Here is a 66,437-nt window from a genome sequence, read left to right on the forward strand (position 1 = left end):
ACATAGTTGTAGGTAATTTTATACACAATATCTCAATAATTTTATGCATGAAACGAAGGGTCCATCTACATTGCTGAATTAATGCAGTTTGATGCCACTTTAAATGGCATGGCTCAATGCTATGGAATCATGGGAGCTGTAGCTTTACAAGATCTTTAGCCTTCTCTGCTAAATACTACCAAAGCCGAACCAGCTCTCTTTGGCAGAGAAAGCTAAAGAGCCTGTAAAACTCCAACACATATCATTCCAAAGCACTGAGCCAATGCAGTAAAGTAGGCTACTGCATTAAATCTACAGAGCATATCCCTTCAAGGTTTGTGTACACTGAAGCATCACAAAGCAAAGGTGTCACTATCTCAGCCACCCCTGAAGACAATTTCAGAATTTGGAATATTTCAGATAAGAGATGCTGCACCTGTGTAATTAAAAATTCTCAACATACATCAGTTTTTAAAAAGGTAATAAAACTATAACAAGAATCAATACCTATTAAAATCTTAAACCAGTCTCAGCAAGACCTAGTGGCATCAATGGAAATAAAAATAGTGCTGGAGGTCTGCACACTGATCCCACATTCCTCACACGATTCTAAAAACTGAGAAAAGAGATGCCTACGCAACACAAGCAACTTGGATGTACAAAGTGAGGCTCTAAGGCAGCATCTGGCAACTAGGGTCAATTTTTTGCCCCAAAACCCTTTTAGATCTCTTTGGGTTGCCTTTTTAATTGGGTATTGATATAGGACAGTGGTTCTCAACCTTCCCAATGCCACAATCCCTTAAAACAGTTCCTCATGTTGTGGTGACCCCCAACCATAGCTACTTCATAACTATAATTTTGCTTCTGTTATGAATCGTAATGTAAATATTTGATATGGAGGATGTATTTTCGTTCACTGGACCACAATTGGCACAAATATCCAATACACCCAAATTTGAATACTGGTGGGATGGGGGGATTGATTTTGTCATTTGGGAGTTGTAGTTGCTGGGATTTATAGTTCACCTACAATCAAAGAGCATTCTGAACTCCACCAACAATGGAATTGAACCAAACTTGGCACACAGAACTCCCCTGTCCAACAGAAAATACTGGAAGGGTTTGGTGGGCATTGACCTTGAGCTTTGGAGTTGTAGTTTACCTACACCCAGAGAGCACTGTGGACTCAGACAGTGATGTATCTGGACCAAACTTTGTTCGTAAGACCATCAGAAATATGTGTTTTCTGGTAGTCTTTGGTGACTGCTCTGACACATCCCTCACAACCCCCTCAGGGTTCCCGACTCCCAGGTTGAGAAAGGCCGATATAGGAGATAGGGTGCAAAATGAGGGTATTGCCCCCTTATAAAATTTCCCCCACCCCGTGCAATTACCTTCAGTCCACAAATTATTAACATTGTGGTAACAGTTGAGTATTTAGAAATACAGTTTCAACATACAAAGAAAAGGGTAACCAAAGTGACCAAGAGAATACAAATGCAGCAAATAGGAGTTCTAAGTGTGAATAATTTTCCCCTTCCCACTTTTTACTATGCTAGAAATTTGAAGACTGGGGAAAGTTTCCTTTGGAGGACAAAATTCTTATTTGGAGGAAAAAAAATGTCCTCATTTTGCCTTTTCCCGATTCCCCAGTCACCTATTGCTGTTCTTATTAAGCACCATGTCCCCCTATATTATTTAGTATTTTTAAAATAACATTTTTTTTCAAAATCTGTGGTGGACTTCCAGCCACGTAGGCCATTTGGCATGTCTGTGAAGAACTCAGGGACAGATAACTGGCTCCCTCTGAAAATTTTCACCTCTGAAACTTTCTTAGTTGTAACCTATACTTATTCATATGAGACTTTAAAAAAAAACCTTTTTGACTTAAATCCCAGTTTATCAAATAATATATATAATCATACAACAAATGGTCTGATAAGGCAATTGCAAATTCTCTCAATTTTGCTGTTTGATATAATGCAATAACAACATTTCTCTGAGTCAATTCTATGGTCATTGTTACGAACTTCCAAGACCGAAAATCTGAGCTGATTGAATTCTGCCCTCTCTTGGAAGTCTAGAAAATTGCACGTTCAAAAAGAATGCTAAATCTGACACTTGAAATGGCAATACCCAAAAATGAGGTGCAGAACATTTAAATCATTTGGGGCAGGCCCGTAGCCAGGATTTTCTTTCGGGGGGGGGGTGGTCTTAGTTTGGTTCGGGGGGGCTGAGTCTGAGTGAAAAAGGGTCTACCCTAGTAAACCTTTTGTATCGTTACCCCAATACCTCCATGCATATAAGATATATTGAGCATGGTGATCAGATCATGATATGAATAAACATAACAGTTTAAATAATGTACCAGTAAGGCCTTCTCGCAAACCCCCCCGGCTACATGCCTGCTTTGGGGCATACAGTAAGAGATTTATAGGTCACAGTTCTTGAACAAAGAAATTACAAATGAGGACTAGAAAGAGAAACAACTTCATTAAATTCTATTCACTATTATTTATCTTGTCAGTATCAATCAGACAATTGTATTACATTTTTAACAAATTTTCAACAAACAGACAAAACAGAGTTTGCAAGCTTGGTAGTTGATTAAATGTCCTTTGACCAGTAGCTGGCCACTTGGAGTGCTTCTCGTGTTGCCGCAAGAAGGTCCTCCATGGTGCATGTGGCAGGGCTCAGGTTGCATTGCAGCAGGTGGTCTGTGGTTTGCTCTTCTCCACACTCGCATGCCGTGGATTCCACTTTGTAGCCCCATTTCTTGAGGTTGGCTCTGCATCTCGTGGTGCCAGAGCACAGTCTGTTCAGCGCCGTCTGTTCAGCGCCTTTCTGTGTACCCAGGGGGGAGTCTCTCATTTGGTATCAGCCATTGATTGAGGTTCTGGGTTTGAGCTTGCCACTTTTGGACTCTTGCTTGCTGAGGTGTTCCAGTGAGTGTCTCTGTAGATCTCAGAAAACTATTTCTTGATTTAAGTCAAGGACATGGGACATAAGGGGGACATGAGAGAAGCCTCCTCGCAGGATTGCAAGACATCCAGGCATCCCTTAGCAATGTCTTCATAGACGGCTGATTCTCTCACTCCAGAATCAACCAGAAGTGACTTAAATTATATTCACTGATCCCAAACCATTAGCAGGTGGCTTCATGGCATGCTGCTTATATTACTGCAAGAGTCCTCACTACTGCACATTTAACAAAAGAAATCTTCTCAGAGAGATTTTTGAATTCAGAGAAATTTATAAAGCAGATTTATTGATTTTATACATGAATACTAATTGACCACTATAAGGGTTTGAAAGACTTATATCACTTCACCCAGCCCTTTGAAAAATTAGGGCAAGAGACATGATTCTGTCCCACTTCCATAACTGTAAGGATATGCTTTGTAAGTACAGTTTTAATATCACTCAATACCACATCTGAAAAAGTAGGTTTCATATCCACAAAAGCTCATGCTAAAATTAAAAGATGTTGCCACATTTCTTTGTTTCTTCCCCTCCCTTCCACTTCTGAATGCATCAAATTGGAGAGTCTGCTTTGTAAAACTGAATACATGGTCTTCTCAACCTCAGTTTGATTATAGTGGCACACAATGGGTGGTCTTATCCAGCTGTACTGTCTTATGATTTTGTATATCAGGGGTGCAAAATCTTTTGGGTTCTAAAAGACATGATTGGTGAAGAGGAAGGCCATACACTGGATCACTGGTATCCACTGTAGTTTGCTTCCAGGACTCCCCTGTTCCACCATGGATAACAACATTCCTCTCTCCCCTCGCACTTTCCCCCCATCCTAAACTGAAAGCCTTGCCCCACTGTTTTTATCATTCTTGGGCTCCCCTCACTTACATATTTTTATTCCTACCTCACCCGGGGTTTTATTATTTTATCATTTTAACTTGTCCATTTGGCCTGCCCTTCCTGTTCAATTTTATATTGTGTGAATTTGCTTTATTATTTTATTCTGCTATTGCAATTATTTTCTGATGTAATTTTTGTTTTTTATTGTGTTGTATTTTATTTTTGGGTTTGGCCTCATGTTAGCCACCCCGAATCCACATTGGGGAGACGGTGGCAGGATATAAATAAAGATGATGATGGTGATTATGATGATGATGATGATTATTATTATTATTTGAGCATTACAACCATTTCACTGCCTGACTTCATCTTTAAAATGTTGATTCAGTTATTGTAATTTTAGAGTTTTTTAATACTGGTAGCCAGATTTTGTTCATTTTCATGATTTCCTCCTTTCTGTTGAAATTGTCCACATGCTTATGGATTTCAATGGCTTTTCTGTGTAGTCTGACATGGTGGTTGTTGGAGTCGTCCAGCATTTCTGTGTTTTCAAATAATATGCTGTGCCCAGGTTGGCTCATCAGGTGCACTGCTATAGCTGACTTCTCTGGTTGAAGTAGTCTGCAGTGCCTTTCATGTTCCTTGATTCGTGTTTGGGCAATGCTGCGTTTGGTGGTCCCTATGTAGACATGTCCACAGCTGCAAGAAGAACTAAACAGGTTCCTGGACCATCTTAACAGCATCCACCCAAACATCCAATTCACCATGAAGAAAGACTGCCTTTTCTAGATGTCCTAGTCATCCGTAAACCAGATCAACAATTGGGTCACACCGTTTACAGACAAATAGATATCTACATAAAATTTATTTATTTATTTATTTATTTAGAACTTTTGTATGGAGGGACTCAGGCCAGTTTCCAACAATAATATCACAAGCAATCATTTAAAAACATCACATTCCATAATACACTAACACATTAAAATACCAAAAATACAATCATATAATTACAATGGCCAAGTCGTCACAATAAAATCGTTGTTCATCACCATCCATCCATATAGCCACGAGTTATTCCAGAGCCGAGGGGCCACCACCGAGAAGGCCCTGTCCCTCGTCCCCACCAGACGATCTTAACAATCTTGATGGTTCATAGGGGAGAATCCATTCGGACAGGTAAACTGGGCCGAAGTCGTTTAGGGACTTATAGGTTATAAAAACTCCAACCATCACCCAAGTTAAAAAAGAAGCACAATTAAAGCCTTGGCAGACTGTGCAAAAAGAATCTGCGAACCCCACCTCCTTCAAGATGAACTGAACCACCTAAACTGGGCTCTACAGGCCAATGGATACTCCACCTCAGACATCAGAAGAGCTGCAAGACCAAGAACAAGCCACGAGAGTAAAGACAAAGATCCACCCAGAGGAAAAGTGTTCTTGCCATACATCAAGGGAACCACTGACCGCATAGGGAAACTGATGAGGAAACACAACATACAAGCAATCTACAGACCCACCAAGAAAATCCAACAAATGCTACGTTCAGCAAAGGACAAGAGGGATCCTCTCACTTCTGCAGGAGTCTACCATGTACCATGCAGCTGTGGACAAGTCTACATAGGGACCACCAAACGCAGAGCCCAAACACGAATCAAGGAACATGAAAGGCACTGCAGACTACTTCAACCAGAGAAGTCAGCCATAGCAGAGCACCTGATGAACCATCCATACACTTGAATATGTTGCCCTCATACACAAGGGTGCAAATCTTACTGAACATAGGGAGGCCTAGGCTTCCAAGGAAGCATGTATAGGATTGGATTATCGGTGCCATTCAAAGCATATAAGTAGTGACCTAGGTTACTAGCTGATCAGAGCAAATGTTGCATAGGTGGGGTAAATCTTGGTAATATTTAGAGAGAAAGCCTTACTTCCTTAAACCACATCAGATGCTGTTTCATCAGTCTAATGAATGCATCAGTATTCCAAATGGCACAAGAACCTTTGCACATGCTCTGTCTAGCATTGTAGCTCCTCATTCATCCACACAGATTTCAGCTTAAGCACAGCGTTCTTGTCACTGACGCTGCAATATCAGCAGTGTTCTTCTCAGATACAGGACCAAAACAGCTGATTTTCCATCACGGAACAATGATACATTAGCCAATTTCAAAAGGATCATTTCCAGCGAAAGAAAGATGCGGTCCCTGTTATGTGACAAGCAGCATATTTGCCTTTACGATAACCTGCCAAGGCAAAGCAAATTTAATCCAGGCAAGAAGACTGGTAACAGCAATCATTCCATGTGTTGTTTTCTAGCGTAATATACAAGCTATTGCTCCAGTCATTGCAGCAGCTACAAAACAATGCACTAAACAGTCGGCAATGGATTTCAGCACTTCATCAGTGTTTGATCAACAGAAAGGTAAGCTGTTTAGTGTTCATACTAAAATTAATTCAAGCTTATCTGACTGGAGCTGGTTGCATTGTTATGAATGTTATACAGAGCATTTTGCATTCTGTGTGGGAAATTTGGGGCCACATGGATTTTATGTTGAGTGCCAGATATGGGTGTCTGTACATGTTGATTTTGGAAGGAGAATCTGTCTGTTGGAGTTCGCCCATTTACATCTGATACATAAAAGGTGAACATAATGATTATTGGATAATGTCCTTCCATTTCTTTGGAATTCTCTCTCTACAATAGGTGGCACACAGGCATCATTCCAAACCAGTCTCCTGGGGAGGGAGGGTTAGGTAACGAATTACATTTTCTTATTAAAGTAACTGATTATGAAATTACAGGATAAGAGTCAGTGCTTTAAACCGACTGCAGGGATAGGATTGTTGTGAAATATCCCCATCATACACAGCAATTCCTAAAGAAAAGATGTATTTGTGCCAGGAAAGGTTACTATGGAAATAAAATCTTTTAAATGAACGTGCTATATTTCATGTTCATTTACTTTATGCTATTTATTCTAAAAGTTCAATTCCTAAAGGTCTATAACTTTTCATATGATTTCAATGCCCACTAAAGCAAGATCTGATAGGAGATGCTGGCATTGGATCAAATATATGCCTGCACAAAGATCTTCTCCAATCTCAATCTTTCATCCTCAATCATTTAAGTTACAAATCTTAGCTCAATGGGACTGTGTGAATTGACAGAAAACATAAAGTTGAATGAATGACCTCTGCTTATTCTCTGAATCCCAACTGTTTAATTGTTTTATCTCTATCCATACACTTGTTTTCATGTGTAGTAAGGTAAAGGATAAAGGTTTTCTCCTGACATTAAGTCCAGTCATGTCCGACTCTGGGGTTTGGTGCTCATCTCCATTTATAAGCCGAAGAGCCAACATTGCCCATAGACACCTCCAAGGTCATGTGGCCGGCATGACTGCATGGAACGCTGTTACCTTTCCACCGGAACGGTACCTATTCATCTACTCACATTTGCACATTTTCATACTGCTAGGTTGGCAGAAGCTGGGACTAACAGCAGGAGCTCACACCGCTCCCCGAATGCAAACCTGCGACCTTTTGGTTAACAAGTTCAGCAGCTCAGTGATTTAACCCACGGTGCCACTGGGGGCCCCATAATGTGTAGTTTTTATATTTAAAACTAGCCGTCCCCTGCCACACGTTGCTGTAGCCCAGTCTGTGTATATGTGTTTTGTGTGTGTACATATATATGTGTATATATCGGTGTATATGTGTAATGATATATGTGTGTTTGCATATATATGTGTGTGTGTGTGTGTGGTTTTGCACATGTGTTGTAATGTATTTTTTTTCTTTTTAAGTCTCTTCTGCTCTGTTTTTCAGTGTTTTTATGAGTGATGGTCACCCATTGGCCAGATAGGTGTATGTGTCCAAATTTGGTGACAATTCGTCCAGTGGTTTTTGAGTTATGCTAATCCCACAAACGAACATTACATTTTTATTTATATAGATAATACCAAAGTTAATAAGAAACACCACAATGATGAGCATAATGATGGTTTGTTTTTTCCATCCAATAGTTAATTCCAAATGCATTTTCTGTGTCGAGTTCTTCTCCCTCCCTTTAATTCATCAAAGGGTGCAACACCCTATAAGATTTCCTTAGCCTGTATGGATTTGCCTACACGATGAATGTTTTTGAGGTAATGGTCAGCCTGACCCAACCAAACATATGCCTAGCCCAGCATTTTGCCTCTAGCAGCGGCCAGTCAGACACCAATTTGTCCTCAGCATCTCAAGGGAATAGGTATCAGAATAAGGATTCCCCGTGTTAAATAAATAAGTTTAATAACCACAGACCAGCCAGCCCTCCATAAATCTGTTTTTTCAAAAGATCACTAGAGCACTCCTTGTCATAATGCAAAACAAATCCATGGCAACTGAGAATGTGCAAAGTGCATTCTCCATGTCACTGAATGATGACAAGCACTTTGTAACCCCCTGAGATGTAGGAAAGGAGCAACTGAGCCAAAGAGATGAAATGAGGCTGACCTGCCTCTCTCATTTGACCAATCAAGCTGTCTTGGATAAGTAAATATGCTAGTTGCATATCAGCAACAGTCATTTGACACAAAAAGGACTGTGCATGAGGACTAACATGTAGTTCCCTTCCAGACTGTGGCAAAATTAATATTTGGGGGTACAATTTCCAGAACCACCCAGCCATCAAAATACATTGAAAAGCACTACCCCCCTCTCCGCCCCCCATGGCAAACAAAACTATTCAGGAAGGCAAGAGCTCCCCTACATTAATAAGATTTAAGTTACAACTACTATTCTCTTGCTAGTGAGATGCCCACTAACCAACAGGAATATATTTGAAAATATGGAAGATGACTATCATGCAGTCTATTTTCCAGAGGACTGGTGCCTATTTGTCCTCTGCCCAATCCAGATCTGGCATACAGGGAAAAGATCCATGGGGAGAGAAAACAACAAGGAGCTTCATACTGCCTATCAGCAGTTAGCATCTGAACAACATACAGACCAACCAGTCATATTATTTCCGATCCCCATTATGATGAAGAGCGCACAGTTTCTAATTAAAGTATGCATTTCTAAGTTTACATCTATACATATACATTTCACACGTGCTTTCTTCTGTCCTATTTTTTGTGATGTGTTCTCCCACCTCCTTTGGCAATGTACAAGTGAAAAGCATATCATTATGGCAATGGGTTGTTGTGTGTTTTCCGGGCTTTATGGTCATGTTCCAGAAGCATTCTCTCTTGATGTTTCGCCTGCATCTGTGGTACGCATCCTCAAAGGTTGTGAGGTCTGTTGGAAACTAGAAAAATAGGGTTTATGTATCAGTGGAATGTCCAGGGTAGGAGAAAGAACTCTTGCCTGTTTGAGGTAGGTGTAAATGGCCACCTTTATTTAATGGTTTAACAGTTTTCAAGGGCCAGCTGCTTCCTGCTTGGGGGAATCCTTTGTTGGGAGGCATTAGCTAGCCCTAATTGTTTCTTGTCTGGAATTCTTCTGTTTTTGAAGCCCTTGAAAACTGGTAGGCCATTGTACTGGTAGGCCATTAAATGCTAATCAAGGTGGTCAATTGCTACATTCACATCTACCTCAAACAGACAAGAGTTCTTTCTCCCACTTTGGACATTCCACAGAAATATATCTACTATTCAGCCTGGAAAACGCACAACAACCCAGTGATTCCGGCCACGAAAGCCTTCAACAACACAATTATGGCAATATTTGGGGGTTTTCTCCATTATTTGACCAAAGGACTGGAGAATAGCCAATGTTTGTTTTCCATCAGACGTCCTGTCCAGGGAATACCTATTCTTATGTCTTTCAGTTTATGCCTATGATCATTCCTGAGCATTTATTGCCATGTTCAACCCTTTGTCTGAATCTTTCCAAGTATGGTTGTTAACAATACCTACAGTGCTGGCTTCTTCCTGGCCTCTCAGTGTATTGATCATCACTCATGTTTATCCCTTTATCATGTGAGTGTTTAGTGAGATGGGATGCCATCCAGTTTCTTTTGAGGCGGGCCGAAAGCAATTGTGCTTTTTTACAGCTGATGTAACAAAGGAAACCAATCTGTGTCCTTGTTTCTCCTGCACTGAGTGCCAACAACAGTCCTATGCAGATAGAAGATCATCTCCATCATGCTCAGAATAGCTGCATAAAAAGGCAAAAAAGAAGGCCTGTGCCCTGCCTCTGATATCTCCCCTTGAGAGATACCCCTCTTTGCAGAAGTTTCATCACAACACCTCCAGAGAACTGCAACATTTGTTACTGCGTGGGATATCTTACAGCAGTGGTTCTCAGCCTTCCTAATGCCATGACACCTTGAAACAGTTCCACATGTTGTGGTGACACCCAACCATAAAATTATTTTTGTTACTACTTATCTTACAGCAGTGGTTCTCAACCTTCCTAATGCCACAACCCCTAAATACAGTTCCTCATGTTGAGGTGACCCTTACAACCATAAAATTATTTTCGCTACTTCATAACTGTAATCTTGCTACTGTTAAGAATCGTAATGTAAATATCTGATATGCAGGATGTATTTTCATTCACTGGATCAAATTTGGCACAAATACCAGATATGCTCAAATTTGAATACTGGTGGGGCTAGGGGAGATTGGTTTTGTTTGGGAGTTGTAGTTGCTGGGATTTATAGTTCACCTACAATCAAAGAGCATTCTGAGCTCCACCAACAATAGAATTGAACCAAACTTGGCACACAGAACTCCCGCAACCAACAGAGTACTGGAAGGATTTGGTGGGCATTGACCTTAAGGTTGCGAGTTGTAGTTCACCTACATCCAGAGAGCACTGTGGAGTCAAACAATTATGGAGCTGGACCAAACTTGGCACGAATACTCAATATGCCCAAATGTGAACACTGGTGGAGTTTGGAGAAAATAGACCTTGATATTTGGGAGTTGTAATTGCTGGGATTTATAGTTCGCCTATAATCAATGAGCATTCTGAACCTCACCAACGATAGAATTGGGCCAAACGTCCCACACAGACCCCCCATGACCAACAGAAAATACTGGGGGGTTTTCAGATGGTCTTTGGCGACCCCTCTGACACCCCGTCATGACCCCCTCCCCAGGGGTCCCAACCCCCTAGTTGAGAAACACTGTCTTACAGGCAAGGAGGTGTACATAAATAGGATGCTTGGTTGCTGTTTTTTTTCAGATTCTGTGCTGTATGGGTTTATGTCCAAAAACAGAGGTAGAAAAGTGGTAAAACTCCTTCCTTCTCTATATGTTTATCCAATACAAAAACCCGAATACATCTTTCTAAACAGCAGTGGTTCAGACCATGTGTTTCTGCTGAGTCCTGGCCAAAGGCTACCGCACTAGTTTCATCTGATGCAAAGGACAAAACAGTTGCTAGGTTACCTTTTGATTTACCAGCACATAAAGCACGGCAGCAGTGTGGCAGTGCTAGGGACTGCAATCATGTAAATCAGTGTAAGGGGAGCAGAGGGGACGGTCATGAAGTCCCAAAGGGACCCTGTTGCCAGTTGCTATGGCATTTGGGGATTTCTCACAGCTATGAATCAGAGGTGGACCAAACCACAGTCTACTACTGCCCGCACCATTTGAGTTTCCTCTTTTACATAGACCAGTGAAGCAGTTCAAGAAACACAGAGAACACAAAAACACTCAGATTTTAAACGCAATGGAACAAGATGGATGTAAAAATAATATTCAAAGGAAGTGCAGAAAAATCTTTCTGGCCACTCAACATCCTGCGCAATACAGGATTCTTAAGATAATTGATGTAAGGTATACAGCAAATAGACAGAACAGACAAAATTTATAGAATTAGAAAACTATACATTTGGAAGGAACCACAAGAGCCATCTAGTCTAATCTCCTGCCTGCACAAACACACAACGAAAAACTCCTGAAACATGCCTCTCCAATCTCTGCTTAAAGACCTCCCAAAGATGAAGAAAAAATGTGAATGATAATCAGGATCCAATATGGCTCAGTTTACTAGTCCATATGCATTTTGAGGGGCCTGGAGGCAGCTCCCTCTCATGATCTTTCTCACTATGATCTCCTTCTCGACACTCTTCTTCCATTGTTGCTCACTTCTGCATCTAATTCCACCTGACAACACTTCATCAAAGGAGAAGGAACAAATTTATTTATTTACCATTTATTTATTTATTTATTTATTTATTTATTTATTTACTATATTTCTACCCCGCTCTCACCTCGAAGGGGGCTCAGAGCAGTTTACAGTTTGGCAATTTTCCATGCCATGTTGCAATACAACAGTATATAAATACAGCACATTAAACATAAAAACAGATAAATACAGTCACACTATTAAAACATATCCTAGTCCCATAGCCATCGTTTGCCCAACATATCCTTGGTTCCATCCCACAGGGGGAAGCATCCGCCACCCAACTTCACCCCATTGCTGCAAGTGCAACATGGGAAGCTTCTTGAGTTGCCATGGAGGAGACATATACAGTTCCTCTCTCCTTTTGCGATGGAGCCAACCGGAGGTAGATGTACATCGTGCGAACGGCTCCATGGCAAAGGTGAGAGAAACTGGCATATGACGGGCAAATTAACCCATATGATGAGGTTGTTTATCAGGTCAGGCACAACACTGACAGTTTGGTTGTTCTTCCATAGGTTGATGGGAGAGCATCCTTCACCATATCTGAAGGCAACGGACTAATTAGAGGGAACACAGCAAGCCTCGCAGCATGCAGGTCACTTCACCAACACCTTGCTGCTACTTCTCAGCATCTGTCACCTAAGGCATTTATCTCATTCTACCTAATGAAAAGACAGCCCTGTTTTGGAAAGCAACAGTAAAGTGGCTACCTATACTTAATGCTGGCATTGGCTGCTTTATTGTCAAATGCTTTTCCGCAGCTTTTAATAATTATCGGAGGTCTTATATCTATGATTAAAGCATCAGAGAAATTGTGATGGCATGCCCAAGCCTTTGGGTAAATTATATTTTCTGGCTTTACTCGGGGGTTATCTGATATCTTCTGTTAAGCTTAAGACCCTTAGCAGACAGAGGCACTTTAGGCAAGGTGAAAAGATAACCAAATGAGTTTACTGGAAGAAGATGAATAAAGGGTTAACTCCACCTGGAACTATTATAAGGTAACTTAAAACAATACATTACAAGGGGAACCTTTGCTGGTTGCAATCACCTTTCTGGAATCTTTGAAAGTCTTTTGCGTAAAGTGGTGGATTATAAGTTGTTGTTTACAAACTGTCTTAATCTTCTCTCCTGTGAATCTTAGGCTGCCCAAAAGCTTCTGTTGTCCTTTGGACTGCTGGTATGAAATACTGCTAAATGCAGCAGATGCTAAGAATGCCTGTTTTGGATTGCTAGGCCTAGGATACCAGACAACATCCAAGTGTCTAATTCACTGTAGCTCCGCTGTAAAAAAAAAAAGCAAGAGTCTAGCAAAGAGCTCTATGCAGGGAAAAGGAATAGAACAACTAAGATTGGCCTCTGGGGGGACTTTAAGCTTCATCCAAAAACTAATACAAAGGAAATTATCTAGACTATTGGGAAGGCCTCTAAACAGGGGGAATTAAAGCAGTGGAGAGGAAAAGGCAGAGCCAAGACTTCACAGAAATGCTGTGCTTGTCCAGAGAAAAGGCCAGAGGAACAAATCCGAGGGCAATGCCCCATCCCCAAGCCTGGTTTGCCATATTACATGTTTAGCTGTTTCACAAATTTGGGATCCTTTAATCCAAATAGATCTCATAGTCTTCTGACCTTCCTTGCAATGCTTCACTTTCCTGCTTCTGTGACATTTTCAAAATCTCCCTGCCCTGATTGACAACATAAACATATGCCAGACCAGTAGTTCAGAAGATCGCCATACTCAGACACTTGCAAGAACAGGAAAGTGCTAGCAAAGGGGAATGTCATGCCAGAATAATGAAACAGCAGAAACTAGTATTCAAGATGTGCCAAAACTGTGCAAAAGTGGCATAAAATAAACAATGCACATGTAGGGTGGACACAAGTAAGAATGTGGGGTCAGTAAAGCAGCCCAGAACCAAGAATCACCAAAACAGCATTGTGGAAGGCGAGAAAGTGATTGTTTTCACATGGAGATGTTTCCATTTGTTCAAACGAGGCTATTGATGTGAGACAAAGGGCTGGTGTAATAAAGTTCCCAGCCTCAGATTCAGCCCCTGAAACCTCAGGACATGAGATGCTGCTGCCTGGCAACATGTCATCATGAACCCATGCAAAAACGTTGTTTTTTCTTGTTTATATTATTAATCTCTTTATTGCTTTCCCACCTCATAGAAATGGAATCATTTGCTTTTATGCATCCTTTATTTTCACAGGTGATTCGGCAGAAGAAATTGACCTGACTGTGGTGTATCAAGCTGCAGCTAATGGGGATACCAATACTCTGACTTCTGTCATCCGTGAAGATCCTTCCATATTAGAATGCTGTGACAGTGATGGTAAAGTAGCTTTTTGTATTCTTTTTGGTTGTCATGAGAGGTAACATATAACTCCTATAGCTTTTTCATATCACTTTTAACATGAGAAGTAGACTTGGATATTATTTCCTTTCTTGTGATTAGAAGAAAAACGGTAGTGATTTGTGCTTTACTTTTCATTGTTCATGAAGTCATCAGATGTGTCTGTGCATCATAATGTTTTCCTATATAGCCGACGCTTTCATAGTCCAATGCTTTCATGAAAATGATAGCATGAAAAGCAAGCTTAAGTCATTCGGTGTTCACAAGTAGCAAAACAACATACATATTGTGCTGTCACGCACTGGGCCTATAGCAATTGGCTTTTGAACAGGACGTGCTCTTTGTGCCCAGCGGGAAGCCAGGGTGTCTCAAGTGAGAGGCCCTAAGGATTTTCCTATACAGAGTCTTTAGAAGCTTGAAAGTCTTTTATTATTGCTTAAGTCTTCAACAAACAATCAAATACATCTTAGATCTTCAACAAATTAAACAAATGCTTCAAGGCTTTGAATCAACTGGTGGCTTTCTTAATCTTGTCCACAAGAGACAGGCAACTGGCTTCGTGAACTGTTTCTTTCCTTTAAGAGGAAACCCCTTTTTAACCCCTCCTTGGGCAATCTACTTTCTAAACTTTGCTGGTGTGGGCTCTACTCCCGGCTCCAAACTGCTTCTTGGGTCCCGAGTAGACCTACCAATCAAGGCTTTGTAAATTCTCCATCTGGAGTCCTTTAGAACTGTTTCCCCTTGGAATTTCCCCCAGATGCTGTGAGAAACGAAGCTTCTCTACAGGTGGAGCTAATCCACATCCTGTAGCTAAGCTTTCCAAAGCAAGACTGACCTAAAATGGCTCCCTCTCCTCCCAGAGTCCTGGGGAAAGGGGCAGAACCAAAACTTAACAATGATTGATGGGTCATTGGCCCTATAATTGCAAACCAGGGGAAACCACCTTATTGCAAAATGCATGGAAGTTTGGAAAACATGCAAACACTCAAAGAAAGAAAAAGAAGTTGGAGTTTTTGGTACAGCCGTACCAGCACACATACGCTATATTAGAGGCATAGGACTGTCGTGAAAGTGGTGAAACCATGAATTAAAATAAAACAATTTTGTTTTACTTTAGAGAACAACTCTCTAGGAATCTCTTGGTCTTCAAGTGTGATTCTGTGGTCAATGCCTTCTAGAAATTGATTATAAATTTGTGCTGGAGGACCTATAGATTCCTAGTGAGATGTTTTATCTAGGAATCTCTAGATCCTTTAGCACAACGCTGTGGTCAACTTTGAACAGAAGCTGGCCACAGAGCTACAGTAGTGGTCCTAGAAAGTTTCCTAGAGAGAACCTATTAATCAAAGCCATGAATAATAAAATCTGAAAATGTCAAATCTCCAAATGTGGAGGGTTGACTGTATATCATATCAAAGACAAAACAGTAGCTGGTGGGCTCTGGTGATCCTCCACTTCATCTGTCTTTAAAGAGAATAGTAAAACTCAACATGGAAGGAAGATGATAATGTTAAATACTTGAGGGGAATCTCAACAATCAAAATAGAATAAAATACTTTTCTGTCGGAGCCCCCGAAGGTGCAGCAGGCTAAACCACTGAGCTGCTGAACTTGCTGACTGAAAGGTCAGCAGTTCGAATGTGGGGAGCAGGGTGAGCTCCCACTATTAGCCCTAGTTCTTCCAACCTAGCAGTTTGAAAGCATGCAAATGTGAGTAGATCAATAGGTACTGCTCTGACAGAAAGGTAATGGCGTTCCATGCAGTTATGGCGGCCACATGACCTTGGAGGTGTCTATGGACAACACCAGCTCTTCGGCTAAGAAATGGAGATAAGCACCACCACCCCAGAGTTGGACATGACTAGACTTAATGTCAAGGAGAAACCTTTACCTTTACTTCACATTTCCAGTAAAATATCACAATCAATGCCATTTTATATCATTTCAATTGCATTTTAAGGTAATAGAGATGGCATATGAGATTTTTGCATAATAACTGAAATCGAAACTACTAAGCACTGCAATCTGTTCTTCATCTTTCTTAAATATGACTCAAAGAAGAAAGTAATGTGAAAGTAATGTTCTTGTACTCCAAAGTTCAGCATATGGAATGCTTTTAATTAAAATGTTCAATCAAAAACTATTGGAAAAAAACCAGTAGTGAAGGGGTAAGTATGATAAATCATAATATCATGGCTTCTGACCAACTGTTGTCATGTGGAGGAGGAACATAAGCAGCTCCAGGGGTATGGTGGGATCAGCAGCTGACCTGATACGGTAATAAAAGATGCCTGGTTTTCTTCTGTTGACATAAAGCTACATAGATTACAGAGCTTTGGGAAAGTTAACTCCTTAGAGCATGACTACTAGACTCCCCAAGTCAGCATAACCCACATCCATGCTGATTTGGGAATTGTGTGGATTTCAGTCTGAAAATGTGTGCAAAACAAAAATCAACCATCAATTCCACGCACCCACAGATAGTCATCTTGTGAATCATAAATATCATAAGACAGAGGAGGCAACCAACTACCCTCTAGGATTTTTTTTATAATGAGTTCTATTGGCCTACAGGTAGACTATCAAATGGCCAGGGATGATGGCCATTGTGCCCAAACAATAAAAGAACATTGAGATCCAAAACAATGGGCGACAGTGGGGGTTTTTGGCAAGCAGTATGACAAATCCGGCAGACAGTTGGGGAAACTGTCACCCTGTGCCCCACATTGCCCATATCGCCTCCTTCCACATCACATGAGGAAAAGCATCACCACTGCCTTCCCCTTGTGCTCACCCCATTCTAATCAATGAGAACACAGGAAGCCTTGTATGTTCTCAGGACTCTGTTCAAGGACACTTCTAGTACAGATCCAGGATGGAGTCCACCAGATGTAGCTCTGTGTCATGTGATGGACTCTAGCAATCTCTGTCCTGGTTCTGTCCCGGAAGCATACTAGGACAAAGTCAAAGCCCAATGTGATGAGGTCCTAAGTTTCTATGGCAATACCTTGCTTTCCAACAATCATTCTGTCCCCGTTGTGGAACTAGAGAATTCAGGAGCATCTGTCTATACTCCCATAACCAGATGCAGAAAAAGGATACCTCCTGTCTTCTGGAGTATCAGTAGATGATGTATAGGAATGCAGCTAGATGTTTTTGCAGTTCACTCCACTCCACTTTCTACTAGCAATGGAGTGGCCACTGAGGTAGCTACAAAGACTACTTGTGGCAAGCTTGAGTGACAACATAATCTCTCACTATGATTGTCTCAAGAAGTATAGGCTGAGGAAATCTGTAGCCAGTGAAGCTGAACTATATGTTTTAATTGGAGCTATATCTACCATAAGGCAGAGTCAAGTGTCATTCTCCAACAGCAGTGTTGAGAAGGTGCAACAAATACTTATTTAATTCATTATTATTTTAATATAAAAGGATGGAGAGAGATGCTTGTGGCACGGAAATAACTTGGGTGATTTGGGATGTACACCTTGTTTTAAAAAATTAAGGAGCAGTTGTTGTTCTCCCTTGGGTAATGCCTTGAGGAGGCCTTTTGTTTGCTTTATCATTTAATTAAAATATATAACACCAGCCTTACATTTCTGTGGCCTTCAGGATGCTAGGGTGTTCATGTGGCAAGTGATTTAGTGCTTTCAAGGCACACCAGGGTGACAACAAACAGATATTCTCTCACACACATACAGGGAAAGAGACAATAGTCTAGCAGATGTCTTAGGAGAAGATGTTTCATCCACCTAGGTCATCTACAGGATCCAAGCTATAGACCACAGCTCACTTCATCAAATGGTTATAAACTGTTTTGTTGTGACAGGCTATCATGCCTAACCCCATCTTAAAGTACTTGAGAAGTAATGTTTGCCGAAAGATTGGAAGAATGAAGACTCATTTGATGGAAAGGATGGGAGATTGGGGAAGATGACTCAGAGGAGAGAATAGAGATGTATGGGGAGAGAAAAGGGCAGGAAGGTCACAACAATGAGGTACATGGGCTGATCAGGACTGACAACAATAAGATTGGTTGACATACAATAGTTCTCTGTTTTCTTTACACAATATGCTGAGGTCTGTTGGTGCAGTATGGGTTGACATTCATAATCCAACAAAAAACTGGAACTATACATCATGATTCAGACAGAAGAAATTACATCATATAACACAGTAAATTCCCCTAACGGAATGCATGCAAAGTTGAAATGACGCATGGCTGAATCTCCCTTAAACACATTCTTCCTTTCTCACCAATGTCTTAAGCCCTAGATTACTTAAGAGTTGGACAAACTACAGTACACTCAAAAACTGGTATCACAAAGTTGAACACCCAGATCTTTAAAAGCAATTTAAATAAAAAGGAAGGAGCCTTGTAGACATCACAAGGCATTCCTCAAGGATGGGAATCACTTCAGAAAAGATCTTGTCTACAGTGCCTGCCCACCTAAGAGATCTTACTAGCAAACACATGGGCAGAGCCCCCGTGTCCCATCTGAGGACCAAGGAATGTCCATATAGGTCAGGCATGATATTGGAGGGAGCACATTGTTTGCAACCCTTCAGGATCCACATCGTTTCCTTTCCTTGCACCTTTCTATAGATGTAGGCAGTCTTTCAAATGACCATCTTCTATGCCATTTACTATTTAGTAGGTGATCACCAACATTTTACGTTGCACCTGGAAACACACATATTTGTGGTTTTAGAATTTTCTACTGACATCTGCTTTCCCACTCCTATCTTCACAAGGTGGTCAACACAGAACATTTTCCTGTTGAGCAGTTACAAATAGGTAACCAATAGTGATGCATTCATAATTGGTATGCATTCTATTTAGCTGTTATTTGCCCTGAAGTCGACTTCAATTTATGGCAGACCTTATTAATGAGAGCACTCCAAGACCCATGGGTATCAACTGCCCTGCTCAGATCTTTCAAACCAAGGGCTATTACTTCCTCAAATCTATCCACCTATAATGAGGATCTTCTCTTTTCTTACTGTCTTACACTTTGCCAAGTATTATAATATTAACTAAGTCTGATCATCTCATGATATGGCCAAAGTATGGTGGTGTCAGTTCAAGTCTGCTTTTCTCTTTTTTGGCAGTCCCTGGTATTCATCTAAACACTCTCCAATTCCACTTTTCAGATCAGATTCACATCACAGATATCACGGATGGATTGGTATATGTGATTCCTTATCTGTATGGGAGAGCCAGTATGATATAATAGTTTTGGTGTTGGATAATTTCCTGGTAAACCAGGGTTTGAATTCCCATTCAGTCAAGGAAACTCACTCAGTGACCTTGGGCAAGCTTGGAAAGAAAGCAAGGGTAACCCTTTTTGGTGTACCAGTGGTGCATTCTTTGTACAAATAAAATTATTTTTTCATGTCTTTAACAAACTCTTTATTTTCTTCCCAAGGCTGTACTCCCTTGATGCATGCTGTCTCAGGACGTCAACTTGATACAGTCAAATTGCTGCTGAAGATGGGAGCCAATATCAACACTCAAGATGCCTGTGGGCGTACCAGTTTGACCCTGGCAACCTATCTGGTATACAGCTTTCCTTCTCATATTTACACTTAGAAAGGGTGCCTCTAGATAAGGCATTCACTGTTCTATGATTTTTAGAGATTCCCAAAGCTCCACTGGCAACCTGTTCTTTGAGGGCCTGTCCAGACATTACCTTTATGCCAGGAGCTTCCGCAGCAAACAGGAGGGTGACCAGACGCCGTTTCCTATAAACGCGGAAGCAATCACTATAAACGGGGAAAATGTGAGATTTCCAGGTGTGGAGAAATCACGGATTTGAGCCGAATATGCAGCTCTTTACATGTATGTGAATTGTAAATCATGGGATTTTTGTATTTGAGTTTGTTCCTGGGTTTTAGATTTGTTCCTGATTGGTTGGTTCCTAAAAAGAAGGTGACACTTGAGTAGAAGGCAAAAACTTTGTTGTGTGCCAGAAACTTCATGAAATGTGTGGAGGGCACAGTTTTTCTGGCCAGGACAAAGAACAGAACTTGTGCAGTAATTCGCTGCAGTGATTCTCTATATATCAGCATCTTGAGGTTTTTTAAAAAACAAAACCAAAACAAAACACCGAAGTTTCCGGCAGAAGTCCCACGCTGGCCATCTTGGGAGCTTTTAAATCTTGCAAGCATTAAGCCTGGACAACGGAGGCAGAAATACCAGGGCCAACAGGTCTATATGTGGACCCCTTCTGAAGTTCCAGGATTTTTTGCTCCTATTTAAAACCTGTCATTTAGTGCTGTCTGGAAGCACCCTGAGTCTCTTATCTCTTTTTTCTAAAATTGTGTATTTATAACCTTCGTTATTACAGCTTAAATTTTTCTTTGCTTTGCTTTGTGCACATATCCAATCCCAAGCGTTAGTTTCAAATACAGTAGATATATAAAATCAATTGGAATTTGTTAGTAGTTAAATAAGTTCCACTGATTCAACAGGGCCAATTGGGATTATAAAATGCATTTAATTTTTTTGTATTTCAGTACTATTGAAATATGCCTTGAGTCTTTTTAGAAAAAAAGCCACGTAAAAAAATTAGGTAACAAAAACAGAACTGTAACCCAACAAGTCTCTTACTTCAATCTCTTCCCTCTTATTTAAATGTTGTATTTACATCAAAATCTTTCCAGTGCTACAGTTCAATATTTTGTTTCTTATACTTAGTATGCTTTATGTACTGTGACTATTTATATGCATTTCTTCCTCTGGCAGATTTGGTCTTTTGGGGAATGTTTGTGGCCCCCCTCCATATACTAATTTTAATGATGTGTGTAAAATCCATCAAGTGATGTTAAGACATCTCTGGGGAATTCCAAAATATCCACAAAATAACTGGATGTGGAGGGAAGGGGTGATAGCAGAACAGAAAGGATGTGTTTCATGGTGAGGAATGTTGAATAAATGAGTGCATACTGCAGTTGATACCCAATTAATTCTGTAAGAATGCTTATAAAAACATATAAATGAAATATTTCTCTATGCCGAATATTTTTGTAAGCTAAATGCACACAATCACCTTCTAGAAATGGTAGCATGGGAACAACTACAGCAATTCTACTATAACAACATCACCATGTTTCATTCATTCTGAGTGTTCGCCCTTGTTTGTAGTAACACTACTGCTTTGGGATACTGGAACACTAGGTTCTTGTGGGGTTTTTTGGGCTATAGAGCCATGTTCTAGAGGCATTTCTCCTGATGTTTCGCCTGCATCTATGGCAAGCATCCTCAGAGGTAGTGAGGTCTGCTGGAATTAGGACAATGGGTTTATATCTCTGTGGAAAGACCAGGGTGGGGCAAGGAGCTCTTCCCTGCTGCAGCTAGGTGTGAATGTTTCAACTGACCACCTGCAGAGGTGAGAGGATCCCTCTTGTCCTTTGCTGATGAAAAACATCAAGGGAACCACTGACCGCATAGGGAAGCTGATGAAAAAACACAACATACAAACAATCTACAAACCCACCAAGAAAATCCAACAAATGCTACGTTCAGCAAAGAACAAGAGGGATCCTCTCACCTCTGCAGGAGTCTACCGTATACCATGCAGCTGTGGACAAGTCTACATAGGGACCACCAAACGCAGCGCCCAGACACGCATCAAGGAACATGAAAGGCACTGCAGACTACTTCAACCAGAGAAGTCAGGCATAGCAGAGCACCTGATGAACCAGCCTGGACACAGCATATTATTTGAGAACACAGAAATGCTGGACCGCACCAACAACCATCATGTCAGACTACACAGAGAAGCCACTGAAATCCACAAGCATGTGGACAATTTCAACAGAAAGGAAGAGACCATGAACATGAACAAAATCTGGCTACCAGTATTAAAAAACTCTAAAATTACAACAGCAAAACAACAGAGAGGAAACAACCAGGCACAGATTAACACCTCCCAGCAAGAGATTTTCCCAGGCTCAGGCAGGCCTTCAAATGCTAATGAAGGTGATCAGTTGAAACATTCACACCTAGCTGCAGCAGGGAAGAGCTCCTTGCCCCACCCTGGTCTTTCCATAGATATATAAACCCATTGTCCTAATTCCAGCAGACCTCACTACCTCTGAGGATGCTTGCCATAGATGCAGGCGAAACGTCAGGAGAAATGCCTCTAGAACATGGCTCTATAGCCCGAAAAAACCCACAAGAACCTAGTGATTCCAGCCATGAAAGCCTTCGACAATACATTGATACTGGAACAGTTGATCCACATGCTAGCTCAATATCTTCTCTTGACATCTGTCAATTTTTCTATTCTTTTCCAAATTTTTGTTTGATTCATTCTAAATTTTGAGTGTTTCTGCTGATATATTCATATTAGATTGGAGATCTCCATTGCAAACTTAAAAGAAGTACAAAAGTTGAAGCATGACACCAGTTTTGGTTTCTATTGCTGCTGTTGTGCTTCCAGAAGACCACACAGTGGGATCCCATGTCCAAACAGGCATTCAAAACTTGGCCTCTAAGCGCCCTTCCACATAGCCCTGTATCCCAGAACATCAAGGCAGAAAATCCCCCAGTATCTGCTTTGAACTGGGTTATCTGAGTCCACACACAGATAATGTGGGATTTCCTGCCTTGATATTCTGGGATATAGGGCTGTGTAAAAGGGCCCCTAGAGTCTTAATCCAATACACAACCCACTCTACTGACACATTGGTTCAAAAATATGAGATCCAGTAACTGTGCATTAAAATGCACGTGCACTTTCAACCCCTCTAGCTAATTAAAATATTAAAGACCAACCAATCCACCAAAATGAGGACCTAGAAAAGTATTTATTTATTTATTTACAACATTTATTTACATTTATAACATTTATTTACAACATTTATAACAATTTATAACCATTATTACCCCGAAGGGGACTCAGAGCAGCTTACAAGATATACATATTATATATTATATTATTAGCATAGCACAATATCAGTATCATATATTGCCATATTGTACTATACCATTACATTGTAATATTATTAGTAATATTACATGTAATATAAAATATATAATTATAATATTGTAGCCTTAACTTCTTAAACTGATTGCTGAAACAAATGTCTATCCTAGTTGTCTCAGGTTAACATCTTTATTTAAAGAAATGCTTCTCTAACCTTATTATAAAATCTTGACCTTCTGCTTTCTGATCTCCTTTCAGGGATGGCTTGAGGGTTGTGTCACTTTATTGAGAAATGGTGCCAGACAGAACATCCCAGATAAAAATGGAAGATTACCACTGCATGCGGCCACCGCCGATCCCTATGTCAGGTATGGTTCTTGAAATCTGCCACGGATAAACATTTTACAACTGAAGAAATAAATTGGACAGTTCAGATAAATCTTTGCAATATAATGCAGATAACACTTCCTTAGAGCAAGTAAAGTGGACATGTCCAGTATGGCTCTTTCTGGCCAAGGTGGTAACAGCAGCATATTAATTTAAAAGTCGATAAATCTTTGACATTTGTAGACACTTAAAATGTCTCTAAATTAGATTGCTGTGCTGTGCAACTTAACTGATGGCCAGTGTTATTGAATCTTGTATGCTCTTATTGTAATAGAAACACAAGGTTTTTAAAAAAAAAATTCGCCGTCATTGCCACTATCTCATTTTTTCAACTAGACACCAAGGCAAAGGTTTAATTAGACTTTTTAAAGACATATGATCAGATTATATTAATATATATGGTCCTAGGCCATGACTGCACTACATATACTGCCCCACTTTCTTTCTTTCCTCCATGAATTACTTCTGTTTTGTATTTGGAATTAACATTTTAATTTAAAAACCTATGCTCACAGAAATCTTTCAAAGATGATGTTGCACTGCAGACCTGGAAATACCTATGACCACTGCACTACACAAGAGTCCAGGAATATAAGCAAACGGTTTATTGTAAAAACATATAAAAATCATATAAAATCAGGAATAAGAAAGGAAGATATATAATCCAAAAAGCTTTAGCAACAGGTGATAACCAGACAATAATCCAAATGTCTCATAAAGTTCCAGAGGTGACAAAGTCCAGGAACAGCCAGAAATCACAGATACAGCATAAGTCCACAATCAAGAAGACATAACTAGTAAAACTTGGACATGGACAGGAATATAGAAAACTTCCAGGAGATAGATAGATGATAGATAGATAGATAGATAGATAGATAGATAGATAGATAGATAGATAGATAGATAGATTCTCCAAAATCAAAGCTTGACTCAGGCTTAGCTTCACACTCTAACGCAGTGTTGCCTAAACGGACCTTAAGGTAAGCAACTTGTTGTTTAATAGCCACCCATGAAATCATTCTGTTTCCCATAAATTTCCTTCACAACTTTTCCACATAATATATCTGAACAATGCAATCTATTTTTGGTTCTGATTTGTAACTGAAGACTTGTTGATTTCCATAACTACAGATGGGTTCCCATGGGAAACCTCCTTATCACTCAGCTCTTCACTTGATTCCTTATCTACTTTTGCTACTTCTGACTCCCCTGAATGCCCTTGAGGCCCTGCACCTTCCGAGCTGGTTTTCTCACAAAGAGAACCATCATTTCCCATACTTGAATTTCCCAGACTTGAGAGCCCACCACTTTGTGCCACAGGAAATCTCACAATCTTCTCTAAATCATCAGTTAAACCATCAGTGTCTGGTGGTTGATCTAAAACAGATGAACTATTTAATAACTGTATAATATTTTCCACTGCCCATAGTATTACATTATCCTTCAAAGATAATGAACAGGTTGGAAATTCAGGGTATTTGAATGATTACATAAAGCTTTTGAATAAGTCTATCCCACCTCTGCATTTTCCCTGACTAAAAAACCCTATGAAATTAATGAGGGCACTATAGGCAGCGTGAAGGCACACCTATGAGCCCAATGTGGATATAGAATTGCTCATTTTGACCTCACAGAAGTGGTGTTGCTTACATTAACAAAGGACTGGAACCGTTGTTTAAAATAGCAATAGGCAAAAGGGATTTACTTGGTAGGTCTTTGGAAAATTTGTAGTAGATAAATATGGACATCTGTCTCCCAACTGTTTGACAAAATGGCTCACTTCTCCAGGCATAAAATGACACAGCTGAAAAGAAAAAGCCTTGAAAGGGTAATCTGGATATTTCATTCAGCATTGGTGGTTGATGTTAATTCCTGTGGTCAGAATTCCTTAATTATAAGTGGGTTAGAATTACACCAGAGATGGGTCATAAATCTCTATTTTTTTTAAAAAAAAAACCCCACATTTCCCAAAAAACTAAAATCTGTTCAGTCTAAGTTATAACACCAGTTTGCAATTATCAGTGCAGAGAAGGATCTGGGGATACACTGGTCTTGTGGCTAAGAAATGCTTGTGCCATTCCAACTTTTGAACTTACTGATGCTCCAGTGTGAAGGCGTTGTATACAGTTCTCACAGTGTGTCAAATCCTTGGTACTTACAGCTCCTGTGTAGAAATGCAGCTGCTTCCAAATACAAAAACTTAATACAAATACACTTTTGCTTTTTCTTGCTAGATGAAAAATGTTTAGTTGTGAAACAATACAGTCTGAGAGGGGAAATCCAAAAGGGATGAAACAGTCAAACAGCATTGCTATCATATTGCAAAGAGTATGGGTTCTGTTTTACAGAAACTAGCTGACATCCTATCTGGAGGAGAGCAATGACCAATCTTGATAAAATAGTGAAGAGTAGAGACACTGGCAACAAAGATCCACATAGTTAAAGTAATGGTATTCCCACAGTCACCTACGGATGTAAGAGCTGGACCATAGGGAAGGATGAGCGAAGGAAAATAGATGCTTTTGAACTGTGGTGCTAGTGGAAAATTCTGAGAGTGCCTTGGACCGCCAGAAGATTCAACCAGTCCATACTTCAAGAAATAAAGCCGGAATGCTCATTGGAGGGAAGAATAGTAGAGACCAAGATGAAGTACTTTGGCCACATCATGAGAAGAAAGGAAACCTTAGAGAAGAGTATGATGCTGGGGAAAATGGAAGGAAAAAGAAAGAGGGGCCGACCAAGGGCAAGATGGACGGATGGTATCCTTGAAGCGACTGGATTGACCTTGAAAGAGCTGGGGGTGGTGACAACTGACAGAGAGCTCTGGTGTGGACTGGTCCATGAAGTCACAAAGAGTCGGAAATGACTGAACAAATGAACAACAACAACAAAGCTGACATCCTATCAGTAAACTATCCTGCATTTCAAGGTTTCCTCTACTGGAAAGGCTGTCAAACCAAAACCTCATTTTTTCTATATCACCAGTTGTTGTACAAAACACTTTCAAACTATCATTAAGTAATGACTTGAGAAAGGTTACTGTAGATGCTTATTTTTTATGATTATCATAAAGACTTATCAGGATAGCAGCAAATGGACAATGAGATTGTATGAGTTATTAGGATAGCAGAAAATGGACAATGAGATTGTACAAGTTATTAGGATAGCAGCAAATGGACAATGAGATTGTACAAGTTATTGGGATAGCAGCAAATGGACAATGAGATTGTACGAGTTATTAGGATAGCAGCAAATGGACAATGAGATTTGACCTCATGTATAAGTTGGAGGCAGGTCTTGTGGTGAAAATTGTGGATTTTGATATGCCCGTGGATAAGCTGAGAGTCACAGAGGTCCACAAAGAGGAGAAAGTGCCAGCATTGCCTTGTGACTGCTATATTGTTTACTTTTCCTGTGAGCGCCATGTTTATCAAAAATAAAGAAAAATGTACACATTGGGATGTATGGGACTTCAACAAGTGCCTTCTGGCAACAATATAAGCATGAACTATATTCAGAAGAATTAATGTTGACTTGGGGTAACAAGACAAGAAAAGGCGTTAAGCAGCTGGCATACTTCTGTTCTGACCAAAGGCCAGTCTGTTACCATGGAGACTCTAGACATTTTATTTTTCAAGGATCCCTTTTATAATGGATTACTGATTCATTTTTAAATATCAGCATACTCCCTTTTCTACAGTCATATTCTTTAATGATAAAACCCTTTTGGTTACCCTGAAGCCTTGCAAATATATTGCTCAAGTATTGCTTAAAAGCAGAATGAGGATAGCAGCAAGTGGACAATGAGATTGTATGTGAGAAGTGGATGCAAAAGGCGCATAAAGCCAAATGGTTACATAATGCACACATGGCAATACGATGTACAATATTTTCATCAAAGGTAGCAACTGTACTAGTGGTCCATTAAACTATTATATAATATTTTCTCAAAATAGATTTACTCTATTTGTATATGTCTCTAACTCTGTTATTTACACAAGACAGAACAGCTAATAACATTTCTTGTATGCTTCAAAGAAGTTAATGAATAATTATTGCTATTAAATAGTATTGATATGCCATTGTTGGTTTTGTATGTAGTTACGCATGTATGAACTGTTCTGAAATCAGTAGGATGTTCCTGCACAAAAATGTGCATGGGAAGATTTCCAATAAGAGTATTTATATGCAGGCAGTCCCCAAGTAATTTTTTTTTCATGTCAGGAGCAACTTGAGAAACTGCAAGTCGCTTCTGGTGTGAGAGAATTGGCTGACTGCAAGGATGTTGCCCAGGGGATGCCCGGAGATTTTGATGGGGTTTTTTTTACCATCCTTGTGGGAGGCTTCTCTCATGTTTCCACATGGGGAGCTGGAGCTGACAGAGGGAGCTCATCCACGCTCTCCCAGGATTCAGACCTGTGACCTGTCTGTCTTCAGTCCTGCTGGCACAAGGGTTTATCCCATTACGCCACTGAGAACTCCTTCCCCAAGCAATGAACAAGATAGGCTCAGTAGGTTTGTTCTTAAGTTGAATTTGTATGTAGATAGGAACAGGTACATTTCTGAGGTGTAACTCCAACCATCCCTCCCTCCCTCTCTCTCTCTTTCTCGATAGCAAAAAGAAGGGTCAAAACCCTTGTGATATTTGTTTCGCTGTCTGTACTCCTGCTCAAAAGATTTCCCCTCAATTTCTGCCCCTGTGATAATTGGATTTTGAAAAGTTTGGCTTGTGGAAACAAGGACTGGTGAGAAAGCTTCAGTGGAGACACCTTTTCCCCTTGATAACTCTTTCAGGAGAGACTTTCCCTTCCTAGGATTAGATTTCTCTCACTTCCTGTTGTCTTACCCTCATTTTCAACTATGAGTCATTTGTAAATTAGATGTTTCTAAAACGGGAACTGCCTGTGTTCAGAACAAAATAGCCCAAATAGATGGTTCTGTAAGTTCTAAAACTATAGATGTTAAATGATAGGACATGATGCTTAAATGCATTTAGGACCTCATCACATTGACTTATTTTCCCATCCAAGGACACTTCAGGCTCATTTCAATGATGGAGAGGAACGGAGCCAATCATATAATGTTGAACTACTTCCAGCTGTCATGTGTTCTTCTCCTTCATTGAAATGAGCCTGAAGGAGAACGTTCCCACCACAGATGAGTAATTGTCTTGTGAGCTACTACTGCAATTTGATTTGCTCTTTAAGGCCAAAAGCACATGGGATGGGAAGTATCATTCCCTTTTCCATTTCATTGCTGCAAAACAAGAAAGGCAGAGAGTAATGGAGAGCATTGTTTGGCTGGGGAGGCAGTGGCAGAGGCAGGAGAGAAACAGAAAGAAAAAGAGAAAAAGAAAGGGCTTTTTGGCTGATAGAGAAGGAGAAAACACAGGGAGGATCTGACAAGCCTCCCCCACGTGATGAATATGAAGGAGGGCAACAAGGAGTCAAGACAGCTTTCAGAAAACAGTGGGATGGGAAGGAGTAAACGTTTCACGATTCACAATTCACAATCGAAAAGCATTATTGCCATCACTAGGGGGGCAGACCCCTACACTTCTCTACAAATCTTGAAGTCCATGTGATGAAGTCCTTAGATGCTGTTGACTTCACTGAATTAGGTTCACTCTATTTTCTAGCTGTCTCTGAATGTTGTTTTAATTATTATATGATAAATATGTTGTCTTCTACAGGCTTTTGTCTGTGTTGCTGCAGCAGTCTGATCTGACTGAAATTAACCACCAGGACAATGAGGTAAATAAAGCAAACCTTCACCGAAATGCACTTGCTATGCAGAGCGCAAAGATCTCTAAATGGACAAATTAAATTATCTCTTATTCGTGCTTCATGCTACAAAGTTCAAGGCTGGTTTACATTGTCATTGAGCATGCCATGGAAAATTATTCTATCTGTCCAGATTGAACCATGAATACAACTATGCATTCAACAAAAATGCTCAAGGGCAAATGAAGAGTGAGTGGGCTCACTAACATATACCTTCATAATGTAGGCATTTTATTAGTCTGCAGCCAAGGAAGAGGGTGGAAAACAGATCCATCCTATCAGCCCTGGTAAAAGACTGTATATTTTACCAGCTTCTAAAAGCCTCTCCTTCCATCGTCACTCCTAGTAGAGTGGGCTCTTGGTATCCTCTGGGGTTTAATTCCAGGACACTGATAGATACCAAAATACATGGATGTTCAGTTCCCACTATATATAATGACACGATAAAAGGGTACCCTGCATATAAAATGATACAATTGTGGTTTGCTTTTTGAATATTTAAAAATATTTTCCAGCCATGGATATTTGAATTCAAGGATGCAGAATCTATGGATATGAAGGAAAACTGTTGATAGGAGATAGGGCAAGAAATAGAGTCCTCTCCGATGCACAACTGGTTACTTTGCTCTGCTTTGATCCTCCTTTTCTCCCCTTTTGTAAGTCTGCAAGAGAGGTCTGTTTTGGTTTTATTGATTTCATGTAAGCTGCTCCAGGAAGCTTTCAGTTTAGATGTAAAATAAAAATACTATATATATAAAGCAAACAAGCAAACCTAGCCATAACTTTTTCTTTTTTTGTTTAAAAATATCTGTAAAAGACAACATGGTGGGTTATGTGCATTATATGCTTTGATTATCAGTGGTAGGGCCCCTCTGTGGTTCCCAGCCTTTGGTTCCAGCCTTTGGACTTCAACTCCCAGAAATCCCAGTCTTCTGATCAGCTGCTAGGAATTGTGGGAGCTGGAGTCCAAAAAACCTGAAGGACCAAAGGCTGGGAACCACTGGAAACACCTATTCCATTTGGGGGGGAAATACTGCAAAACCACCAATGTCCTTTGAGCAGAAAAAAATTTAAAAACATACAGCAATATATGCAGCAATTTAATACGTCCTGATGAACTGCGCTTTCTAGAGCAGTTGTGAGCATTGATCTTAAGTCCAACACTTGGACTAACAAGTGAGAAAGCAACACATCTGCAGTGGGAAAGTAAATGCCAAGCCCCCCCCCCCCCCCGGTAAGTCAAGCAGTGTTCATTTTTCACTTGGCTTCTGCATTAACTTGTCCAGACTCATTCTTTCTAGTCTTTCTCAGTACAATTTGGTGTCTGAAATGTAGGCATAGAGATAGACAAGAAAGATAAGACAGAGGAAGGGACAATTATCCTGTCAACAAATGTCCTAAGTGCTAGCCATGTTAGTTTGTTGCAGCAAAAACAGCAATGCCTTAAATCCAATGCTTAGTTCCAGCTAATGTACATGAATTGAATGAATGGAACTTACGTAGGGGTTGATTTACTAAATTCCCATTGATTTAGTGGATCTGTTCTAACTAAGACAATTACTGTAAAATGAGGCCAATAGGTATTGTGGCATCTTAAAGACTATGTTTTATTTCACATCTGCTTTCATTGACTTCAGTGCACATCATCGCTTGTGCTTGAAGATGTAGGCTGGAATCTGTGAAAGCGTCTACCAAATATGATGTATGAATCTTTGAGATTCGACAAGATTCTGGGCTTTATTTTATTTATTGATTTGTAAAAAAAACTTATTCATTTACCACCATTTTAAAAATTCATGCACAAGTTTAGCAAATTCATAGACCTTACCAAATGAGTGGCTGGCATTTTTTCAAGAGGAAGAACAGAATATACAATTTCTAAAAGTTTTTAAAATATTACTTCAATTTTCTCCACTATTTCACCACAGTTGTTATGTGCTTATAATAAAATGGAAGTGTTGCTTCTGCTAATATAGTCAGGGTGAGAGTTTTGCTTTCTGATTAGAGATAGGCTTTCTCTTTCATTGTTTGTTTAACCGTTCCTCCTTCCACAGCATCCACATGTCAAAATCTCTAATGGCCTGATTTATGGTTTTTAGGGAATGACACCGCTTCACTGGGCTGCTTTCCACAATCGACCCCAGCATGTCCAAACACTGCTGCACAAAGGAGCTGATCCAACACTGGTGGACAAAGATTTTAAGACGGCTCTTCATTGGGCAGTTCAGGTACAGAACAGCAACCAACAAATTAATAGCAAACTCTGTTTGCCCCAAAAAGCTTGGAAGTTTTTTTAAAATAAAGAAAGTGTATATAAGGCCATCTTAAGTCCCTATATCAAGAGAAAGTCAGGATAAAAATTAAGTAAATAAAATAAATAAGGTAGTTCTTTGCTTTTATATTTCTCAAAACTAACTAAAACTCTCATCGCACTGCAACTGAAAAAGGCGGACGTTGCATTGCTTTGCTTCACCTCATGACGTGGGGAAGCCCCACATTACCTGGTTCCTCTGGTTCCCCATGGGGGGAAGTGTGGTGCGTACATGGGGTGCACTGGTTCCACCACCCCTTCACCCACGGAGCCGGTGTAACATCGGATGATTGGAGTCAACCGGCTCCATGGGTGACCAAGGCTCGATTGGCATATGCCACCAATTTTACCCCATGTGATGAGGTCGTTAAAAAGTTCCTGTTAAATTATGTAAAAAATATAACAGTGGAAGAAGTAGCAGCACATGAACCATTGATATTCCTCTTCCACAGTTTAGCAGGCCCAGAATTACAACCCCTGGACAATGACAGTGAAGATATACTTCATTAAACGTAATGTAATTTAATTATGCATTATTTACAGCAAAAAATGAATTAATGTTGACTTACTTGTTATTTGCAAGCATTAGACTCTTCACTTGATTGTTTTATTTCCCACATTGTAAAAAATCTGGAAAGTAACAGGTACAGAAACCTAAATAGAAATCTACAATGGGAGCATGGGAATTGTACGGTCCCATCCACACAGAATCCCCACAGAGTAGTTAAAACAAGAGGAGAGTAGTTAAAACAATAGTTAATGCAGCTGAGTATCTCAACTCGGTATCTAAATATCACAGAAAGTAGCATGAATGGGTCAGAAGGGGTCAATATAAGGAAAATTAATTCCTACTACTTCTCTTGCTTATTTGTACAGGTGTATATCATTGTTTATTTTAAATAGTTCCAAATTGTTTATTTTAAATAGTTCTTTATCATAAAAAGATTCATCTTGATAAGAACTATCTTGCCACAGAGCTGCTTGAAGACAAGAAACTTAAAAATACTGCCTTGTGGTTGAAAGAGGAAGGAACTTGAATTCACTGCTGACTAAAAGCATGCAGAATTAAATCAAAAGAGTGTAATGAGGCATGCCCAAGGTTGAAGTGGAGCAAAATTGGGCCCCGATAGTCTACTAGAACCGAGGACCACATCATCCATTAGTAGTTATTTAGTTATTTGGTTCAATTCCATCATTGATGGAGTACAGAATGCTCTTTGATTGTAGGTGAACTATAAATCCCAGCAACTACAACTCCCAAATTACAAAATCATAATTTTTGAGTGATGGTCACTCCTTGTGTTGTGAGATGTTTTGTTGCCAAATTTGGTGTGATTTTGTTCATTGACTCTTTTGTTTTTAAGGTACTCATTATGCACAGAGCATTTTTATATATATATAGATTGTACAGTGATGTAGCCTGGATGTCTAGAAATGCCCTTTCTTGGTCACACATAAAAACAGCACCTCCCTAACATATAACTCAAAGGGAATAAAAAAAACACAATTAGAATATTGTGTGAATTTACTCCATTTCTGCAACTTTCATTGACAGAATGAGGCAAATGTCATGTGATAGGACCATTTGGAAGGGTGTTCAAAAAGTCTCCGAAATGGAGTATATCTCAATGTGATCAGGTCCAATGCCAGGCATTTGTATAAGGCAGCACGTTTGCCTCAAAGACTGGCATAGTACCCATTTTCCAGTTAGCAGCACTACTTTCAAAGCTGCTTTACACACAGAAAAAGCAAAAAATGCATTTTCTTAGACCCTTGTAATGTAGGAGCATCGAATCCACAGCCTAAAGTATTCTTTGCCCTCGACATGACTTTTTTCCTCCTCACAGCGAGAAACAGTTGCATGGGATAAAAATGATTTTAAAAAATTAGATTTAGTTTTCCCAGAAGTGGGGACCAGGATCCTGTTTGAAGCATCTAAAATCAGTCCATCTCACATGCAAAATGGGGAAAAACTATAAAATCCTGAGTTAGGTTGGTAAATCTCAGTTTTCTGAGTCCTAGTAATTATTGAGACTTAATTAAACAGTTTTGCATCCTGCAGCTTTGAGACATTCGGGGATCCCGCTGCCATGGCACAAAACTGTGTAGCATTGCCAACAAAGCTGTGCAGCTTCCCAGAAAACTATATAGTTTTCTGGAAGCCACACAACTTTTCCTGAGAACTACATTGAATCCATGGATATAGTATGCAGACATTGAGTCCATGGATATAGTATGCAGACTTTGTTGCTGATTATTTTGGTTAAGCCCTATCTACCTGAATGTCTGGTTTTCAGAGCGGGAACCGGCTGCTCTGTTCGATCATCCTGAGCCACCGTCAGGGACCATCAATAATCAACTACGATGATGAGAATGGAAAGACTTGCATTCACATTGCTGCTGCTGCGGGATACAGCGACATTATCACTGAGCTGGCAAAAATCTCAGAATGCAACCTGCAGGCCCTCGACGTTGATGACAGGTGACCATGGAAACCATCTGAAAAGAGCTGCATCCAAAGCTCCAGATGGAGCCTTCATTAATCTGACCCTCCGGTTAAAGGATGTCTGGCTGCTTGCTAATGAAAGGATACTCTCTTATGTCTCTTGCTTGCTCAGCAGATCCTCAGCAAACGAACCCACTAAGGTTTATTTTTGTAACCTATCCTTGTGTTAGGCTAAAATCAAGTTTTGTTTAGGAGATTTACACTGTGTTCACTTAAATGTTAATCTAAAGTGCATTGACATTGTAAAATTAATGCAGTTTCATACCAATTTAACTGCCTTGACTCAATGCTATGAGATTCTGGGATCTGAAAGTCTCAAGGCAATTAGACCTCTCTGCCAAAGAATGCTGGTGAGTCACCAAACTACAAATCCCAGGATTCCTTAGCATTGAGACTTGGCATTTAAAGTGGTCTCAAACTGCATTAATTCTGCATTGCAGATGCACCCTGAGTTTACAGCACATGTCAATAAGAAGTCCTTTAAATTAGGTAATAACAGTAATGAAAAAAGTACATTTTATGTAGGTACGGTTACAGGGAAAGAATACAAAAAGATATTTACAGTATCAGCATTTCCATTCCAGAAACTCCCAGTTAAGAAATCAAAGTGCTACCATTGCAAACGGCAGGGAAACTTACAATTAGCAAAATACTATTTTTAAAATAAATGGACGAGCTTTCCGAGACACAATGTCTTTTTTGGCTTTGAGGGCGGAATTCATACAGTTCACGATGCAAAACCATAAATATTTTTTGTTAAATTAAATTCGTTTTGGAGGACTCTCTCTCGAGGGAAAAACTGTCTCACAATAGCATAAAGAAATACAATTTTAAAATGTAATAAATTATGTATTGCATCAAATACAATTCTTGTTGCAAGAACAACAAGAATAGAAATTACCAATAAAACTAGACCAAGAACTCCTAAAAGCAAGGAAAATAGATGCGTCTTCCAAGTTTTTTTGAAGGCTGTACAAAAAACCCAAGCCAAATAAAACAATGAATGAAGCTAATTCCCGAGATGTGGGTTACCAAGAAAAAAATATATTTGTGCTGTTATGAACAATCTGGATCTTGATGCAAAGGCCAGTTGGCAATTCCCAGATCCTATCACAGACTGTGTGATAGAGGTGCCAACAGAATATAAATTGTGCTACATATGCTAAAGTTTCTGGCAGCGTTTAATGTTCAAATGCAGTCATTTCAACGTAACATCAGAAGAACAATTGGGCAAGTTTCCCAGAGAAGGAACAAAGATACACTTCACAAGTTCCAGAAAATCTTTTAATTGCAGAAACAGATGGTAGGTAGCAATCCTGTCACTTGGTTCTAACATAGCATTACATTCAAATGAGCAGTTATCATTCTATAACAGTGGATCCCAACCTGTGGTACTCCGGTTGTTTTGGACTTCAATTCTCAAAAATCCGAGCCAGCTTACTAAATGTTAGGAATTGTGGGAGTTGAAGTCTAAAATACCTGGAGGACCAAAGGTTGGGAACCACTGTTCTATAAGGATTTCTATAAGGATTTTCTATCCTGATTTTAAATAGCATGAGGTTACAAAACACATTTCTTTCCCCTCCTTCAGAACGCCTTTGCACTGGGCCGCTGCTGCAGGAAAACCAGACTGTGTGAAGACCTTACTACAGCTGGGAATCGATAGCAGCCCGAGAGACATCAACGAGAACACTCCCCTGACGTATGCTATTTACTCTGGGAATGCTGCTTGTGTTAAACTGCTCTCCCAAGAGAACAGGTAAAAAAACTCTCCTTTTCCATCAATTTTTATTTATTTATTTAGACAGGTTAAAAAAAAACCTACGTACATACAAACACACAAAAACATCAAAAACAAAAAACAAAACAACATTGTCAACAACAAAATCTTAAAAATACTTTTTCTAGAATAATACTACTACATTCTAAACATTAAAATAAACAATAACTACAAACAATCTGCATTATCTCCATTTTCTACACTCATTTAGTGAAAAGGAACCATTGATCCATCCTTTCTCAAAATTTTTTCGTGTCAGGAACAACTTGAGAAATGCAAGTCACTTCTTGTGCGAGAGAATTGACTCTCTGCAAGGACGCCCAAATGTTTGATGTTTTATTATCCTTGTGGGAGACTTCTCTCATGTCCCTGCATGGGGTGCTAGAGCTGACAGAGGTAGCTCAACCCACTCTCCCCTGATTTGAACCGCTGACCTGTCAGTCAGCAGTCCTGCTGGCGCAATTGTTTAACCCATTGCGCCCCCAGGGGCTACTCTTTCTCACATATTAACACGCTTATAGTTAAAAAGAAACAGCGATGGAGATTTGGCCCCATCTTTGCTGGAGGAACTCAATAAATGGGTTCCAGTCTTTCTCAGAATTAGAGATTTATCTTTAATCAAAGAAGTAAATTTATCAATTTCTGCAAGTTTTCTTATTTACATAAACCAATAGTCTTCTGATGCAATCATTGAGTCTTTCCATCTCTGAGCATAGGCAATTCTTGCTGCCATTATCATGTAGAGCAATATTTATTTATTTATTTATTTACTTTACTTTACTTTACTTGTATACCGCAGTTTCTCAGCCCAACGGGCGACTCAACGCGGTTTACAACAAGGATAAGAATCAATCAACGATATACAATTTAAAACCATAAAAGCATAATATACAATATTGACACAACAATAGACAACACAATGCATCTCATAACTAGAGTCGTGATCCAATCCGTCGTCCAATTTTCCATTCCTGTAATCATCACATTCATTGCACTGTTTAACCGAATGCCCGTTCAAACATCCAAGTTTTTAATCTTCTTCGGAACACCATTAGCGAGGGGGCTGATCTTACCTCCATAGGAAGGGCGTTCCACAGCCGGGGGGCCACCACAGAAAAGGCCCTGTCTCTCGTCCCCGCCAGCCGCACCTGTGAAGCAGGTGGGATAGAGAGCAGGGCCTCCCCAGAAGATCTTAGGGTCCTGGCGGGCTGATAGGCAGAGATACGTTCGGATAGGTAACTTGGGCCAGAACCATTTAGGGTTTTATAGGACAACGCTTCCCCATTTTCTATCAAGTTGTTCATCTAATATCCCAAGCAAATAACATTGAGGTCTCATTTCCAGTTTCTTCTAAAATCTTATGTATTTGTGTCCAGTATTTCTGGGCCCTTTTATATGACTACCACGTATGTTAAAAAGTGCTCACCTTTTCCTCGCATTTCCAATGATTGCTAGAACTATTTATATATATCTTAGCAATCCTTTCTCGTGGCAGGTACTATCTATACCTCACTTTATTAAAAATCCTTTCAAGTCATTATTCAGTGTAAATTTCAAACTCTTTGTCCAAACCCCTTCCCGTTGTTCCATTTGTATTTGTTTACCAACATTTTGTGACCACTTAACCATACCATTTTCACCTGTTCCTCCTCCATTTCATATTGCTGGTATTGCTTTTTGCTTTCATAGCACTTATTCCTCAGTGTTGGGCATATCTGTTACATTACCTCTATTATTTATTTGTTTGTTTGTTTGTTTGTTTGTTTCCTTACTTACTTCATTTATAAACCACCCTTCTCAAGCCTGAAGGGGACTCAGAGCTGCCAATACGAAGTCTGTGAGCTTATTTATTTATCTTTTCCCTTCCTCCACTTAAAAATCAGAATTAGTTTTGTTTCCTATGGTGCGAACTGTGAGAATGGAAATACTTAAGCCCTTTTCCGATAAAACTCCTACAGATTACACATCCTATTAAAGCAGTGGTTCTCAACTTTCTGAATGCCACAACCCCTTAATACAGTTCCTCATGTTGTGGTGACCCATAAAACCTGCAACCATACAATGATTTTCCTTGCTATTTCGTAACTGTAATTTTGCTACTGTTATGAATAGTAATGTAAATATCTGATATGCAGAATGTGTTTTCATTCACTGGACCAAATTTGACACAAATACCTGATACACCCAAATTTGAATACTGGTGGGGTTGGATTGATTTTGTCATTTGGGAGTTGTAGTTGCTGAGATTTATGGTTAGTCTACAATCAAAGAGTATTCTAAACTCCACCAACGATGGAATTGAACCAAACGTCCCACACAGAACTCCCATGATCAACAGAAAATACTGGAAGAGTTTTGGTGGGCATTGACATTGAGTTTGAGAGTTGCAGTTCACCAATATCCAGAGAGCACTGTGGATTCAAATAATGATGAATCTGGACCAAATTGGCACGAATACTGAATATGCCCAAATATAAACACTGATAGATTTTGAGGGAAGTAGACCTTGATATTTTGGAGTAGTAATTGCTGGGATTTATAGTTCACTTAAAGAGCATTCCGAACCCCACCAGTGATAAAACTGGGTCAAACTTCCCACAAAGAACCCACATGACTCACAGAAAATACTTTGTTTTCTGATGGTCTTTGGCGACCCCTCTGACACCCCCCTTACGACCCCCACCAGGGGCCCCGACCCCCAGGTTGAGAAACACTGTGTTAAAGATTACTAGAAGTTGATTATTTAGAGAGAGAAAAGCTGTTGCTGCGGCCAGATATAAACAATTATTCTGACTAATTTTGGAATGATAAAAGTGGAACCCTTCCAAATATAACAGCGTAACTATACGCAACTTGCAAATTGAAATTGCCTTATAATCCAATATTGAAAGTGCACAACTGTCTGAATGGTTCTGCTCCAATACCAAATCTATGAACTTTTTTCTCCTTTATCTTTGTGAAGTATTTTGTTAAGATGTCCAATATTTTACTTTTAACAGTGGTTCTGAATTGTAGAATTGATTGCATTATTTTCTGACCATGGATTTTTGTCTTATTCCTCAAGGCCAGAGATTGTTCATCAAGTTTCTTTGCAAAATAATGCATTCCTGAAGAAAGAAAGTAGATTCTGCAGGCTGAACCAAATCTTCTCCAGCAAAAAGAAAAAAGGAGACTGGAAGTCAAATCCTAAAGAGAAGAATAAGGACAGGTTTCAGAGGGAAGAGACCTCAGAAGTAGATGAGATTATTACCACATTTGACTGCATTATGGATGCCGACTGCAAAAGTTCTTCAGAAGAGAGTGTCGCAGCTATTGATTTTAAAAGAAGGACCACAGACACTAAAAAGTACCTCATCTCTGAAAACATTACCCCAGACTGCAATGGCCTTCCACCAATAAGAACACAAAGCCTTCCTCCCATTACTGCAGGCCATTCATTTTTAACAGCTTCTCATACAGCAACCTCTGACATGTGTTTGGGTCCCGAAACCCTCCCTTTTCCACAGCAGTCCCAAAAAAGCAGAAGTGAACATGACTTGTCAAATCAAAGAAGCAGCCGACAAACCTCGGACAATCTTTGGAAAGCTGACACTAACCAAATACTCACATGTAAAGTCTGGACAACAATGCCTTCTGACAATAAACTGATAAATGGATTGTTCCCAAACAAATCCAATCATGTGTTGTTGTGTCCTCCCCATCTTCCACACCTGCCTAGTTCTCCATCAGGTAATTTTTTTTCCTGTTCTGTATTTACTGGATATAACCACCAAAATTACCACATTTGTTTTCCTTAGCACAGAAGAACAAAGAGAAATACTAAAATAACAGGGGAATTCCTGACATGAAACAATCAGGGCCATCTAACACCTCCCAACAAAGGATTTCCCCAGGCAGGAAGCAGCCAAGCTTTGAAGCTGCAAAGGCATTAAATGCTAATCAAGGCCAATTGCAACATTCACACTTGCCTAAAGCAAACAAGAGTTCTTTCTCCCACCCTGGACATTCCACAGATATATAAACTTCACTTGCCTAGTTTCCAACAGACCTCACAACTTCTAAGGATGCCTGCCATAGATGTGGGTGAAACATCAGGAGTGAATGCTTCTGGAACATGGCCATAAAACCCAGAAAACTCACAGCAATCCAAGACCACATCGATTGCATTAAATGAGATATACCTGTATATGAAATCAGAAGGAATGGGTTAGGACAGCATTTCTCAGCCTGGGGATCGAGATCCCTGGGGGAGGGGGGGTTACGAGGGGGTGTCAGAGGGGTCGCCAAAGTCCAAGCAGCTCCCAAATGTCAAGGTCTATTTTCCCCAAACTCCACCAGTGTTCACATTTGGGCATATTGAGTATTTATGCCAAGTTTGGTCCAAATCCATTATTGTTTGAATTTACAGTGCTCACTGGATGTAGGTGAACTAGAACTCCAAAACCCAAGGTCAATGTCCACCAAACCCTTCCCATATTTTCTGTTGGTCATGGGAGTTCTGTGTGGGAAGTTTGGTTCAATTCCATCGTTGGTAGAGTTCAGAATGCTCTTTGAATGTAGGTTAACTATAAATCCCAGCAACTACAACTCCCAAATGACAAAATCAATCCAACCCCACCACTATTCAAAATTGGGCATATTAGGCATTTGTGCCAAATTTTGTCCGGTGAACGAAAATACATTCTTCATTTCAGATATTTACATTATGACTGATAACAGTAGCAAAATTACAGCTATGAAATAGCAACGAAAATAATGTTATGGTTGGAGATCACCACAACATGAGGAACTGTATTAAGGGGTCGTGGCATTAGGAAGGTTGAGAACCACTGGGTTAGGACCTCCCCAAGTGCCACCTATGTTATCAGGCCCTGTCTTTTCAAAATTACCATAATATATGTATGTATTTGTTCAATTGTTTCAGGCAAGAATATCCAACAAGCAACATTAGATCAACCCAAAGTCAGAGATCTAACACCTGTGAGGAAAAGCTTGTCTCCCATACCAAACCACTGTGTTCAGAAAGGTAAGAATTGTATCACAATTGCCAACCATTAGATGGCCAACAAGACGATTATAAAAGCAATTTACATTTAAAACAATTGTTAAAATATCACATATAAAATATACAATTAAAATAACCCAAGTTCAAGTCATAGTCCAGGTCAATCCATCATCAGTCCAATAAGTCATTCTTATTGTTAACTCTGTGTCAGCTGCTCGAAAGTTTGGTCCCACAATCAAGTTTTTTTCCTACAGCATAGGAGGGAGGGGCTGATTTGATTTCATTAGGAAGATTGTTCCATAGCTGGGGGGGGGGGGGGGGGGGCACCACAGAAAAAACCCTGTTTCTCATCCCCACCAGCCGCACTTGCAAGGATGGTGGGATTGAGAGCAGGGCCTCTCCCGATTATCTTAATCTCCAAGGTGGGACGTATAGGGAGATAACGTTCAGACAAGTAATCTGGACCAGAACTGTTTAGGGCTTTATAGGCCAAGATCAGCACTTTGAATTGTACTCTGTAGCAAATCAGCAGCCAGTGGAGCTGGCGTAACAGGGGGGTGGTATGCTCCTTGTATGCAGCTCCGGTGAGCAATCTGGCTGCTGACCGTTGGACTGGTTGAAGCTTCCGAACAGTCATCAAAGGCAGCTCCACATAGAGCATGTTTGACACCATTGTTTAGTGTTAGGCTGGGACTTGGGATATGTAGGTTTAAGCCTCCACTGAGCCATGAGAACTCAATGGATCACCTGAGACCAGTCAAGTTCTCTGTGTGTCAAGCTTATCACCACACTTCATTTATTTCTTGTTTCCATACAAGTTGGAAAATAATATGAAGGCATATATAGTTTTTGGTGATTATTTGCACTTTGGGGTTGCCCCCCCCCCCACCTCCCAAAAGTAACTAATGCTTTTTCTGCAAAAAAAACCCAAAACATTTTGTACAAAAAAAGTTTATGTGCATAAAAAATAATCCTCTAAAGATCTAATGTAGGAAAAGAGTTTGTTTTGTGAAAAATACATTAAGGGCCCTTCCACACAGCTGTATAACCCAGAATATAAAGGCAGAAAATACTGCAATGTCTGCTTTGAACTGGTTTATCTGAGTCTATACTGCCATATATACCAGTTCAAAGCAGAAAATGTGGGGTTTTATTCAACTGTGTGGAAGGTTCCTGATTCCCATGAAAGCATCACAACAAGAAAAAATTCCAAGGGACTGTGTGGTTTTAGATTTGCCATTCTTCTTCCTCATTGTCAGTGGAAAACATGTTTTTCATTAAGATTTTCAAAACACTATTTATTTCAAAAACGAACATTCATAGTAGTGAGTGAAGGTACTGAATGTATCTGCATATTGTTTGGACAGGTTGCATACATTAGTAAAAGCTGAGTGATGTGCCTATAATGTCTACAGCCTTTTATACTAATTAAAATCAATTTGGATCTGGAAATGACATGCAGAGACATCAACTGCTAATATGCAAGACTCTATATTGTGAGAACGCTCACTTTTTTTGCCTCGTCTGTAAGAGACCTGTATCTTATTCCCTGGGCCAATATTGGAAAGCAATAAATTCATTTTTCTGTATAGAAGTAGGTAGTTAGTATACTTAAGTTTATACCAGTGGCTCTCAACCTGTGGTCTGTGGAACGAAAATATGGTCCACAGCCTCACCATTACTACACCATTGTCTCGAAACCACATGGCAAGGAGAGTGACTGGTGTCATGAAACCCTCTCATAGCGCCGAGGCAACGGGGATGTCGGGAGCGGAGAGGCTGACTATCCATGAAAGATTACTACTACATCAGACCTAGATTATTAAATATGATTTTCTGTGGGCGAACAGATGGTGACTACTGGATGGCATATGTTTTCTATCAGAAACAGGATGTGGTCTATCCAATGCAATTTTCAGCATCAGCTCAAATAACCAAACCGAAGCTAAAGTTGACCAAAAACTGATTTGTAACTCTTTTGGTACTAATGTTGGAGAGTGGCCTCTGGTCAAAATAGTCCCTGGTCATATGATCCCTGGTCAGAAAAAGGTTTTGAAACACTGGTCTATACAGTAGAGTAGAAGGATTTAGTAAACCTTTTAAAAGTAATTAACACATAAATAAATGATAACAGAATATAATAGAAAAGATTTATTGTCATTGTTCTAATACACAATGAAATTAAATGCCTTTCCCAGGACACACCACAAAACAACACACCCATCCCTCAACACCCCATCCACCATCTCACAACCACCAATGCCACATCAATGAGAAACCATGGAGTTCAACATAGCCACAGCTCTAGGATGTACAGGGTGTTTTTGCCAACCTGTACCATCAGCCAGATGGTAATAATTTAAAAAAATAAGAATATGCCTGGTAAGAAACAGTATTTTTCTGTTTCTGATTAAAAGCTCATGCAAGCAGAGTTTCTGCCTGTGTCAAAGTATATTGCTTCAGTAGGTTATGCCAATGGTTTAGAGAAGTCTAGCTGGCAGAAGTGCTCTATTCAGTGTTGCATTTGCATGTAACACTGGGCTAAACACAAACGTTTCTGATCACAGTCATTCCTGTATAGTGGCATCTTGAAGCCAAAAACAGCAACTATACGTGATTTCAGAGAAAAAGTGTAAGCCGCACCAGCTGAATACTTACGTGTAATCCAAAAGAACGTGTAATCCAATAAGTTTGAAAACAAAATTAAGTGGCTGCACAGTTAGTGGTGATGTTGGGTTGAGCGGATAGACAAAATAGACAAAAGCGTCTCTCAAATACTGTGCTGAAAACAAGGAAAATTTAAATAACATGAATGGAATAAGTGTATATAGCAATACAACCTAATTGTTTTGGAAATAAGGCTTATTGCTTAGAAAACATACTTAAAGCTGCAATCTCAATTTGAAATGCTTCTTACATTCAGAACAGAATTCCATAAAATGTCAAGAGGCAAAGTCAGAGTGTAAAAATTGTATCTAAGAGAAAATGTTAAAATTAGGACATTATAACGGCAAAAGAATGAAAAAAAGCTAAAGAGGAAACGCTTAAAATGAAACTACAGTAGAAGATGTGCAGGATATTCAAGTAACACTGACACAAATGTTTTGTAGAGTTTGAGACATGTCTGTTTACAAGACAGACCAATGTACATGTACACAAAAATAATCCCCACAGTCTGTAATGGAATTTAGTCTCACGACATTCTAGCCTTGAGGTGCAACTCTATTCCAGGCATAGGCAAACTTCAGCCCTTCGGGTGTTTTGGACTTCAACTCCCACAATTCTTAACAGCCTACCGGCTGTTAGGAATTGTGGGAGTTGAAGTCCAAAACACCTGGAGTGCTGAAGTTTGCCCATGCCTGCTGTATCCACTTTAGAGTAAACCCCAAAGAACCCAATTGATTATTTCAGTATGGATAGGCAGAGGATTACACTCTTGGATATTCAAAATGTTAACCCCCATCATGTTGTTGCGCTGGGTACTTTACCAAAAATTCATTATACAGTTGGTCCTCCATATCCAATAATTCTTTATCCATGGATTCAACTATCTGCAACAGGAAAACGCCCCAAAAATCCCCAAAAGTAAACCTTTATTTTTCTATATTTTTAAGCATCCATAGATTTTGGTATCTGCAGGGAATCTTGGAACCAAACCGAAAAGGATACCAAGTATCTACCATATTCGTTGAGGATTTTTGGTCCTTGTTTAGACCCATAGTCATTGTGAAGAAGTATGTTTATGTTACCTGATAAAAATACTGATAGTAACACAGCTGGAGAAACAAATGCACAAGTTTACAGTACAATTTAGCAGCACCAATATTATCTTAAATCCCTAGGTATTCTTCTTTTCTTGTATAGACGCATGTCCATGCTTAAATGTTCTTCTTTAAAATATATTATAGGGCTGCAACAAATATGCCTAAAATAGTGTCAAAGAAACTTAAGTCAAGAGCCCACTTCCTCTATCCAAACATTAAATCATTATGTTCAGTTGAGACCCCAAAATAGTCATCTGCTGCAGGATGTGAATTTTTTAACCCTTCCTAGAGTTTTAGCACTGTTTAACATGTCCAATATTATCCTCATCTTCCCTTCCCAAAATGGAAATAACATCCATTCCAGCCTTTTCCACTCTCTTTTTCATGACTTCAGCTGCAAGCTTCTGGACAGCTTTCAAGAGAAACAAGGGCTTCATACCTATGTAGATTTGTTAGCATAATGACACAGATTCGTGCCACCCGGTTGGACTTCTGAGAAAAGAGCTCATTTCTCAGCCACATACATTTCAGTTCCATGCAATTTTCTCAGCTAACACACATACAAACACAAATTACACCACAACAGGAAAAAGCAAATAGATATTTTTTCTCTTGGAGCCCCCAGTGGCACAGTGGGTTAAACCTCTGAGCTGCTGAACTTGCTTATTGAAAGGTCAAGCGGCTCGAATCTGGGGAGCAGGGTGAGCTCCCGCTGTTAGCCCCAGCTTCTGCCAACCTAGCAGTTCGAAAACATGCAAATATGAGTAGATCAATAGGTGCCGCTTTGGTGAGAAGGTAACGCTGCTCCATGCAGTCATGCCAGCTACATGAACTTGGAGGTGTCTACGGACAACGTTGGCTCTTCAGCTTAGCAATGGAGATGAACACCACCCCCCAGAGTCGGACACGACTAGACTTAATGTCAGGGAAAACCTTTACCTTATTTTTTCTCTCTCTTCAATAGTTACCCAATGACTCATTCAAATGAACAAACCTAATGTACAGCAATTAGGTGTTGGAGTAAATCTTTCAATGAAGTATTTTGTGCTTGTGTGTCTGCATGACATCCCACCACCATATTTACTATAAAATCGCACTGCCTTATGCATGGGTTTTTACAGGACATCCAGATGACAGTATCTTCTGTTTCTAGCCCTCCTGTGTTTTCCCATTGTTTCTTCCATCCTTTTCTTGCCAGGAAAAAGTTGGTAAGGGTGGAATAGACCTCTGCTGTTTAGTTGTGTGCAGCAGGAGCCTTCTATCGGGAATACAACATGGACTATACAGGCCATGCTGGCTGATGAACTTGGGGACTTGTAATTTTTTAAAAAGTTTCCAAACTCTAGTCTGGAAGCACCTCAGAATCCGGAGCCATGGTGGTGCAATGGTTTAAACTCTTGTGCCAGCTGAACTGTTGACCTGAAGTTTGGCAGACTGAATCCACAAGATGGGGTGAACTCCCATGTGTAAGTTTCAGCTTCCCATGTAGGGACATGAGAGAAGCCTCCCACAGGATGGTAACACATCCAGGCATTCCCTGGGCAACATCTCTGCAGACTGCCAATTCTCTCACACCAGAAGTGACTTGCAGTTTCTCAAGTCACTTCTGACATGAAAAAAACCCCTAGAAACCAAACTCAGCATGAGACTTTGCTGATCAAACTTCATATTCAAAGCCTGGAGCTTGAAAGGGAACGGATTAGACAAGGAACAGACTTAACCCCTCATCGTCTCTGAGCTTAACTATATCTTCTAACATAAAGGAATCTTTATCATTTTACTTTTATGGGAAACAGTAGAGTGCTATGTTTGTCAATATTATTATTATGAGGACAGAAGTTGGTTTCTGCCCTCAGAATTGGGAAACAAGTTCATTCCTATGAGGCTTCCACAGGACTACACAAGCTCTGGGGAGATTGCTGCAGTACACCAACCCTCGATGCTGCTCGTTCAAAAACAACAGCATGCAACAGTACTTTTTTGAACTATGTTTCCCAATGACGATGCTGCTGGGAAGACTCTGGTAGAACAAACAAAAAAATTCCAAGTTCTGAATCAGCAGCAGCAGCACCAAGACACCATTTCAAACACTAGAAATCATGGATCTTGCTTGTCAAAACACTTGCTCTGCACCGCAAGTGGTGTATCTTAATCTGTAGGTGAGAAGTTCTGTGAATACCTAAAATCCAATGAGAGGAAGGAAGAAATTCTAACTTGCTTGACACATTCCCATCAATCTTCTCCAAAGAAACTTTGGATTTCAAAGGAACTCTCCATTAGTGCCATTAGAAGCCTCCAGAGGCTTTAGAAAGGACTTTGTCGATGATAGAAAGCATTGCATACACAACCCCTCCCTTTGTTTCCATCCCCAAGAGGTTCTAAGGCAAGTAATTGCATTCAGTGTTTGGTTTGCATTCATGTTTAGCTTGGCACTGATTTCAAGAGGGAAGTAAAAAAGGTTTGTGTGCACAGTAGACAAATATAAACCAAATTTAAATGCCTTTTACTCCCTAGTAAAGGGAACTTGCTTATGCAACTGAGGGTAGCGGTCACATAATGTGCCTGAAATTGCCACACTCAGCAAATGAATGTATTTACTATCAGTTGCTGTGCATGTGTTTACAGAACAAGAAGAGCCACAGAAGGCGGGGGGGGGGGTCACAATAATTGCAGGCAAGCAAAGATAGCTGTTCAAGAGGAAAAACAAACAGGTGATATGTGCTCAGAATAGGAAGGAAGCGAAAAGAAAGATAAGAACCAAAGAAAATAAACATCATCAAGATGAGGACGGTCCAAAACATGACTCAAAATTCTAACCACATAAAAAAAATTCATGTCAGAAGTGACTTGAGAAACTGCAAGTCACTTCTGGTGTGAGAGAATTGACCATCTGAAAGGACATTGTCCAGCGATGCCCAGATGTTTTACCATCCTGTAGGAGACTGCTCTCATGTCTCCTTCAAGGATTACAAGCTGTAATCGAACCACTGACCTATCCGTCTTCAGTCCTGCCGGCATAAGGGTTTAACCCATTGCACCACCGGGGGTGTTGCTATTGTGTGTTGTGTCCATTTATCCTCTTGCATAGAGACAGCCCTGCTGATTTCCAGAATGGCACCAGTTTCCCCCATCAACGCTAGTTTTTGAGATACAGAACATATGCCATATGATGATGATGACCATATCCATTGGCTGCTGTTCATTTTCCAGTCCCAATTCAAGGTGCAAGTTATCACTTACAAAGCCCTGAATGGATCAGGACCCACCTACCTTTGTGACCGCATTTCCCCTTATCAGGCATGTAGGCGGGGGGGGGGGGGGGGGGCGGGCTTTGGGGGCTTCAGCCCCCCCCCCCCCGAAATTCTCATAGTGGTCTGCGAAAAGGCCTTACTGGTACATTATTTAAACTGTTGTGTTCATTCATATAATGATCTGATCACCATGCTCAATATATCTCATATGCATGGGGGTATTGGGGTAATGATACAAAAGGTTTGCTAGAGTATACCCTCTTTCACTCAGACTCAGCCCCCCCGAATCAAACTCACCCCCCCCCCCCGAATCAAAATCCTGGCTACGAGCCTGCCCCTTATGAACCTGTGCAATCCCTTTGATCTTCAGGGGAGGCCCTCTTATTGCTCCCACCTAAGTTACTTGCGCAGCTTGTGGGGATGAGGGAGAGCACCCATTCCGTGGTTACCCCTTGGCTCAGGAACTCTCTCCCCAGGGAGATCAGGCAAGCACCCACCTTGGCAGCTTTTAGGAAAATTTGGTTCTTCCGGTGAACTTTTGAAGAATGAATAACTAATTCCCATGTCAGGTACTGTCTCAGTGTCAATTGTCTTTCTGATGCACTTTATCTCATCCCTTAGTTGAGAATAACCTCATTGTTTGTCCCACCAGAGTCTCTCACTAAATACAGAAGTTCATCTACCTCACCCGCAGGTTTTACAATTTTTACTCCTCACACTTGGTCCAGCTCACCCTCGTTTAAATTCTTGAACTGTTTTTACACTCTGTTTTATTATGTTATTGTTACTACTTTATTGGCTTATTATGTTATTGTATAAGCATTTTTATTTGATGTTGTTGTGTGTCTTGTATGCATTTTATTTTGCTTTATTGTAATTGCTTGGGCTTGGCCCCATGTTAGCCACCCTGAGTTCCTTCGGGGAGATGGAGGTGGGGTACAAATAAAGTTATTGTTGTTATTATTATATCTAAGAAACTAGAGCTCATATGGTCTATCCAATGCAATGTTCTTAATCAACCCCCCCCCCCCCCCAATAACCCCCAAACAGGCCTAAAAATCAAGACACCAAGATTTTTTTTTGTTGGGTGGTGTTATCAGATAACAACAATTCTCTTTACCAGGATGTTTGCATCACTACCAATAAACTAGGATTAAAATGTAACTTTCATTGTAATCACTTTCTGTATCTAAATTAGATCTGGCCTCACTGGAAACCAAAATGTCATTCTTTGCCAATTTCATTCCCAAAAGAAGCAACAAATAATTTTAACAGTTTTGTTCCTGGTACAAGACAGCCTTCAAAAACTGCAGTTCTCAAAGACTATTTGCAGTTCAGAACTTGTATTGTGCAAAATTCACATGTGAGTTTTTGTGTAGTAGGCACTAGGCAGCATTATCTGTACAAGAAGAAGCATTTGTTGTATAGAAAATAATACATCTGTGTTGAAATATTAATTTCTGCACAGAAATACAATTTTCTGTGCAGGAAATGTAGTTCAAGAAATGTTCTATCCAGAATTCAAATGTGATCTTCTTAGAGGAGAAAACAGCATTTTCTGTGTGGGACACATGGGAATTATTGTTGGGTTTTTTTTGGGGGGGGGGAGAGAGATGAGGGAATTCGGTGCAGAATAAATCCTGAATCTTGGACAGATTCCTGTCTGTCCAAGATTCTCCTCATCATGATTCCCCAATACCTGAGAAACACATTTTTGACCATTAATTCTAATATTCTTTCCATGTCCAAAAGCAAAATTTCACCCAAAACCAAGTGCATGACATATATTCCTGAACCTATGAGGCTGTATTGTTTACATCTGATAAAGTGGGCTGTAGTCTATGAAAACTATTGCTATAATGAATCTGTTAGTCATAAACATGAATGGCAATCTTGTGACCTGTAGAGCTCCTGTGCACACATTGTTCCCCTGCCTCTCAAACATCACATTTTAAAAAGTGAACAAAAATGTCATTAAAGACCAGAAATGCTTTTGGTGACATGGTTTTGGACTTAATCACTATGAAAGGACTCCCCAAAAATAGCACCAAACTTGTAGAAATTAAGAACAGAGCACAGTGGAGATCACTCAATTTTCAAAACATCCATCAAAGGCTTACTTTTGAAAAGAAAATGCATTTTCAAATGTGGGCAGAGCAAGACAGTTTGTGAGATCCGCAAAATAGTATATGGGAGTCATGTAAGACTTCCTGCTTCCACAAGCTATAGTTCTGCTCTCATCCTGCAACACATGAGGCTTCTGAAAAGCAATGAAAACACATATGAGAAGCATTTGCTATCACATAGGAAACACAATGGTTATCATAACGATGAAGACAACTCATTTGGAACCAATTAGCAGGTTGACAAGCGATTGTGCAAAATAGGGAGGCACCGCACAGACATTTGTTACTTAGACAAGGATGACAATTAACATAGCAACCACCTGGATCTTGTCTCATAATTTTACACAGTAAACATTTGTCATATAATATGCTGTCATTCCCAAAAGTTCAAAAAGAGTCCCACCAGCTGTAATATACAAAACAGTGAATGCACACCATATGGTGCTTTAATGTCCATATAAATGAACACAGAACAGATGTAAAAGAGAGGTACCTCAAGTCTTAGCTCCTAAAATATTCTCCCATAGGAAACTTGGTTGGGTTCCCTTTCAACTCCTTTTCTGTCCTTGGAAACAGGGACAACTAGAGTTTATATAGTTCACAAGTTTTGCAGACGAGAACTTAGTGACTACAAAAGTGCAACCTAGGTTGCATCTACACTACAGAATTAATGTAGTTTGACACCATTTTAACAGCCCTGGCTCAATGCTATGGAATCATGGGAGTTGTAGTTTGGTGAAGAAGAGTCTCTTTGACAAAGAAAACTAAATATTGCAAAACTACAACTTCCATGATTCCATAGCATTGTGTTCCGGCAGGTAAAATGATGCCAAAATGCATTAATTCTTCAGTATAGATTCATCCTAAGAGGAATGTGGGCAGAATCTGACATTTTCAGCTTTTACCCAAATGCATTCATACTAATTCTAATTAGAAAAAAATATTTAATGAATATGTCTAAGCTCTTGGTATGTGGGTTGCCTGAAATCTTCAGTATTGCCCACTACCCTAGGTTGAAAATTAATCATTAACAAACTCCATTATCTCTTGGCTTATTTCTGATTTCTCTCTCTTTGCTCTTTTCCAGCTCAGCTATCACCCAGACAAGTTTCTCAGGGTGTCACGGAGCAGAAGCCATTATCTTTAGACTCCTTAAGGACTGGCACCTCGGTTCTCCCACCAGCGTTTCCCACCAAATCCCCCAAAGGAGGACTGTCTCAGAATCACTTGCTGTGCTCCTTCTTGCCAGTGCTATCAGCAAAGCCTCTTCGGACAAGCAGGGTCCTACCCGCCATTCCAAGCCAAAAGGGATCTGGTCTCTCAGGGGACTCACTTAATCAGTCTTGTTGCAAATCAAACAGCGACAATTAGGTCATATAGCCAAATCTATGCAGAAACTGGTGGCTAAAAATCACCAAACATTTGCTTTCCATTCTGTTGTTAGTGAGAGAGTTGACATGCAGGATTAAAAGACAATACACATCAATCAAAGTAATCTATTTGGTTCATTTATTTATTTTAATAACATATTGAGAAAGTGCTAGTAAATGTATTGCTGAAACAGAGAAGGAAGGAAGTAACAAAGGAAGGAAGGAAGGAAGGAAGGAAGGAAGGAAGGAAGGAAGGAAAGTTGCTATACATTGTTGCTTAAAAGCTGAGAGCCAGTGCCTGTTTTCCTTTCGAAGGATCTCATCACATTAGACAAATAATGTGAGTTGATTCGGACCTTGCCATTAGTGTTCAATTTTAACCCATGTTTAAATAAAATGGAGAAATAATTCTCTACCTTCACATTTGTTCTCCTTATCTGGATTCGCCCACTTCATTTGCCATCACACGTATTGATGGATTCCCTGCCCATCCCACTTCCCTCACCCTTTTCTTCCTTAAAAGACCCACCCACTGTGCATAAAAGGATTTCCATATGTAGCAGTTCCACATACCACATATTGCATTTTAATGACTCTTAGCAAATAAATGTGCAACATTTAGATGGCATTATTTTGTGGCCCAAACAACAGTTCTGTTTTTATTACAAATACTACAAAGTGTGAAGATTTCAACATAATGTCACCATATGGAGTATCCGCCCAAGTAAATGCTTTTCTGGATGCCACATTTAAATCAGCTTTAAGCTTCTTGAGACTTGTCTACCTTCAAGGTGCCATTGACTTCAGTAGGAGTCAATTTTCTTCAGATTGTATCCTGAGTGTGGACAAAAGATTTTTCTATATCTCTCAAAAACTAATAAAACAAGGAGATAAATTGTTGAAATGCACATAGTTATCTTCTCAGTTCCAAAACAGAGATCCATAAGGAAGACTGAGCGAAGGAACATAGATACTTTTGAACTGTGGCGTTGGAGGAAAGTTCTGAGAGTGCCTTGGACTGCAAGAAGATCCAACCAGTCCATACTTCAGGAAATAAAGCCCAACTGCTCATTGGAGGGAAGGATATTAGAGGCAAAGATGAAGTACTTTGGCCATATTATGAGAAGACAGGAAAGCTTAGAGACTACTAAGATGCTGGGGAAAATGGAAGGGAAAAAGGAAGAGGGGCCGACCAAGGGCAAAATGGATGGATGATATCTTTGAAGTGACTGGCTTGACTCTGAAGGAGCTAGGGGTGGTGACAGCTGACAGGGAGCTCTGGCATGGGCTGGTCCATGAGTGACTGAACGAATAAACAACAACAAACAGATATCTACTTCTGTGTTTCTTGATCCTGGCTTCCTATATTAGGAACTTCTGCTTTATATGGTCTCCATGCCCTCCAAGTACCAGAGACAAGGGCAGATCAAAGTTAATGAATGTATCTGTCATGTAAATATATAACAAAATATATCTCTATCCTTCAAACTTGCTGAGGGACTTTCCTGACAATCAATTTAAGGAATCCTCATGGAGCTTTTTTTTTAGTTTCTACAGTAACATCAAAATTATGTCAACTTGCCTACCACTTCATAATAAAGGACTGCAGTTTTGTTTGCCACAAGAGCATGTGTGCTATCTTTACTATTAATATGTTTACTGTCATCATTCACAGTAATAAAAACAATGCTAAAAAGTAATTGGATGTACAGGGGTGAAATTGCTTCATCCACGAATAATCCACATGTCATCGATAAAAATGGAACAAGAAATACCACAACATTATTGGTGAAAGCTGATGATGGGGTTAACTCAAACACGTGGCACCAACCAACTCACCTGTTGATTGTAGAGCTCAGTGTTCCACCTGTAAAGCCATCATGGGATGGCATGGAAGGAGACCATGTAGGAATATTAGGAACTTCTGCTTCATGTGATCTCCATGTCCTCCAAGTACCAGAGACAAGGGCAGATAAAAATTAATTAATATATCTGTAATGTAATTATATAAAAATATATATCCTTCAAACTTGCTGAGGGACTTTCCTGACAATCAATTTAAGGAATCCTCGTGGATTGTTGTAGGTTTTTCGGGCTATATGGCCATGTTCTAGAAGCATTCTCTCCTGACATTTTGCCTGCATCTATGGCAAGCATCCGAGGATGGTTGCCATAGATGCAGGTGAAACGTCAGGAGAGAATGCTTCTAGAATATGGCCATATAGCCCAAAAAGCCTACAACAACCCAGTGATTCCAGCCACGACAGCCTTCGACAATACAATCCTCATGGAGCTTTTTTTTTAGTTCCTATAGCAACACCAAACATGGAGTTTCTACAGCAACATCAAAATTATGTACATCCTTATTATTCAATAAATATATGATATTTCCTGGCTATCCAGTACAAGATGAGATAGTAAGATGGTGAAGTCCTTCTACATGAAGCATACAATGGACAAAGAAATAAAGAATCTTCAATATAACGACTTCAATAATAGAACAGTCATCCCCTACAGTGTTTTGTTAATAAGTAGGCTTCAAGTATTTACTGAACCTGCTTTCCATAAAAGCTTTTCTTACTTGTGTGAAGACCTCCAGCCACATTTTTCAATGTGTGTGTGTACCTTTAGGAACAGTTTGTACACATGCCTTGCCAAAGGTTAAGCGTTGCCAATGAAATTAAGGCTCTCAGAAGGTGAATTGGTTTTATTTTGGCTCAACTAACCTGAAAGTGAGGTCATCAGTTCAGTACTAGATAGTGCAAAAATTAAATAAACACTGCCATTTCAATGGAGTGCTTTCTACTGAGTGCAGCAGCAGCAGCAAAGCAAACTTGACTTATGGCTACTAACTTGAGTTAATTTTTTTCAGAAAAGTCCCCCTTTTTGTCTACTCATTATCTTCTCAGCTACATGGTTTCGCAAGATTTTAGTCTTCATCTTATTTGTACTCTCTACACAGAAATTCCGTTCTAAACAAACAAACTTGATTTGAAAACTGAAAAAAAAGAGTAGCTTGTTCCATTCACAAATTCATCGGCTGGAGATTGAAGTTTACTTCTGTTTACTTTTTAAAAAATAATCCAACAATTTATTATTGGCTAATGAAGAGAAAGTACATATTTGATTCCAAGTGGTTTTCTCAAAAATGAACATCTTACAGTTTTCCTACAGGAAGATGGGCAGAAAAGAAGTATAGGAATTTGCCTGATGCCAGACACTCTGTGCCATGGATTTCATAGAGTCTTCTTAAGTAAGGTATACTCAGAAGAGGTTTTGTTCTTTCTGAAATAATGTGTCCAATTCTGGACACCTCAGTTCATGGGGGATATTAACAAGCTGGAATGTGTTCGAAGAAGATCAACCCAAATGGTAAAAGGTCTGGAACCAAGCCCTATGAGGAGCACCTTAGGAAGATAGGTATGTTTCGTTGGAGAAGGTTGACAGGTGACAGGTTAGCCATGTTTAAATATATGAAAGGAGGTGATATTGAAGGTGGAGCAGCCTTACTTTCTGCTACTCTAGAGACTAGGGTATAGAGAGCAATGAATTCAAACTGCAGGAAAGGAAAATTCACTTGACTATTAGGAAGAACATCCTGATGGTAAGAGCTGTTGCACTGTTTTGGTGCTAAAGTCGTAAATACAGTAATTACTGCATAACATTACTGTGTATTGAACATTGCTGTGTATTCTGTTGATTTGTTGTAAAACATGATGTTTTGGTGCTTAATTTGTAAAATCATAACGTAATTTGACGTTTAATAGCTTTTTCCTTAATCCCTCCTTATTATCCAACATTTTCACTTATCCAACGTTCTGCCGGCCCGTTTACGTTGGGTAAGCGAGACCACATTCCCCCCAAAACTCCCATGCAATCCCTACATGATCCCTTAATATTTAAAATCTTATGACAATGAAGCACTTTCAATTTTTAAAAAAAATCGTACGGTCAAAAAAGTTGCTAAGAGAAAAAATTGCTCAAGAAAAGAAAAAGGTGGGGGTTTTTGTTTGATGATTTCCCCTTCTCTAAACTATTGAAAAGAAAAGTACTACATACTGTTTACCGCAGCACTGATTTCTTTATCAAGACAAATCTTGTGAAGTCCCCTGAAATATTCACTCACCTTTTGTCAGAAATATAACCTTAAGTGACAGGAAAATGGGATGTGATGCAGTATGATTAAGAGAATGAGTTCTTTTGTTGTTTTCTCTGTTACTTTCATTTTTTTTACCTTTGATTTGGTGGTACAGAAAAGACAGAAAGTGTGTGGGGTTTTGCTCTTTGGAACCTTACACCTGGGGAAATTCTCTGATCTCAGTTTTATGTTTATCTGAAACACGCAGCTCTTTTAAGCAAAAAGGAAATAGAACAACAAGTGGCATGTGCATACATTAAAGTGAAAGCTAAGTGGAAAGAGTTGATTAAACAGATTTACACATAGACAGATTTGAACTTGTACATTTGTAGCCCTTCACGATTCTATAAGCAAATCAGCTTGTATTTAGGTACAACCAGACTGATTGGGGGAGCTGATCAGAAAGTCCTAGCTTTTGTTCCTGCTCTATATGAATTTTATTTCGGATATCCCTACATGTTTTGCTCATCCAAGGATATTTTATGTATGTTCCCAGTACAATCAGTGAAGTTGTAAGCAAAAGAAAAGAAATACAGGAATTGTAACAAATGATCATGCTATTGATCTATCTAACTCAGGCAGGCCCGTAGCCAGGATTTTGTTTCCGGGGGGGGGGGGGGGCTGAGTTTGTTTTGGGGGGGGGCTGAGTCTGAGTGAAAGAGGGTCTACCCTAGCAAACCTTTTGTATCGTTACCCCAATACCCCCATGCATATGGGACATATTGAGAATGGTGATTAGATAATGATATGAATAAACATAACAGTTTAAATAATGTACCAGTAAGGCCTTTTCGCGAACCACCATGAGAATTTGGGGGGGGGGGCTGAAGCCCTCCAAGCCCCCCCCCCCCCCCGGCTACATGCCTGAACTCAGGGGCTGGGTCAGGAGGAAGGGCAAACAGGAGGGATGTGCTGGCTGGGGCAAGCCCAGGAGGGACAAGACCTCTGAAAGGGTGGGGGGTGGGAGGCATAAGGATTGAGCAGCTTGCCTAATTCATATGCCGGGGGAAAATGAGACATGTAGTGACTTCCCTGATCCTTCTTCCCACCCCCCGCCCCCCAATATTCAGGCTGTCCTCTCGGCATTATGCAGGGAGGTCGGTGAGACAGGTGATGGCCAAGAGTGCTATGGAGGGCTCTCAGCTACTGCGTGCCTGCCTTGGGCTGTCCTCTCAGCATAAGAACAGCGTCGCTCGCTCCATCCTTATGCTGGGAGGAGGGTGAGTGGAGGTGCTCAGCTGCTGCGTGCCTCCTCAATCCTTTCTGCATAAGGATGCAGTGGGCCACTGTGTCCTTATGCCAAGAGGACAGAGAAAATGAGGAGTGCTTGAGGTAAGTGCCCAGGGGGCCGCGTCCAGCTCCTGGGCCTTTGTTTGCCCATGCCTGATCTAACAAAAAATTGGGAACATTGCTCCAGGACAACTCCCGATAACTTCCAGCCAGCAAAGTTATGCTGGTGGAGGAATTCTGGGAGTCTAGTCGAACACCCACTCCTTTTCCAAACTCTAATCCAACTTCCTCCCTCCACTTTTCATATTCTAACCCAGGGGGCCTCAGACTTTTTAAACAGGGGGCCAGGTCATAGTCTCTCAAACTGTTGGAGGGCCAGATTATAATTTTAAAAAAACATGAATGGATTCCTATGCATATCTTATTTGTAGTGCAAAAAAACCCCTTTAAAATAATACAGTAATTAAAATAAAGAACAATTTTAAAAATATAAACTTATTAATATTTCAATGGGAAGTGTGGACCTGCTTTTGGCTGATGAGATAGGATTGTTGTTGTGGTTATGTGCTTTCAAGTCGTTTCAGACTAAGCAAGGGCTGGGTAAATGATCTTGGAGGGCCGTATCCAGCCCCCAGGCCTTAGTTTGAGGACCCCTGTTTAACCCATTAGGTAAAGGTAGTCCCCTGACATTAAGTCTAGTCATGTCTGACTCTGGGGTGTGGTGCTCATCTCCATTTCTAAGCCGAAGAGCCGGCGTTGTCCGTAGACACCTCCAAGGTCATGTGGCCAGCATGACTGCATGGAGCGCCGTTACCTTCCCGCCGGAGCGGTACCTATTGTTCTACTCACATTTGCATGTTTTCGAACTGCTAGGTTGGCAGAAGCTAGGGCTGACAGCGGAAGCTCACGCCGCTCCCCGAAATCGAACCTGCGATCTTTCGATCAACAAGCTCAGCAGCTCAGTGCTTTAACCCACTGCGCCACCGGGGGCTCCTGTTTAACCCATTACTTATCAATTTATTTCAGATAGGCTCTAATATTATCAGTGATTCTTCAAGAGCTCAGGAAAAGGATTTGGAACCCTTTCTAGATGGAATCCATTAACTGGAGATGTCAGGCACTGAACCTATAGCCTTCTACATGCCCATCTTCTTCTTTACTGCTGATTTATGGCACCATCCAGTTATAAAGGACATGTATATTTATTATAGAACAATCTTTGGCCTCTGCCATATGGAGTTGAATTTTTTTATGTTTTCCTACTTTAAGAAGTAGCTGCCAATTCCACAAACTCTAGAATTCAGCTGTGGTCTGGCACTTTCATGTCATGTCCAAAGAGCTAAGAGGTTCTGAGCTGTGGTATCAAACTAAACAAGCATAGACTGCTATGTGGTTTTCTTTGCTTAACTGTGTTCCTGAGCTCCTACAGACACAAATTTATCTGTTAACATGATAGCTTGGTTGCCAAGAATGCTAACCTTTATAATGGGCTTTGCTGAGAAATGGTTGTATAAATATAGCTAGATTTGGCTGATGAACCCAAACTGCATATGAGAAGACAGATGTGAAGATCTTTTTGTGACTGCATTGCCCCTGCTATTGGTCATGGCAAATTGAAGCAGGGTTTCTTAGGAACCACTTATCATTTTCCTGAAATCTTCCTTTCCCTGAAATCATTTTCACATTACGAATAACAAAATAACTCTTTCATGCTGTGGTCTGCAAATGCCACACATGTACAAGAATGACTGGGAATTTGAAAGGAGGGGGGACACAGACAATATCATGGAACTTGCTGCTCAAATGTCTCAGGCTTTTGATCTTGCATGTCCTACATGTGTCTGTTTCCACAGCCAGCCATCTCTCAGCCTGATGAGACAATCATCTGGACATGTATTAGCCGGCAATATCAGATTGGAAGCAAAAACCACCTGCTTCTCCACCTGTATGCACAATGGACCTCAATTATCACCTTTGTCTTGGGAATTTGCCCAGCACCAGATATCCAGGAAATTCCTCAGGGGGATCAGCAAGGAGGTGATGACCCTTGTGGCTCACGTGGGTAAAAACCATATTAGTTAATCCATATTTGATCAATATAAAGGTAAACAGAAAATAAAGGATACAGGATAGCAAAAGGTTACGAGAAAGATACATTTTATTAAAAGGTTGGGAAGGGATTGAGTCTCTGTGTGAAATCTGCTCCTGCAGATCTGGCTCACACGTGCGCTGATACGTATCTGTGCATATTGCCAGACTTTTAATTAAAGAATATTAAAGTGAGTTGCGACTGCTGGTTCATCTGCAAGTCTTGCTCTTTGCTGGAGTCACGGAAGTTTGTCAGAAAAGGAAGGAAAAATCACTTGTCTTATTCTGGTGCCCTTAGAGAACTATAAATCATCAGGAGGTGTCCTGTGTTTGACAACAGAATCATGCTAAAGGCCTAGACATCACTAGGTCCTCTACAGTAATTCTATGGTATACTTTTGCTGGAAGTTCAGGTTTATTTCAGTTAAAAATGGGGTTCTGAATCATGCTAAAATTATATTATGTAAAAAGTCCCAGAACAAATCCCAAACATAATATGCATGTATTGTCGAAGGCTTTCATGATCGGAATCACTGGGTTGTTGTAGGTTTCTTTGGGCTATATGGCCATGTTTTAGAGGCATTCTCTCCTGATGTTTCGCCTGCATCTATGGCAAGCATCCTCAGAGAGAATGCCTCTAGAACATGGCCATATAGCCCAAAGAAACCTACAACAACCCAATAATATGCATGCCTCTTATATCAACAAGCCAATAATTTCCTGTAATATTTTACCAATTTCAGGAGACTCACAGTAAAATGCTATTTCTTTTTGGGTTGCTGTGAGTTTTCCAGGCTGTATGGCCATGTTCCAGAAGTATTCTCTCCTGACGTTTCGTCCACATCTATGGCAGGCATCTTCAGAGGTTGTGAGATCTGTTGGAAGCTATTTCCTTTTAATACCAAATAAATATGTTCCCAGTCACACAAATGAATGTTCTTTGTGATAAACTACCCCAACCTTCCTTTATTTGAACAAAAGTGGCTCCTTCACAGGAAGCAATGTGACTATTTGTGTGCTTTCTGTCCTTCACACACTACTTCACGCTCAAAAAGGTACCGATGCATGTTTCCTTCATTCTGCCTTCACAATTGCTCTGCATTTCACCTTCATCTACAATTGCTTGCTTTAATTTGACACTTAGGTCTCACATTATGCTTCAACACCAGGAGAGAACTGCTGCTCTTTTGTGTATGCAGACGGCACACTTATTACAACTTCATTCCATTTAATGGCTATGGAATTCTAAAATCTGTAGTTGGATGAGGTATTGAAATTCTCTAAGCAGTAACTCACTAAATTACAAATTCTAAGATTCAGTATGATGGAACTATAACAATGAAAACAGGTACCACACTGTTATCTTTGTGTAGTGTGGGATCACTGCGGTCACATTCTTGAATTCCAGAAAGGACGATGTCACATTCAGTTCTGTGAAATCCATATAACATGGCTTTTTTTGGAACTACAACTTCCACAAGCCCCCACTCACCATGTCATTTCTTAAGGAGGTCATTATGAGTTATGGCTAGTGACCTCTTCTAGCTGGAGTTCTAGTCCCCAAAGTAATATTTCCAAATTCTAATTGGATTCCTATAACATGACATTTTCCTGATGAAATGCAAGTTTAGAAATCCCCAACCAGCAAGAAAGACACTTTCTCAAACTTTAAACATCCTTTGAAAACCAGAACAAACTTACGCTCCCAACTTCTGGTGCAAACAAATATAAATATTTATTAAAGAGCTAAAATAATAGCTAAAAATAAAGTAAATATTGTATATACTTGAGTATAAGCCTAGTGTTTCAACACTTTTTTAGGTTGAAAAAGTTCCCCTCAGCTTATACTCGAGTCAAGGTTATTTATTATTTTACTCTGTTGTTGATATTATTATTATTAATATTATTATTACATTTATTATTTTACTGTTGTTATTATTATTATGTTTATCACTTTATTGTTACATTATTTTACTCTATTATTATTATTACTATTATTGCATTTATTATTTTATTGTCTATTTTTATTGGAAGGATACATAAGCACATTTACATTGAAGAAGGTTAGAATAATGATTTAATCAGAGTTGGGCAGTCTTATCTTAAATTACAGTTTAAGTTGGCAAACAGATTGTCATCACCAATATTTGTGATCCACACCACAACACCTCATTGCAAGTCTCTCTTGACTTCTCTGTTCCTTTTCTAAGGTAGATGTGGAGGCAAAATATCTACCTCAATGGACAAAATTCAAACACAGGGGAACTCCCGACAATAAACAACCAGGCACACCTAATCACCTCTTAACAAAGGAATTTCCCAGGCAGTAACAAGCCATGCCTAAAAACCGTCAGGCCATCAAATGCTAATCAAGGCAGCCAATTGAAACATTCACACCTAGCTCCAACAGACAAGAGGTCTTTCTCCCGCCTTGGACCTTCCACAGATATATAAAGCCAATTCTCCTAGTTTCCAACAAACCTCACAACCTCTGAGGATGCGTGCCACAGATTCAGGTGGAACGTCAGGAGAGAATGCTTCTAGAGCATGGTCATACAGCCCGAAAAACCAACAACCCAGCAGAAGCCTTTGTTTACAGGACTGTGATCACACTGTCTGAAATTTGATATTGCTACTGTTTCCTCAAAAGGTGCAGCTGCACTGTAGAATTAATACAATTTCACACCACATTAACTGCCATGTCTCAATGTCACGGAGTTCTGTAATTTGGTGAGGCACCTGCAAAACCTACAACACCCTTGTTTCCATAGCATTGAGCCACTGGAGGGTCTAGAAACGATTACAGATATTTCCAGGAAGTAATACTTAGACCGTAAATAAGCGAAACCATGGATATCAAATCCATGAATGGGGGGGTGGGTCATATATATGTATGGGGGGGTCACATATATATTTAGACAAGTGATCTAAATGAAAGTAATTGTATACTTTTTCTTGTGGTTCCTCTTTATTGCCACCCCGCCCAACTTTGTTTCAAAGAATTTCAATAGGAAATTTCCATCTTCTTGTAATCATGTTTCTGAGAAAGAGGGGTGGCTTATCATTTCCAGAGGCAGAGCTGCAGTACACATTCATTGCAGCAAAATCAAACGAAGAACATAAATGTGCTATGTGAGGGTTTTTTCAGTTTCTTTTTTTTCTAAACCTCTCCCATCTTCACCTGTTTCTTGCATCTAGTTCCTTGGTTTCCTGTAAGAGTCACTTGCTTTTCTGGCAATTTATGTCAAGTGTATTAAAATTTATGAACGATTATGACCAAGTCTCTCTCCTCTGCACATGCTGTGTTGGCTGGAAATGAAAGCCTCCCACTGAAATTAATGGGGTGACGTTTCCTTTTGTGGGTGAGATTGCAGGCATAATCTACATGTAGAAAGGTGCATACATACATAGGTTGGGCACCCCTTATCCAAAATTTCAAAATATATTCCAAAATCTTCTATCTGGGTGGCTGAAACAGTGACATGTTTGCTTTCTTTACTTTTTCTCATTTATTTTTAAAATTTTTATTACAAATATTGATATTCCATCTATTGTCCTAAATCAGGCATGGGCAAACTTCGGCCCTTCCTCCAGGTGTTTTGGACTTCAACTTCCCCAATTCCTGACAGCCTACTAGCTGTTAGGAATTAGGGGAGTTGGAGTCCAAAACAGCTGGAGGGCTGAAGTTTGCCCATTCCTGTTCTACACTGTAATAATTACAATTATTATTATTATTATTATTATTATTATTATTATTATTATTATTTATATACCACTGACCAACACAGTCAGAATCTTCAGCACTGGCATCAATATGGAGTTCGGCCTAGACAAATGCGCCACAGTGGCATTAAAGAAAGGGAAAATTACACACAGCAAGGGCATAGAGATGCCAAACGGGCAAACCATGAAGTGCAATCAGCCTGAAGCCTATAAATATCTGGGCATACTACAGTTGGACAATATCAAGCATGGGCATGTGAAAAATGTGGTCAGCAAAGAATATATCCAAAGAGTCAGAAAGGTTTTGAAGAGCAAATTAAATGACGGAAATACGATCAAAGCTATCAACACTTGGGCTATCCCCATCATTAGATACACTGCTGGAATTGTGAACTGGACACAATCAGAGCTGGATGATCCGGACAGAAAAACAAGAAAACTGATGACAATCCACTATGCATTACACCCACGTAGTGATGTTGACAGACTTTACCTGCCCAGAAAATCAGGGGGCAGAGGGCTTCTTGTTGTGTTCATAATAATCATCTTGTTGTGATAATAATAATAATAATAATAATAATAATAATAATAATCTTTATTTCTATATCACCCTATCTCCCCAATGAGGACACAGGGAAGTTTATTATTTTATTTATTTATCGTGTCAGTAGCAACCAGACAATTGTATTACATTTTTAACATTTTTTTAACAAACAGACAAAATAGAGTTTGCAAGCTTGGTAGTTGATTAAATGTCCTTTGACCAGTAGCTGGCTACTTGGAGTGCCTCTGGTGTTGCTGCAAGGAGGTCCTCCATTGTGCATGTAGCAGGGCTCAGGTTGCATTGCAGCAGGTGGTCAGTGGTTTGCTCTTCTCCACACTCGCATGTTGTGGATCCCACTTTGTAGCCCCATTTCTCTGTATGTTGTTAACAGGGAAGTTAACATACAGAGACAAGTATTCAATGCCATACAGTGCAACCAAGTTGAACAATAACTCATTAAAACATGGACATCACACAATAATGGAACGTTACAACCCATTAAACACCACACTAAAATTATATTATATAAAAAATTATATTTTAACTATTTAAGTATACCAGGGGAAATCTTCACCCCTCCAGGTGTTTTGGACTTCAACTCCCACAATTCCTAACAGCTGTTAGGCTACTATTTATTTATTTATATCCCACTTTTCTCCCATTGAGAATTCAAAGCGGCAAACAATGTTTATTATTTTTATCATATCTGAAGTGAACCAAGGGTACAGTTGTAATGGTTTTAAAAACACAAAGTTTAAAAAACTTGCCATTATACTAAATGTCCTTTGACCAGTAGCTGGCCAACTGGGATGCTTCTGGTGTTGCTATCAGAAGGTTCTCCATTGTGCATGTAGCAGGATTCAGGTTGCATTACAGTAGGTGGTCTGTGGTTTGCAGTAGGTGGTCTGTGGTCAGGCATACGGACAATGTGGCCGGTCCAGCGGAGTTGATGGTGAAGGACCATCGCTTCAATGCTGGTGGTCTTTGCTTCTTCCAGCACGCTGACATTTGTCTGCTTGTATTCCCAAGAGAGTTGCAGGATTTTTGGGATGCAGCGTTGATGGAATTATTCCAGGAGTTGCATGTGACATCTGTAGACAGTCCATGTCTCGCAGGCGTATAGCAGGGTTGGGAGGACAATAGCTTTATAAACAAGCTATTGCTTCATTCGGAAAAATGCTGCACTCGCAGAGCTCAGGCGGTGTTGTATTTCGGTGTCAATGTTGACTTAGGTGGAGAGGTGGCTGCTAAGGCAGCAGAAATGGTCAACATTTTCTAATGTTACACTGTATGTTAAGCTGTATCTCTGGCATTGGAGAGGGATTGGCTGGTGACTGCTGGAAGGGACTTTGGTTTTCTCAATGTTCAATGACAGGCCAAGCTTCTCATATGCTTCTGCGAAGGTGTTTAGAGTGGCTTGTAGGTCTTCTTCTGAATGCGCACAGACGATGTTGTCGTCAGCATACTAGAGTTCTGTAACAGATGTCGTTGAGACTTTGGCGTTGGCTTTCAGTCTGCTGAGGTTAAACAGCTTGCCATCTGTCTGATAGGTGATTTCCACTCCGATGGGAAGCTTCCCATCAACAAGGTGAAGTATCATAGCGATGAAGATGGAAAATAAAGTTGGGGCAATAACACATCCCTGTTTGACACCTGATTCCAGCTTACATGGGTCACTTTGGGAGCCATTGCTGTCCAAGACTGTTGCCATCATGTCATCATGGAGGAGCCGCAGGATGTTCCCAAATTTGTTAGGGCACCCGATTTTTTGACACAGATGGCCATCTAGCCTTTGCTTAAAAGCCTCCAAAGAAGGAGCCCCCACCACACCCTGGGGCAGAGAGTTCCACTGCTGAACAGCTCTCACAGGAGCACTGCCTGAACTTCAAACAAAAAGTGGGTGCCAAAAACAATCTCATACGAAAGCTGACTGGCACAACCTGGGGATCACAACCAGATACAGTGAAGACATCTGCCCTTGCACTGTGCTACTCTGCTGCTGAGTATGCATGCCCAGTGTGGAACACATCTCACTACACTAAAACAGTGGATGTGGCTCTGAATGAGACATGCCGCATTATCACGGGGTGTCTGCGCCCTACACCACTGGAGAAATTACACTGCTTAGCCGGTATTGCACCACCTGACATCTGCCGGGAAGTAGCACCCAATAGTGAAAGGACCAAGGCAGAGACATCTCCAGCTCATTCCTGTTTGGGTATCGGCCAGCACGTCAACGACTTAAATCTAGAAATAGTTTTCCAAGATCTACAGAGACACTCGCTAGAACACCTCAGCAAGCGAGAGTCCAAAAGTGGCAGGCTCAAACCCAGAACCTCAACCAATGGCTGATACCAAATGAGAGACACAGAGAAGACTGGGCAACTTGGAAGGCACTGAACAGACTGCGCTCTGGCACCACGAGATGCAGAGTCAACCTTGAGAAATGGGGCTACAAAGTGGAATCCTCGACATGCGAGTGTGGACAAGAGCAAACCACTGACCACCTGCTGCAATGCAACCTGAGCCCTGCCACATGCACAATGGAGGACCTTCTTGCAGCAACACCAGAAGCACTCCAAGTGGCCAGATACTGGTCAAAGGACATTTAACCAACTACCAAATTCACAAGTTTTGTATTTGTCTGTTTGTTTGATTTGTTCTGTTAGAAATGTAATATAATGGACTGGTTGCTCTGACACGACAAATAAATAAGCTCTCACAGTCAGGAAGTTTAGCATTAGGTTCTTGTGGGTTTTTTCGGGCTATAGAGCCATGTTCTAGAGGCATTTCTCCTGACGTTTCGCCTGCATCTATGGCAAGCATCCTCAGAGGTAGTGAGGTCTGTTGGAATTAGGACAATGGGTTTATATATCTGTGGAATGGCTGGGGTGGGGCAAGGAGCTCTTCCCTGCTGGAGCTAGGTGTGAATGTTTCAACTGATCACCTTCATTAGCATTTGAACGCCTGCCTGAGTCTGGGAAAATCTCTTGCTGGGAGGTGTTAATCTGTGCCTGGTTGTTTCCTCTCTGTTGTTTTGCTGTTGTAATTTTAGAGTTTTTTAATACTGGTAGCCATATTTTGTTCATTTTCATGGTTTCTTCCTTTCTGTTGAAATTGTCCACATGTTTGTGGATTTCAATGGTTTCTCTGTGTAGTCTGACATGGTGGTTGTGAGAGTGGTCCAGCATTTCTGTGTTCTCACATAATATGC

The 66,437-nt window shown here is 40.2% G+C and overlaps 1 protein-coding gene across 1 annotated transcript; it reads left to right on the plus strand.

The window, feature by feature from the left end:
• Positions 1-5,842: 5,842 nt before the first annotated feature.
• Positions 5,843-53,111, plus strand: ANKRD55 (ankyrin repeat domain 55). Its single transcript, XM_060761503.2, has 11 exons — positions 5,843-6,220; positions 14,142-14,264; positions 19,714-19,844; positions 23,476-23,585; positions 29,297-29,357; positions 31,487-31,615; positions 33,996-34,180; positions 35,796-35,963; positions 39,049-39,713; positions 40,909-41,010; positions 51,218-53,111. The coding sequence occupies exons 1-11, from the start codon at positions 6,181-6,183 to the stop codon at positions 51,499-51,501; spliced, it is 1,998 nt and encodes a 665-aa protein (XP_060617486.2). The 5' UTR covers positions 5,843-6,180; the 3' UTR covers positions 51,502-53,111.
• The last annotated feature ends 13,326 nt before the right edge of the window (positions 53,112-66,437 follow it).

The sequence above is a fragment of the Anolis sagrei genome, chromosome 2 (genome assembly GCF_037176765.1).
Source record: "Anolis sagrei isolate rAnoSag1 chromosome 2, rAnoSag1.mat, whole genome shotgun sequence".
Classification (NCBI taxonomy): Eukaryota; Metazoa; Chordata; class Lepidosauria; order Squamata; family Dactyloidae; genus Anolis; species Anolis sagrei.

What these genes read in the sequence shown, in the direction of transcription:
- ANKRD55 (XM_060761503.2), top strand. Translation starts at nt 6,181, where the DNA reads ATGGATTTCAGCACTTCATCAGTGTTTGATCAACAGAAAG. An exon ending in GCCCTCGACGTTGATGACAG is followed by an intron (nt 34,181 to 35,795) that starts GTGACCATGGAA and finishes CCCCTCCTTCAG; the next exon opens with AACGCCTTTGCACTGGGCCG. An exon ending in CCTGCCTAGTTCTCCATCAG is followed by an intron (nt 39,714 to 40,908) that starts GTAATTTTTTTT and finishes CAATTGTTTCAG; the next exon opens with GCAAGAATATCCAACAAGCA.